Here is a 61,106-nt window from a genome sequence, read left to right as displayed (position 1 = left end):
ACAGAATTACATGCATTTAACAAATACTTATTGACTACCTACCATGTGACAGGAAGGACAGTCCAAAAAATGACAACAGCGGGCAGGGCAGTGAAGCAGGAAGGAGCGCTGCAGGATGGAACGTGGCGAGAGCCAGATCACGTGGGGCCTTAGAGCCTGTGAAGGGAGTCAGTGTGTAAGCCAGGGGAGGGTTTGTGCGAGTGAGGAATGAGATGTGTTCTGAGTCTTCATTTTGTGTCACATGAAAGGTTATTCCAGCTCAAGGCTGAGGTAGACGTCGAAAATGCAAAGCTGGAGATGTTCTGAACTTGTGTTCCTTTATCTAACAATTTGCGCCCATTCATTCCCTCGCATCTGAAAGAAGTGAGACCATCTAAAACGCTCATGATGGAAGAAAAACAAGCATTGGCACATGAAAACGTACTTCCATTTACTGGAGAACAGACAGACACAGGTTTGTAGCAGAAACTCATAACAAGTGGACACAACATGCTTATGTTCTAATCATGTGTAATAGCGAAAACATGAGACTTTTAGAAAAAATCATGTGCTTCCATGCATTTGATTATTTTTGTAACAAGTTTATTGAGATAATTTACATACCTTGCAAATTCACCAATTCAAAGTGTATACAACGGTTTTTAGTGAATCCAGAGTTGGATAGCCACCACCACAATTTTACACTATTGCCCCCCCAAAAATCCAGTGCCCTTTAGTAGTCAGTCCCCAGTCCTCATCCCCCAGCCCTCAGCAACCATCCATCCAATTCACATACAGATTTGTTTGTTCTACACATTTTACAAATGGAGCCACACAATGATCTATGACTACTTTTACTTAATTGAACACCTTCAAGGTTTGACTATGTCACAGCATCTATCAGTACTTTATTTTTATTGCTGAATATTATTTCATTGTATACACATACCACATTTTGCTTATCCGTTTATCAGTTAATAGACATTTGGGTTTCCATGTTTTGGTTGTAATGAATAATGCTGCTGTGAACATTTATGTACAAGTTCTTGTGTGGACACAGGCTTTGCATTCTCATGGGTCTACATCCAGGAGTGGAATTGCTGGGTCCTTGGAGCTGCTATGTAGTTAACCCCTACAAAATCTCATGTAAATGTGAAGGTATATTTCTGGATGTCTGCCTTTGATATTGAACAGTTGTGCGGAGTGTCTTTCTAACAACTATTACTGGTAAGAGATGTCCCTGTAGTTGCCCCGCCCAGCTCTACTTCCAGTTCACCGGCAGCCCTGTGGACCCTGTTCCAATGCATGCCGCTGTTTGCTGCTTTCCTGCCCCACAGAAATGTGCTGAGCCTGCACACAGAGCTGTCTCCACGGACTGGGGATTAACACCCCCAGAGCAACCCTCAGATGGTGAGGGATGAGGCCTGGTTAGGAAGTGCCCCGGCTTCCCCTCACTCTGCGTACATCTTCCACCTTCCTCACTAAATCCTGACCTAAGTTAAAACCATCTCATTAACTCACCCTTCATTGCCTTTCTCCCATCCCTGTCTCACCTTCTCCACACTCACTTCTAATTCATGGAATTATCTCCTAAATTAACTAACTGAACCACAGTCCTTTGCTTAGAGTCTGAGGAACCCAAAGTAAAACACCCTGAAAGGATCTTCTACCCAGAATGTTTTGTTAAGCCTCCCGTGTGCTTTTTAAAGTATTCCCACCCTTGTTCAGCACAGTACTTTATTTAGACTTACAAATTGCAATTCTCTACTGTTCTGACATTTTCCCTGAGCACTTTGATTATAAGGAATATATCACCCATTTAAAGTATAACCTGCTATATAGCTCTCATCTGTTTACATCTTGGAAAATGAGACGGAAGTTGAAGTTTTGACAAGAAGCCAATAGCAACATGTTTTCTTGATGGGCAACGTGGAAAACTCAGCAGCAAGCCAGAAGTCTACTTACTGCCCCCCTGTTTCCACAGCCTTGCCCTTCGTCGGTCTTTGTGGGAAGGGAGGAAATTCAAAATTTCCACCCTGAATAATCGCCACGATTTGTCTTTTGTGTTCAGTTGGTGAGTTCCAATTTCACCTTTTTTGTGGTTTTGCAATTTTTCAAAATAAAAAAATTGGGGAGTGTGAGGTCGAAAGAGGAGAGAATTACAGATTACCACAAGGGCTCAGAGTCATTCAGAAGAACAGCCAGAATTGTCCTGGGAGACCAGAACCAAATTGTGACCGCAGGGAACAGAAACATGACTTCTGTCTTTCCTCCTCTGCCTTGGCTGGCTTGTGGGGAGCGGGATTATCCAGCTCTCAAACTGGCCTGTAGGAACTTGGCGGGATGCTGATTTCTTTCTGAATTGTAACCTGCAGTGGGAAGTTACCTTTCTCTTCAATAATTATTTCAATGCAAATATTCAAGAACTGCATTCTACTTAGTTGGCTCTTTAAAAGCTGAATGGCCTTGCTGTTTGACAGTATTCATTGAGGTTTACCTCTTTAAAAAGGCAGGGCTTTCCTTGTTACATCTGTTAGTTCCTAGTTCCTGCCCAGCTTCTGAACCTCATGAAGCAAGTGACTTTCAGTAATCAGATGTTATTAATGAAGAACTTGAGGGAAAATAAGTTTAAAAAAAACTCACAAGATCATGAACTGTATTGACGATGGAGCTTTAATTTATTTTATTTTTTTTACCCTCATCCAAATCCTAGGACAGTTTTTTCTCATTGCTTTTAGGGAGAGAGGAAGGGGGAGAGAGAACCATTGATCAACTGCCTCCCCCATTCACCCAGAAGACCAGGGACTGAACCCACAACCCAGGTACATGCCCTGACCAGGAATTGAACCCACAACCCTTCAGTTACTGGACAATGCTCCAACCAACTGAGCCACACTGGCCAGGGCCAGATGACAGATTTTTAAATAGATCCCGGGACCCAATAGTCCTACCACCTGCTTTAATCACCACACTGCAGCATGTCTACAGTAGGATTAAGGTTTGAAAATGCCATTATTTCAAAATGCATTCTCTTAGAATTGATTTCCCTACATTTACAGCAGCTAAATCAAATGGTGGGAGTTTTTTAAATGTCATTGTGTGAGGAGGAGTAGCCACGAGCCCTTCCTCTGCATAATAGGTTTTTCATGAACATCGGCAGGAAGCACCATGTCCTCAGAAGGGAAAGCTGTTGAGCTGCTGGCCTGTGTCCCCAGGTAGCTGGGGTTCATGGCCACGACTGGCTGCCCACTCATAGGCAGCCCCCCCTGCTGCAGCCCACCCTTCTTCAGGACAGTGCCCTTGGGTGCAGTGCCTCTGCCAACAGGAAATGGCTCCTCGTGGGGAGAACATGTGTTATGATCCGCTTGTTAGTTTTCTTTTTGGCAAGCTTGGGACCTTGGCCAAAAGAACATTAGCTTCTGGGTGGGGCAGCTGCCAGACCTCGGGAGAGCCTGGTAACGGAACTGACTGACTTCCCGAGGACCAACCCAGTGGAGAGCCCTCTGGGACGTACTGGGAGGGGTCCTGCTGGGAGGGAGGGTGTTGGTCAGAATTCCTAATCCGAAGTGTCCCCTGCAGCCTCGTGCCTGGCTGCAGAAGGCCTCTGTCACCTCATCTCCTATCCTCTGCTGCTTGCCGGTGGCCACAGGCCACACTCTTCCTGCCTCCCTTTGCAGGACCCGTGCCATGGCCTGGTTGCCAAAAGCAAACATTCTTTGAAGCCCTGCTCTTGCATTTCTCAAAAGCCTTCCCCAACACAGTCACATACACACGACGTTAGGTGCCACCAAAGCAGTGTAAACATGCTCCTACCATAGTATGTGACAGTTTCATATGAACTGCTTCAAACTGTTTGTTCAGTAAATATTATCCTACTAAGGATCAGGCACTGAGCTAGGAGCTGAGGATACGGTGTGAACTGAACGGCCCTGGCTTCAGGGTGCTCACAGCCTGGTCGAAGGGCACTGCTCATGCCGGGAGAGGTGTCCCAACAGAGGAGGAGTGCAGACACAGGCGCTTGTGCCCTGACAGGACTGGGACACCCAGTGAGCCTGCAGAGGGAAGGCTGTTGGCCAAGTGGCCTTGGAAAGGAGAAACATCTGAGTGTCCACTTATCAGTTTACCTGAGTGTCAACTGATAAGTGGGCAAATCAAATGTGCCGCCTCCAGGCAATGGATTCTTATTCAGCCATACAAAGGAATGAAGTGTGATATAAGCTGCAACGTAGATGAAACTTTAAGAATTAACACCAAGTCAGTCACAAAAAGCTTACCTGTTGGACACTTCCATTTATAAGGAGCATCCAGCACAGGTAAATCCTTAGANTGGCCTTGGAAAGGAGAAATTACAGGTTTTGTCTTAGACGTGTTCGATAAACAGACGTGCAAGAGGAAATGTGGAGTAGGCAGCTGCACACGTGAGTCTAAAAGTTGGGGGCGGTCAGACCTGGAGACACTCACTCGGGGAGGGGGGCGGGGCACAGGGGCAGGGACAGTATTTAAAGCCAGAGAACCAGATGCTTCCGGCATCTGGGAGAGAAGACAAGAGAACCAAGAACTGGGCCCTGTGTCTCCACCATTAGCTAATCTTTCTCTTCACATTATCTTGAATCATTTTCTGTTTTAGTGGCTCTAAGTCCCTTTCTAAGAAAGACAGTAACAACAATAACTTCTCCTCATGACATGTGCCAGGTGCTCTGTCTGCAGGGTTTCTAGTAATCACAGTAACTCCAAGGTGGGTGCTGTCCCCCTCACGTACAGGCGAGAACAGCCAAGTGCAGAGAGAACCAGTGCCTTGGCACCGAGCCACAGCTGCTGGGAGGCAGAGCGTCGTGAATCCCAGCAGGCGGGGATTTGGGACTGTGGGTATTGGTTGTTGGCAGACTATGGGAAACATGGCTTTATATATATTTTTAACTCTTTAATCTTGTCTTAGTTGGCATTCATTTTATATCACTTAATTGTAATCCTTTTATCATTTTAATTTTGGCGCCTTTTGTTTAATAACGTATTCTACCTTTATTTGGTTGCTTGTTTAATGTCTCCTTCCTCCCCTGAACTCACTGGAAACCCCACAAAGGTAGGGACCTCGTCTGTTTTTCTCAACAAAGTGTCCCCAGCTCACAGCACAACTCCCGACATACAATGTTCCATTTCTCTTGTGAGTGGTCATAACTTTTAAAAATGAGTAAGCCGGTAAAATAGTGTAGCCGCTTTAGAAAACGGTCCTGCAGTTCCTCCGAACCCTACCCAGGGTGACCATGGGACCCCGCAGTTCCTCTCCTAGCTATGTGCCCAAGAGAATTCAAAACCTTTGTCCACACAAGAACTCGTCCCTGAGTGTCCGCAGCAGCAGCATTCATGATAGCCAAAATGCGAAACATCTGAGTGTCCATCAACTGATAAGTGGGCAAATCAAATGTGCCGCCTCCAGGCAATGGATTCTTATTCAGCCATACAAAGGAATGAAGTGTGATATAAGCTGCAACGTAGATGAAACTTTAAGAATTAACACCAAGTCAGTCACAAAAAGCTTACCTGTTGGACACTTCCATTTATAAGGAGCATCCAGCACAGGTAAATCCTTAGAGACAGAGGTGGATCTGTGGTTGCCCGGGGCTGGGAACACCGCAGGGAGTAGGCAGTGACTGCTGGTGGTCCTGGGTTTGTTGGCAGGAGAGGAAAAATATTCTAAAACTAGATACTGGCAGTGTTCCCACAACTCCATGGATATACTAAAAACTGCTGAATTGCGTGGTTTAAAAGGGTGAATTTTATTTGAGAAATTAACATCTTCACAGCAACCTCGAAAATGTTTCTCATTTGTTCTTTTCTCTTCAAGAATGAACAGTTTGGGGGTTTTTGTTCTATTTTTTTAATCCTCACCCAAGGATATGTTTAGGGAGAAAGAAAGGGAGGGAGGGAAGTAAGGAGGGAGGCATTGGCGTGAGGGGGGGTCATTGATTGGTTGCCTCCCACTGGTGCTGGGACTGGGGATTGAACCAGAGACCTGGACATGTGCCCTGGCCTTTTGGTGTACAGGGCGATGCTCCAATGAACAGAGCCATCTGGCCGGGGCTTTGGTTTTCTTCATATAGATCAGGTACACTTCTTATTAATTTTATTGCTAGAAATTTTATATTTTAATAGTATTTAAATATGATATTTTCTTTATTTTTAACTGGTTTTGCTGATATACTGTAAAACTATTGTTATAGCTGACCAGTTTTTAAATTGGTTTTCTCAAATTTTACAGAGAAATAATCCCACCATCTGAAAATGATTTATTTTTGTAAATAAACTTGTAGCTCTTTTTGTTTGCTTTCCTCTCTAGTTGTTGCCTCACTGTACGCCCTCCAACAGTGTTGCCCGACCCATGGCCCACAGGATCCTGTACCAGACCAGTGCCGTGAGTTTGGAAAGTGTTAGGTACTTTATCTTCCTGTCATAGAATCGCAAGTTATACTGGAGAACATTAAAAGTTATATGGTAAAGAAACCTAGCTAAACTTATTTAACCTGCATCACTAGTGTACTGGTGTCCCCGAAACATCCATTACTGCACCACAGGACAGCAGGTCTCAGTCTCAAATATCCCCATCCCACAAACACTGTCCTGTTAGCCTTTCCCAGCTAGAAATTCTACAGTCCTGGCAGCTTGTAAAACCTGGGTTCATGGATCAAAGTTAGAGTAACTCTGGACAACAACTTCCAAACAGTGTTGAAAATGGTTGTGATACCAAGACATCTTTTGCCCTGACTGGTGTGGCTCATTGATTTGGGCGTCGTCCTACAGACCAAAGTGTTGAGGGATCGGTTCCAGGTTGCACAAGCCTGGGTTGCAGGCCAGGTGCCTGGTGGGGTGTGAAGCAACCAATCGATGTTTCTCTCCCTCTCTCCCTCTCTTCCCTTCTTTCTAAAAATAATTTTTAAATCTTTTTTAAAAACTAAATGAAAATGTGAATTTCATGGTATATGAAGAAGCTCTCAATAAAGCTATTTTTAGAAATAAAAAAAGGACACAGGCATTGTCTTCTTTAAGAAAATGTACTAAAATCAACAGGAAATTTAAACATTATGATAATAGTTTATTTTCAGGAAAAACAGCCCTGTGTCTCAAGTGTGGTGGTGTGGCCAGACAGAAAGGGGGTACTGTGGCTGCTGGGGTAGCTGTCCTAGGAAGCCTGGCTTGGGCGACTGAGTGGGACAGAGGGTGCCATTCCAGCTTCACAAAAGAAAGAAGATGGAGAGGGGATTTGTTCACCAGCGCGTTTGTCTCCTCCCTCCCAGCTTCCCCCCACACCTTTGTATTGCAGCCTTTTAACCACCAGGACTACGCTCCGCTCATCTCGGGATCCCCCGCACGCAGGAGCTTCGCCAGGCACGAAGTGTGCATTGTTCGGCCCAGAAAATGTGGTGCCTTGAGGAACAGACAAAGTGCCTTACAGTGATCCGTCAGGTCATTGTATTCCGCTCACGCCCAGGGTTTGGGGGGCTGGGTGGCAGCGAGGAGGTCGGCGGGAGCCGCGCCGCTGTTGCTGTCAGGGGTGGGGGCTGCAGCCTTTGTGCGGACGCTGCTCCCGCTCCCGCCGCTGGGGGGCGGCCTCCGGCCCGCGGACCCCCAACAATAGCGCCAGGGGTGGGGAGCCGCCCGTCCCGGAAACTTTAACCTTGAGTCTTGGCCGCTGCTGCCAGCCCCCGGGAGCGCAGAGCTGGACGTGCCCTTCTCCCGCAGGCGGTTGGCTGGGGCTCAGCAGGGCTGCCGCAGCGGAACCTGACCCAGAGAAGGGGCGAGGGGCGACAGAGCTCCGGGCTGCCCGTGGCCGGGAGGGGCTGCGCGCCGGTCCCCAGCCACGCGGAAATCTCCGACGCTGGATCCGCGGAGCCAAGCTTGCCATGGAGGAGGCACCCAGCCCTGCGCCCGCGCTTTGGGACTGGGGCTACCTGAACCGCTGCTTCGCCCACCACCGCGTCTGCATCTCCTTTGGCCTGTGGATCTGCTCCTGCTGCTGCTGGATCGCCGCCCATGCACTGTAATGGGGACCGGGACCTGGCGGCGCCAGGGCGGGGCGGGTCAGCTGTCTGGGACAGCGGCGGGGGTGGGGGTGGGGGGTGAAGCTACCCTTCAACCCCACCCCACCCCCCAAGACCCAGTTGGAAAACTAGAGGGAAGGAGGCACAAAGGGAGATTGCAGGATGCAGCACAGTTCCGGGACCGAAACTAACAGTTCGCTGTAGACTGAAGTCAGGCTACTTCTTTCCCGGTAACACGCACGGGGAGGCTGGGCTGTAGGCCACAGGAGAGGCTGGGAGGTGCAGTGGGCAGGGCCCTGGACTGGACACCGCCAGTCCTGGGTTCTGTTGTCACCCTTTCCCCACGGACTAGAGGTGTACGTTGGGCAAGCTATAAAACCTAACATAAATGGGGATGATGACTCATAGGACTGAAGAGAAGATAAAAAGTTAGCACCGATAAAGTACTTAGTTAAGTGCTCATTAAATATCATTACTGTTGCTCCAGCTCTGCCAGCAGCTCTTGGGAGAGGGCGAGGACCTTGAACAAGTCTCTTGGTGTTTCTGGCCTCGACTTCCCAAGGCCCTCTTAACTGGGAAATCGGTAAGGGTGATCCGACTCTGGCGGCAGAGTTTGCCCTGCTCTGTCAACACCTGGAGCAGTGTGGTCAAAGGGCCACCACAACCTGGGTCCTAAGGGTGAAATCTGGCTCAAGGTGCCCTCCAGTTCTTCAGCCACACTGTCCCAAGCTGGGTGGATCATGCCACCCAAGTATACCCTGGCAGAGGAGAAAGGACCTGCACCCCCAGGAGACTGGCACTGCCTCACCTTAGGCAACCAGTGGGTGTCCCCACAGACGCTTGATAGCCATAGATTCTCAGCCCCCCTGCTCAGTCACGGCAATAGGGCTAAAATGACACTCGTGTTGCGTTCACTAACCCGTGTAATTCCTGCCACAGCCTCAGGAGGTAGGGACTGTAATCACCCCCATTTAGATCAGGAAGCCCCAGGTTCTGACAGGTTAACTAACTTGCCCAAGTGAATGGGAAGAACCGAAACCCCCAATCTTATTAGAAAAGGGCAGGCCTGTGAGGATTGAACTATCCCGACCAGAAGAGGAAACTACAGAGGCGCTTTGCGTGCATTATCCCGCGTGTTCCTCACGGCCGCCCTCTGAAGTCTGCGACAGACAGTTTACCGACCTGCAAACCAAGGTTTGGCGAGAATGAGGAATTCTCAGGAATGCCCAGCCAGTCTGTCTGAGAGCAGAGCCTCTGCTTTGTCACCTGCCTCAGGTCTGGACCCACTGTTGTTAGGATTTCGCTGTCCCTGAACCTTCATTCATCCTGGGGGGTTGTGTCTCCTCCCAGCTGTGTGTGAGCTGGGTTAGGGCCAGCCTGGCGTCCCTAACCCCTGAGAGCCGGAAAATGACTATGCAGTGGCAGAGTCCATACAGAACGAAGCCTCCATGAAGCCAGAAGGCCCACCGTTAACTCCCCTCTCACCATAGCCTCAGTTTTCTCTGCTTTCAAATGGAAGGTTCGAGATCAATTATCCCTAATCTGGGTCTAACTCAGAGAGTTTCTAATTTAGAGTTTTCACTCCTAGACTTTGAATCCATTTCAGGAGCCCAGAGACCAAATTAAAGGTTGATCTTCCTACTGGGAGCTTCAGGCTTCCCCTGACAGGTCAGGGATGTTTGGGAACCTAATATCTTCCATCCTCATCCATTATTCCCAAGACCTGAAGCTCAGAACCAGCCAAATGGTCCTAAGGATGTGGAGTAAGTACCACCCTGTGGTCCTAAGGATGAGGAAATGAAACCAGAGCTACAACTATGCCTTGGTTTCTCCATAGAAACGTAGTGGAGAAACATCTAGAACAAAGTGTTTCTGAGATCCAATCAGTGACACTGACAGAGACCTCTGGCCCTTCCTGCATGTTCTGCCTTTCTGAACTTGTGTAGGGTGTAGGGGTGGGAGCGATAAGGGAAATAACCCAGCAAGTCATGTCTGGTTAGCCCAAAGCTCCCCGGCATCTTCTAGCTCCCTGTGTAAAGCACGTGTACCCAGAATGAAATCAGCTTGGATATTGGCCAGCAGAAGCCTGGCCACACTGTTACACAGATAGCACAGATGGATTAGAAGGATTTCACTTTAATTTCAAAGAAACAAGTTGCCTTTTTATATTAAGGCAGTTAATTCTGCTCTGCACTACTGCAGATATAAAAACTGCTGTGATTGGGTTACTTTTATAACCCTCCTGTTTCCTTTCATGAAATGAAACCTGACAGCGAGTTTGTCAGCACCGAAAAGGTGGTCACGATCTTGAGTTGGCCAGATTTGTGGGAGGAAAGAAATTCCTCTTCATTAGAGAGGTGGGTCCAGGAGCCATTTGATCCTTTCTTTTTCAACCTGTAAACTAAGCTCAACACCGCAGAATACCTGGGGGAGAGGGTGCTTCGGAAGGACACACAGTCACAGTTGTCTTGTTCAGACCCTTGTTTGGGGCCCAAACTGGGAGCTGCCATGTTTTGTCCACTCCCCTGTCTGTCCCCACAGGCTTCTCTATCTGATGTGTGCAAAGAGATCCGGACAGGCCCAGACGGTGCTTTGTGCTGCATGCTGCCTCCTGACCAGCCTGTGTGACATGGTCGGGGCGATTCTGGCCAGGCAGCTCACGATCCAGGTGTGTCAGGCTTACAGCTGACCATGGCTTCTGTCTTGTGCCCTCACCGTGCAAAGCACAATTTGCCTCCCCTTTGGCTTGTGTTCTTGTTGGTCTTTCTGCCCACCTCCAATGCTCTTGTCTGGACAGCCACGTGGCTCCCTGATCACTTCCGTCAAGTCTTAGCTCAGAAGCCACCTTCTCACTAAGGCCTCCCCTGACTTTCTCCTCCACCACAGACAACCTCATCCTGCTTTATTATTTTTTCCATGGCTTACTCCTAAATATACCATCCGCTTTACCTACTGAGGCTGTTTATTGCTTATTGTGTTTAACCCCTACTAGCATGGCAAAACCACAGGAGCAAGAACTTGTATTCACTACCATATCCTCATCACTTAAAATAGCAGCTGGCACATAGTAGATGCTCAATAAATAGTGATTGTTGGTGCTTTATTTTTAGAGCCCACGCCTGGGCCCAGCTCATGCAGGGGTACCTGAATCCTTTCCCAGGTGGTGATGAGAAGCAATTTTAACTTCTCAAAGTCTAGGCCCTCCAACAAACCTGTATAAGAGGGGTCTATCCCAAAACATTTATACCAAGGAAAACCTGTGGGCTCCCCTGCAGGGCCACGTCATAGGGCCACTCCTGACCTTCTGCCCACCCAGCTGGACATGAAGGAGGACAGCTTAGTAATAAGGACACAGACTGAGGGAGTTCTTGACCCTGCTTTGAGGAGTACTTGTCTCAGAAACAGATCACCTTTTATTTGGGGTGCCCATTCCCATCAGGAGATGGAGAGTAATGAGGCCCAGCTGCAGTCCAATAATAACAGCTGGCACTTATTAAATACTGCACTGCGTACTTATCACTAAGGGCTTTTTGTGTATTAACTCATTGGACCCTCAGATCATTCTGACATGAGTGCTCTTGTCCCTGTTGTACACGTGTGAAAACCGATGCAAAGAGAGGTTAAATAACTTTGCTAAGCTGCAGCGCCAGGAGTCAAACCCCAGACCCATGCTCTCAGCACTGACCACACTGCCCTAGTCACCGGTACATTTTCCTTTGCTCCGGGGGCCAGACCAATCTCTTCCCACATACTGACTCACGTAATCTGCTCACGTGGTGAGGGAGGCACTGTTGTTCTCCCTGTTTTGCAGATGAGGAAACTGAGGCCCAGAGGTCAGTGGCTTGGCCAAAGTTATACAGTAGGGATTTCACCACGTGGTGGAGAGAATGTGGAATAGGAAGCGGAGGGCTAGGTTTCCAGCCCATCTCCACTGATGGGCAGCTTCATTACTTGAGATGAATCATTTAAGCATCCACCCCACCTCCTTACCAGTCAGATGGGGGTCATCTCAACCTTTCTTGGGGTTGGGAGGCGTCCTGGAAGCACCTGTCAGTGGAACACATGTGGTAGAGGAGATCCAGGACGAGAGATGCTGCAGTTTCTGAAAAACGTTTGAACACGGAGACTCTTTCCATTTGCTCCCAGGTATTCACTGGTGCCTACCTAGCGGCTGTTGACTTGATGAACTTTATGTTCATTCTGTTCCCACTCTGTGGCTCCAAATTCAAGTCTCATTCAGGTGAGTGTGTGGCCATCTGTTCCTGTCTTCATTCAGGCTCTCATTCATCAGCGCACTGAGTGCCTACGCCTTGCCCCACCCGAGCTGGACCCCTGCCAGGCACAGACGAATGACCCAGCCAGAAGAGGGAGAGAGGGCCCTAAGCAGTCCTTAGAGCCACCAGTGAGGAGGTGTGCACACACCACCATGGGCACCAGGGGGAGGGAAAGGGCTGCAGGTGTCCGGGAAGGCTAGAACTGGGACTGCAGTAAGGGCGTGCCAGGTGAAAAGACAGTGTGAGCAAAGGCTGGGAAGAAAGGTGGTGTCTGGCTTTGGGAATGAATTGTGACACCTCAGTATGCACATCCGGTGGGGGTGGGGGGCAGTGAAGCCTTACAGCTTCCAGAAATGGATGCCAGGAATGGGCATGGGCCACACCAGGCAGAGCCGCCCCCACTCTGCCTGGTGTGACCCATGATGAGTAGTCAAGCTGTGGGACAGGCGCATTCCTGAGAAGGGGCAGCAGTGCGGTTGGACCCTTGTCCAAAGGGAGACGCATGCATGGGGGGGCGGTAATGTGAGATGCTCTCAGCTGCTCAGTGCTGCCCAGAAGAGGAGTGTTCTTAGGATTATTCAGAGGAGCATCTGTCTTATATTTCAAGGGCACTTTGAAAGACAGCGCTCCTTGTCCCTCTCAGTTTGTGTCCCGGCACAAACATGTTCCCTCATTGATGCCTTCACCAGGCTTGTGCCAATTCTGCTCTGAGCCAGGCTCTGACGAGACTGTGGGACTTGCCAGAGCACAGCGCCTGCCCTCAAAGGGCCCCAGCCCAGGAGAGGCAGCCCTGCGCAGTCAGATACATGTACATAAGGGAAATGTCATCCTGCCTTAAACATAAATGTTATAAGAGGGCCGAGGAAGGAGAGAGTACCAGTTGTGTGTGTGTGTGTGTGTGTAGGGGGGTTGGGTGGTGGGGAGGAAAGACTCCTCCACAGAGGTGGCACAACCATAGAGCCCTAAAGGGGTGGGAGGATCTGGCCAGGAGAACAACAGGGGAGTGTGTCCCGGCATCGGGGTTGGGCCAACACCAGCTCTTCCCAGCCTGTCAAGTTCTCGGGAACTGATGGGATTTTGGTGTCTGTTGCAGGTCACAGCTCCCAGGAGAGGAAGAGGAGGCAGCGGCTCAGGGCCAGCATATTTGCCCTGACGCTGCCACTGAGCCTGGGTCCCTGCTGGGCTCTCTGGACTGCTGTCCCAAAGACTTCAGGCCTTGTCCAAGGGCCACAGCGGAGGCTTCTGGGAAGCCTGCTGCAGGTGAGGCTGGGCTAGCTGGGGGCTCGTGGCAGGGGTGAAGGTCCCTTCCCTCCGCGGGTCCCAACATATGCCTCAGGGGTGAGAGTGAGCAGGGTTAGCCTTGGTCGGGAGGAACCCCCTAAAAACAGAAAAGGATGGGTCTGGGATGCAGACGGTCTCCTTGGGACGCTGAGTGTGACACCTGTTCCCACAGGACAACACTGAAGTTTTTGGCTACCTGCTGGGTGGCATTGCAGCCTTCGGCTCCTGGGCGTCCCGGATCCCCTTTCTCTCCAGAATCGTGAGGCTGGGGCTGGGGCTGGGGGGGTGGGCCACTGTGACAGGTTTTAGGGCATCTGGGAGCCTTGTCAAAGCTCCAGGTCACCAGGACAGAGAGGTGGTGCCACCCCATGCGTGTGTGTGGCAGGGGGGTTGCATAGGTGGCTGGCCTAGGAGCAGTCCTGAGGCCTCTGGAGAGCCCACTGCATTCTCTCCACTCTCATAGCAAGTGAAAAGCAGGCTCTTGGGAAAAAGCTACCAGGGTTGGAACAACAAACATCCCATTAGGCAAAGAGGAAGCTTCAAAGGACAGAATCATGGAGCTCCTGGGGTTCTGTGTATGCGAGAGCATCTCGTTGGCACGTACCTTCAGGCATCTTGGGTGAGGAAAGACCTGTGCTGGCCAGTCCCAGAGGGATACAAATATGACTTCAGACACTGTGCTTGCCCTTGGGAAGCCCACAGCCTCACGGAAGACAGAGAACTGCAAAGCAGGATCATTTAATGCCCTAAGAAATACAGCATCAAATGTTTGGGGTTTTGGAAGAGGGAGAAAATGCTCCTACACTATTCAGAAGAGTGAGACTGAAAACTGTTTACACTGTCAGGCTGGTGGGTGCTGGGGAGGCCTCCAGTTGTCTGAAGGGAAGGTAGGATTTGCAGAGGCAGAGGCGAGGGAGAGAAGAGAGCGCACAGGAAAGCCACCAAGGCAAGAAAGAGCAAGATACTGTGGATGTGTGCAGAAATGTGCACTTCCAGGGGACCTTGCTGAAGGAATAACGGCCAGCCTCATGCTGGAAACACAATGAGCCTATCCTCACATCTAAAAATTTCACCTGCCCAAGAGCCTCATTTAATAGCAGTTCCAGAATGGACTCCAGGAATGCCAGGTGCTTAGTCAGTCATCCGTGGGAAGCTGTCGCCTATGCTGTGGTGGCCAGAAACCCCACTGGACACTGGGTCTCATCAGCAAAGGTTCTCTCTGCAGATCAAGGGAGGGTAGAGTGAGAAGCACTGCTCTCCCTGCAGTGACCCCGGGACAGGTGTGCAGAGGGGCATGGGGGCTGGGAGACCGTGTCAGGTGAAGGTCCTGGAAGAAACTGCTGCAGTGCTCCCACCACCTGTCTTAGTTACTAACACCGCGGTGACGAAGCATCACAGACCCCAAACAGGGGAAATGCACTGTCTTGAAGTCCTGGAGGTCCAAGGTCCAATATCAAGGTGTCAGCAGGGCCACAGCCGCTCTGAAGGTACCAGGGAAGAATCTATTCCAGGCCTCTTTCCAAGCCTCTGGAAGTTCCTTGGCTGGTGGCAGCACGACTCCAGTGTCCACACGGCCTTCTCCCCTCTCGGGTGCCTCACGTGGCCCTTCCCTCTGTGTGTGTGTCTGTGTCTAGCTTTCCCGTTTTATGTGGACACAACCCAGCGAGATCCAGGCTCACCCCAATGACCTCATCTCCATGGGATCATCAGCAAAGACCTTATCTCTAGGAAGGTCACACTCACAGGCTCTGGGGTTGGCACCTTCACATCTTTTGCAGGGACACAACTCAACTCAGACCGCCACCCCACCTACAGTCACCCAGGCCAGCCCCACCACTGAGTCTCTTGCTCTGCTTCACTTTCTTCACAGCATTCGTCACATCCTGAAATTTGCTCCTTCGGTTCTCTACCAGGTTGTTAGCTTGGGAACAAGATAGCAGAACATCAGCCTCATGAGAGCCGTGGGCTTGTCTGTTCTGTTCCCGTGGGCATTCCAGTGCGTGGGGCCTGCAGGCGCCCGCAGACACTGCTCACTGAGTGACTTGATCTGGCCTGAAAAAAAGGAAGCCCGTGGATGTAGGAGTCAGAAGGGCTGTCTTGGGGCAGGAAGAGCAGCCTTGTCCTCTGCCGTCTTGGAGAAAAGCACTGGGAAGAGGTTACGGGAAGGCCACTTCCCACTCAAGGGTTAGACACCTAGCACAGCACCTGGCATGTTGAGAACAGACAGTATATTGTCATTCCTACATTCGGAGGTAGTGGGATCCCCATCACTAAAGGCATTCAAGCATGGTGGCCCCTTGGTTGCAAGATAAGTGCTCCCTGGAGGGACTAGTCAGGGGTAGAGGGTTTGCCCTCCAATCTGCTGTGCTACCGGGGCCTGAGCTCTGAGGCAGCTGGGACCACAGCATTGGTCCTCCCTGCCCAGCTGTCTCCTCTCTGTGCCCAGTGCCAGGGTAAGACGTTTTCCTCCATCCACCTGTGGGCCCGGCTCCTGTCGGCCCTTGCTGGCCTCCTATACGCCTCAGCCATTGTGGCCCACGACCAGAAGCCTGAGTACCTGCTGCAGGCCACACCCTGGTTCCTGACCTCCCTCGGCTGCGCTGCGCTGGACCTCGCAGTATCTGCCCCAGGCCCAGAGGTGCTTGCCTGCCTGCCTCGTGTCCTCCCACCCCTGACATGCCCTCCTTCCCCTTGCCAGAGGGAATTCTCTCCAGTGGCCAGGAAGGTGGTTTCAAGCCTAGCACAGGGAGACATAACTGCAATGTGCGATAATGTGTTTTGTTTCCTTTTTAAAAAAATAAGAATAATTCTCTCTTGGCTGGAACTCAGTGAAACAAGCAAAGGGGTCTGTGATGGTTTCTGGCCCTGGGACCAGGACAGCCAGGTTCCAGTCCCAGCTTTGCCCCAACTTAGGTTGGTCCCTGCCCTCTGTGAGCCTGTCTTCCTCATCTCAGCCTGGCCTTCCCACCGGCCGGGAGCAGGCTTTGCAAGCTGACCTGCTGTGCTGGGTAATAGTTCTCTGGGCTCTCTGTGGTCCTGGAGCCTAGGCTGGCGAAGCCGAGTTGGGAGTGGACAAGGCCGCCCTTCGTCGGTGATAGTGAGCCCCTTCCTGGCTCCCCTGGGGGTGTTGCTCGAAGCGCTGACGCAGCAGTGACCTTGGCTCAGGGACCTCAAAGGCAGCTGAGTGCAGACAGCAGCAGCTGGAGATGGGGGGGGGGGGCAGGTGAAAAACCTGTGGATTTAGCATTAGTCGTTCAGAAACTGATGTTCTCATGTATTATGCTAAGTGGGTAGGGGATGGAGTGGGGGAGGCAGCAGAGGGAATAGGAGCATAAATGGTGATGGAAGGAGACCTGACTTGGGGTGGTGAACACACATACAATGCACACCTGAAACCTATGCACCTTTATTAACCAATGTCACCCCGATAAATTCAATTTTAAAAAAATGTGTTAGGGCTGCCATAACAAATTGCTACATACCTGACAACTTAACAGACATTTATTCTCTCAGCTTGAGGCCAGAAGCCCCAACCCCAGGCAGAGCACACTCTGTCCAAAGGTTCTCGGGGACACTTTCCTCTTCTGGCTCCTGCTGGCTCCTGGGGTCCCTCAGCTGGTGGCAGCATGGTTTCACCTCTGCCTTTGTCTTCACATGGCTTTCTTCCTTCCGTGTGCCTCTGTGTGTCCTGTCCTCCTTTCGGGGCTCCTGTCGGGGGATTGGGTCCGCCCTAATCCAGTGTGACCCCATCTTAACTAATCACCTCAGCAAAGACCCTACATCCAAATGAGGTCACGTTCTGGGGTCCCAGATGGACGTGAACTTTGAGGGGACACTACTCAACCCACTACAGGTACGGTCCCTGCAAGACAAGTTCTCCAAGGAAGGCGTTTTCATGGTGCTTTTGTTTAACAAGATTTCCTGAGTGCTTGGGAGAGGCGGGGCCTCACCAGGCACCAGGCCCTTGAGGGGGAGAGTAGCGACACCTGGCCCTGTCCTCGGGTGAGCGCCCCAACGCAGGGAGCCAGAGCTCAGGGTGGGGCCCTTGGGTGCAGAGTGAGGGTGGCATCGGGTGGCTGGAACTCCGCTTCCCTGGACCTTAACTCCACGTCCCAGATCATTTTCCTGTCCTGGGTGATGAAAAGCAAGATGAGGAGGGCCTTGGGATTTGCCTCTGAAGCCAGAGAGAGCCCGGACACCCAAGCCCTTCTGACCTGTGCAGAGAAAGAGGAAGACAATGAGGAGGCAAGGAACCAGGCAAGGTCTCCTGGGCTGCAAAACCGTGGGTCCTACCAGTGTTTGCGCATGGAGGGCATGGAGGTGGGCCTGGGGTGCGGGGTCCCTCTGAGCTGGGCCCTTTGGTTCCTCTAAAAAACTACTCTTCGTGCCCAGCACCGAGGAGCCCTGAATAAATAGGCTCCTCCACTTTCCCAGTGACAACATCTTTTAAAGTTTTTTGAATACTTAATAAACTTCAGTGTACTTTTAGCAATGTAGATAAAATAGTCACATGTCCACTTACGCTATTGAGTAACCTACTTACTCATATGTACTTAAATTTACGTATTACCAAACTTAATGTGTAACCTGACTGGGGTCATGAAACAGAAGGTAGTGGTGGGTGTGGCCATAGTGAGGGTGGGTTACACCGGTGCTGGGATGGAAGAGCCGAGTTCCATGAAGCTCTCGCGGGAGGCGATTTTCATTCTGTTCTGGAGAATGCTGTGACATTACATCCCAGAAGGGAGCCAGAGTACGCAAAGAAAGCCCGTGTGTCTGGTGGTTCTGCGGGGGGAGTGGAGCTTTGTGGCCCCTTCAGCGTTCCCTAACAGCAGCAGTGCTCAGAGTGGGGCCCTTGGGCCCCCATCGTTAGAAGTGGAGATTCCGGGGCCCCACCAGCCCCCCCAAATCCTAAACTCAGGGTGTCATAGTAAGTCGGCCCACTGGGTGCTTCTGGGTGCACACTGTGGCTTGGGAACCAGTGCTTTACAAAGCCACTTACTAAGCACCGGCTGCGGTGGCCCCCGAACTTCAGCATCACCTGTGAGGCTTTTCAACTGTCCAGTCACATCTGTACCCACGGAACCAGAGTGTCCAGAGGAAGGGGCTGGGAGCTGGGCAGCAGTTGTTTGGTTTGTCAGGGTGATGCCCAGGCGATGCTACTGTACGAAGTTTGGGAGCCGCCGAGCTGGTGTGACAAAGAGATAAGGTACAGTTTATGGCAGCAGAAAGTGTCATGTGCCATAAAAGAAAAGGAAACCACTTTAGGGATTTTTTTTTTTTTAAGAAAATGGGACCTTGTTTTTAGAAAATGTCTCCTGACTTAAGAATCCCCCTGTCTGTCTCCCCATCTGTGCTGGAAAGAATTTGGATTGGGTGCCTCTCACAACACTACCACACTGCAAGCCTCTCAGGACGACGGCAGCCATCAGTCACTACATGGAGCTGACCATCGAGCCGGTGCAGCAGGTGAGTGGTTGTGGGCCATAGCCAGGTGGGCAGTGGTCATGGAAGGCTTCCTGGAGGAGGTAACATTTAGCTACAGGATGAGCATGAAAAAGAGAAAGGGGAAAACGAGAAAGATTTGAAAGTCTAATAAAAAGGGGGGAAAGAAAAAGAGGGAAGAGATCTAAGGTCTCAGTGGGGGACAAATGGGGAGCGTTTAGGAGGTGACAGGGTGGAGAGGAGGCAAGGAAGATTGGTAGCAGCACACCACAGAAGCTACCATCCCGAGGGGGTGGGAGTCTCGGAGGCTTCAGGACTAGAGTCGAGGTCAGGTGTGCATCTTAGAGCCATCACGTGGGCAGTGCTGGAGGATGGACTGGGGGAGAGGAGGCTAGAATCAGTGTGGGACAGTTGTCAGCCCAGGAGAGGTGTGGCGACGCCAGAACCAGGGCAGGAGCAGGGGGAGAAACAGCGATGGGGTGGAGAGAGTTGGCAGGTAGAGCACTGAGGGGAGTGAGGATGTGGGCGTGAGGGAGACGGAGGGCTCCCAGGATTCCGGCCTGCGTGTGGGGTCCTCAGGGAGGGGAGAGGGAGAGGAAAGAGGGAGGAGGTGACAGGTCAGGTCCCACCACCTCACTAAGACTGTTCCTGTCGAGGTCACTGGTGACTTCCAAGTTGCTAAGTCCAGGGTCCTTGAGAGATTTGACTCACTTTGCCACTAGCTCCTTGTGATTTCTGGGGTCCTCACTCTTCCAGCTGACACGGTCACAGGTTTCTTTCCCTGTCACTTCCTCTGCCTCCTCCTGGTGAGCTTGCCTTTGAGGCTGCAGCACCTTCTCCCCTCCTTGCCCTCTACCAGCCCCACAGTGCCACAGCGCACACACCAGCCCTTGCCGATCTCCCTGTGCGCGTCTCCATGCTTTCCCTCTCCCTCTGCAACCTAAAGCTGGTCCAGCTGCCCGCCACTAGGAAAGGTGCTGATGTACAGGCAAGTGGTTTGTTTTTAGGTGCTGGCCACCTGGAAGATGGGGGACTCATGTCTTAAAGCCCATCTCCACCTCTCAGTGAAGGCAGAGGTTTTTATAGGGAGGGAGGGCGGGAGGGGAGAACAGAACAAAGAGATCAAGGGAGGGGGTTGCAAAAAGTTCTCTACATGCAGGTGAGCACAGTCCATTCCGATAAGACAAGCGATGGCCCTGTGTGCAGCACCCTGGCTTAGCCATCCTGGCTCCACGTCATCTCAGCTTCACGCCAGCCTGGGTCCTTGGGTGAAGGTCAGCAAATCTCCCGGAGCTGGGATGACTAAAGGTCGGAGTCCCTGTCTTTTGAAGTTAATTCCTAGGATTTTTGTATAAGCACGCTGTTTATGTACAAGCTGCATATTAGCCAGAGTCAGCCCTTACAGAAATGATCTCAAAAGAGTAGTTACAATTTCCCAGCGTTACAGTTTCCCACTGTTACACCCCCACTGCAGCTTTGGCTGCCAGCTGCCTGTTCAGAGACACCACATGGCGTCTCACACTTACCACGGCCAATACAGAATTCGGGATTTCCATGCTGAGACCTCTCCCCCTCTTCCTGATCTCAGTACCGGACACCACTGGCCGTGCAGGTGATCAAACCCCAGATTCCTCTCTTCCCCTCACTACACGTCCACGCCTGTCCAATCCGTTTGCAAATCTATAAATAGGTGCCTCGCACTACTTTTTAAATAGATCCAGCAGCCTCCTAACTCGGTTCGCCCTCCACTGCTGTTTTTGTCCCATCCTCTCCATCTTCAAGGGTCTCTTACAAATCTAAATTACATCTTGTGCCTCATTCATTTAAAATATCCTCTGGAGCCCTGACCCGTGTGACTCAGTTGGCTGATCATCATCCCACAAAGCGAAAAGTCACTGGTTCTGTTGCCGGTTCTATCCCCAGTCAGGGCACGTGCCTGTGTTGGGGGCCAGGTCCCGGTTGGGGGTGAATGAGAGGCAACTGATGGGTGTTTCTCTCCCCCTCTTTATTCCTTCCTTCCCCTCTCTCTATAAACAGATAACATATTAAAAAATAATTAATTAATCAATAGTTAAAATGCTCCCAGATTCCCAGTTCGTGAAGAATGAAACCTAAACCCATTATGTAGACTTCCCAGACCTTGCCAGCTCTGTGAGCCCTCCCTGGCTGCCCGCTGTTCTCATCCCCTCTTCACTCTTCTCTTGAAGCACAGGATTTCTCTTCTTTCCTCTGCCTGGATGCTCTTCCTTCTCATTTTATTTTCCACACAGCTGCCTTTTCTTGTCTTTCAGTCTTCATTCCAAATGTCACTTTCTCTGAAGGCCTTCCCCGGCCACTCATTCTAAGGCAGTCTCCGTCTCCGTCATGCTCCTGTATTTTACTGCCTTTTTAAAAAGTGTTTGACTTTTGTTTGTTGTCCGCTCCCTGCTGGGATATAAACTTTGTCTCCTTCCACGTTGTTTGCCTAGACTTGGTGTGTCGCCACAGGGTCTCTGGAGAGGGGTGTTTGGAACACGGAGTTCAGGGGTCGCTGGCCTGGCCGCGCTGCCCACCAGCCATCCTGACAATCAGAGGATTTGGGTTAAGACAGAAGTTTAATTCTCTGTTGTTGTTCCATGGAAAGTGGGTGCAAATAACCCGTAGGCACTATAAGTGAAGTTCAGGGATATTTGGAGCTTACTTGCTCAATTAAGAGGCCACTTCAGCTGTTAAATCCTTCCTCCCCTGGAGGCTGGGAGGGTGGGTGACGGGAGGCCCTGCAGAAACCACAGGGGGCCCGGCAGCCTCTGGCCAAATCTTGGCACAAGACATTTTAACATCATGGAACTTCTGAAAAATAATAATGCAAAAATGCATTTACTGTAACCTCCTGGGGAACAGGCTTCTTTAGAGGAGAATGTGTTCCTTCTTGGTTCTCTCCCGCTGAGACCAGCTAGTCCAGGGGTGTCAAACTCATTTTCACCGGGGGGCCATATCAGCCTTGTGGTGGCCTTCAAGGGGCCGAATGTAACTTTAGGACTACGTAAATGTAACTACTCCTTAACAGTTAAGTGAGAGCTCAGCACTGCTGCCAGGTAGAAACAAGGTGCTGGGCCAGATAAAACAAGGTGGAGGGCCCGATTCTACCCACAGGCCTTGTGTTTGCCCACTCTGAGCTAGTACATTTTTGAGCAAATACTTGCACCCAGCCTCTTCTCTCTGTGTCCACCAGAGGGCGGGAGGTGTCTGAGATAGCTCCCTGCAGGGACTCTGAGCCCCGCAGGCTCTGAGCAGGAAGCCACCTCCCTGGGCTGTAAGGCTGACTTCTTGCCAGGCTCTGAGTGAACAGTAACAGCCAGGGTCTCCATGATGCTGACTGTATTGGTCACAGTGCTCCGAGAACTGGTCCGAGTGCTTTGCATAGATTAACTCATTTAATCCTCCCAGCCAGCCCCTTATTTTACAGATGAGGAAAGTGGGGCACAGAGAGGTTGAGCAACTTGCTCAAGGTCACACAGTTTGTCAGTGCCGGACCAGGATTCAGATTTGTCTCCACCTGAGTCTGTGCCCTTGCTGTAATGGCAGATGCCAAGTAAGCACTTGATAAATGATTGTTTTTTTTAAATTACCATTGACACACATTTTCATAATAACCTAGGAGATGGATACTATTATTTCTATTATTATTTATTAGTGGTAATTTTATTATTATTTTAAATTGAGGCACAGACAGGGCTAAGTCACTTGCCCAAATCCTGTCGTTAGGAAATCAAAAGTACAGGTTTTAAACGAAGCCTGTCTGTTCTAGGACCTGAGCTTTTACAAAGAGAACATACTCTGTGCCATGGCATCATGCCAGCTCGGTTAGCAACTTTGGGGAGACTCTCCCGACAGGCAGGGTTGTGGTGAGGGGGTGCCCTGCCGCCTCGTGTGTTGATTCGTGTTCTGTTCGGACAGCCCTGGGAGTGGGCAGCCAGAACACAGGCGGCTCAGGCGTCTTCCCAGCATCCCTTCCCAAACACTAGTCCTCAGGAGGAATTTTCCAAGAGATGCAGCTGGGTTCAGGCTGAACTGGGGGCCGAGAACTGTGGACACCGGGAACAAACGATTAGAGCGTTTGAAAACTCCCTGTTACCTGTTGACTCGGGTGCGGTCAAGCCCGGAGGTTTCTATAGAATCTATCGTTGCCTGGGAGGCTTTCGTTCCCCCCACTTTGCACACCCCGCCCAGAGGCCACCCGGAACACTGCCTCTGTCTCCTTGGGGGACTTTGTCTGCCTGTCCAGCCGACTCTCACAAGAATCTGCACTCACTCAGGAATCACCCTGCAGTCACCCCCAAATCACCCTGCAGTCACGCTCCACTCACGCTGGGGTCCAGTATGAGTGGGTGTTCTTATGCATCCAGGATGTTTACACCTGAGCCCCGTAACACTACTTCAAAGGGGGCGCGGCAGAGATGACTAGCCCCTTTTATAGATTAGGAACTGGAGACTTGAGGAGGATTAATTTCTTGCCAAGGTCACATGGTTAATTGGTCAAGGGTATGGGTCTAGAAGGCAGTTTTTTTCCCCTGCACTGTATCAGTGGAATGACTGCCCGGCTCTGAAACCCCAGCCCTCACCACTTCCAGTATGATTGGGGAAACGCTTCCCCAACTCTCGTGGGCCCTGTGGGGAGGAGGTGTTTTCTGATAGATAGATAGATAGATAGATCGATCGATCAATCATAGGTATAGACAGGCAGATGACTGATAGAATACAGATAAAAAAGATGATAGATACATAGAAAATAAAGATAGCTGATAAGTGATAGAAAGATAGATGGTAGATTAATAGACAGTTGACAGGTCATAGATAGAACATAGATGGATGATCGGTAGATAGAGGTAGAAGCTCCCTTAAACCTTGTCAGCTAACTTTCCGCTGCTGGTGGGTGCGAGTTGGTGAGGTCTCCCTGCGGCACATCGTTGGCGACAGCTGTCCACGTTACAGTGGCACATGCCCTCTGAGCCGGCAAGTCCTACTCCTAGGAATTCACCGTTTATACATACCCTGAAGTTTTGAGTGCACAAGGTAATTTACTGCAGTCAGTGGTGGTTGTAAAAGCAAGAGATTGGAAATACCTTCAAGTCCATCCGTAGGGGCCTGGTTAAGTAGATTGTGAACACCTATACAATGCTACCCCAAAAAAGTCTGGAAAAGAGTACTCTCTGAGACACACTAAGTGAGAAGGAAAAAAGAAGATGCGTGAGTGCTGAGCACACCACCATGTGTTAGAGAATTACATGTCTGCACTTGACTGCACATGCTAGGCTGCCTGGCAGGAAGGGTGCACCAGCGTTGAACCCACAGGATTGCTGGGGAGGGAGGGCAGAGGTAGGCATTGCACTCGACACTCTTTTCTACCTTTTGAATACTGGGGTACGTGAGGGCTTTGACGAACCAAAAATAAAGAAGTATATTAAGTGTCCCTGTCCCCCCTTCCCCACAATACCTTGCAGGCAGGCTGCAGCGCCACCAGGCTGCCGGGGGACGGACAGATGTGCTCGGAAGCTGCGTCCCTGCAGGAACCCCCCTCGTACCCTCCCATTCAAGTCATCCGGGCCCGCGTGTCCTCCAGCAGCTCCTCCGAGGTCCCTTCCATCAACTCTGACCTTGAGGTACACGCTGTTGCCTGCCTGCGGGTGCATGAGCGTCCTTCCCCACCCCTGCCGGGGCCTCCTGGGTGCTTGCGCTGCGGTTCTCGAATCCGCCCACGCTAACCTCGCACCTGCTAAGTGATGAACAAGCCTCTGCTGACGCCCACCTGAGGAGTTTCCCACGCTGACAGTGCTGAGGAGGGCTTTCCACAGTCAGATTAGTCAGGGGAACCCTGCATGGCGCAGTGTGACCTCGGAGGTCCCTTGCACATTCATTTACAAAAATAAATGCATGAATAATAAACTTTGAAAGGGTCTCGGTGTTTCCCAAACCCACGTGGCCATGGGAGCATCCCCCACCCCTGGGGACCCCCAGTAGCACCAGCTGCACCCGGTGGTACTATTGGGGTCATACTTGGGGTCAGGCAAGCCGGGTGCTTTCATAAACTTGACCTCATTTTGGTTTTCGGATCTGTGAACAAATCGTGTCGCATCTCGGGTACCACAAATGGGCAAAGCCTCAGGTCTGAGCTGTGCTGCCACCCGGTCCCACAGCTGTGGCCTCCAGCCCTGTTTACCAGGAAGCCTTCCTGAGTCGGAAAACAGGGACGGGGTGGTGTGGGGCACCTGCGTTCTTGGTGGGAGGGTGTCAGCCGGGAGGCCGTCCTTCCGTCTAGGTCTGTGGTCTGCTTTTAGGTCTTAGAATGCCCTTTTATGAAATGATAATAATATGTGGTAGTTGGTGTTTTCTGTTTTGGTTTTAATGGCCTTATTTGGCAAAATAATCCAGTACCCATCCCAAGTAGGTCCCCCAAATTTAGTGAACTCATCATGGGCCCTGAAGTCGGGAAGACTCAGAGCCCTGGATCTGTGGGTGAAGTCCGGACTCCTTAGTGAGAGGTTCCAGACCTTCCGCGCCTGCCCCAGCCTCGGTGCCTGCCTGCCCTGACCTAGGTGTCCACCGTGGCTGTGGACTGTGCCCTGTACCCAGCCTCTAGGCCTGTCTACCTGGGGTTTTCTCTGGCCCAGTCTCCGTGTGTCAGATTCCCACGCAGATGCCACCTGCTGTGTGGAACTACCCCTCATCCCCCCACCCCCACCCCACACACACACACCAGAGATTATGGCTGCTTCCCTGGGACGCCCGAGTACACTCCTCTTTCACACACAGTTTCCACCGTTTGCTGCGTAGCCAGCGAGCCGGAGGGGCCGCCTCGCTGCCAGGCTTGCATGAGCTTTGAGGTGTAGTGCTTGGGCAGCCTTCGCCTTCCTTTATCCCTCCATCTGGGAACACAGCTGGTCCTTGTGAGCCGGGTTCCAAGCGAGGAACTCCGTACCAGACTAAGGGCCCTGGGGGCCCACGTATCCCCCTGTTGCTCAGTGTTGTTTGTCTCGTGGGTTCGTCTGCCCAAGGCACGTGGCTGAGCAGCCGGGAGCCAGCAGTTTGGGCAGCAATCTCAGACCACAGGGGAAAAAACCGGCCAGATGGGGAGGCGTGCTCCAGGAGGAGAGGGGACGGTTAGTCCAGTCGGCACGTCCGGGAGGGCCTCGGGAGGTCTCGGGTGGGGGCGACGTTAGCTCGGTGGAAACGAGTGATTTTTGTCATCCACCCTCAGTTAAGGAAGGGATCGAACAGGGACCTTGAACGATTCGGACATTTGTCTTTGTGGCTGGTCTGGGCCATTTCTCTGTTTTGCATTCCTCGTTCTTCCCCTACTCTAGTTTCCCTCTCTTTTCAGACAATTTCTCTAACTATGTAAATCCCAAGGGGGCAAGGTCACACTCTTAAACTAGGCAAGTGGAAATGAATGCTTTTGCCCATGTTGAAAGGAATATGTTTTAGAAGCACAGCAGCCACAGCCCAGCCCACCCCCAACCCTCGGCGCAGCCCGCCTCACCGCCCACAGCGCACGCTCGCTGGAGGGCAAAGCCTGGGGCCCTGCCACCGGCGCGGCCCCTGGGAATTCCCTGAGCATGAACACTCGCGGGTCCAGTGGCTTGCAAAGCTCCCGATACAAATAGTTGAGTGTGTGAGCAGCACATGCAAAGCTTTTGTCAAGTGTGTGATCTCCCGGGCCTCTGGCAATCTGTATTTTCTGTTCTTAAAAGCAATACATACTTACTCTGGAAAGTTTGGAAAATGTAAAGAAAAACCTGGCGCTTGGTGCTTGGCCAGGTGGTCCCAGCTGGGAGTCCAGTCCTCGCCTGGCTCATCCAGGCCACATTCCAAAGGGACTGGGTCTCATGGATTAGTCAGGGTCCTTACCCCCCTGGCTTGTGACTTCTCTCCCTCCCAGGATTTCACAATTTAAACATTTTATGGCATTGGGCTGAGACACCTCGGGCTCTTTCCGCCTCTCTTGGGATGCCCTCGACCCAGGCTGTCTCCCCTGGACCTACTGGGGTGGGCGTCCGCGCCTTCCACCACCTGTGTGTCTGCTTCTGCTTTTCTGTGGTTCGTTAAGATCTTGTGACTTCACTGTCAGGTGGTTTTATGTCCATGTGCTTAGGACACACATCGCCTGTTTTGAATCCCTCCTTCCTGCCGTGTTGGGGGAGGAGGACAACAGCGGTGCCTGGACAACACACCACACCCACTGCATGTGAGCTCACTAAGTGTTTTAGAATCCACGAATAAGAATACCAGGACTCGGTGCGTGTGTCTAACAGTGAGTGTGTGTGTGTCAGGAGCCAGGTACTGGATGTTCCCTACTTTACAGGCACTGTGTGGTGTAAGCCTCTTAACCCCGAGGCAAGTACCTTTGTTGTCCTTGTTTTCCAGAAGAGAGGACCGGGGCACTGAGTTGAAGTAACTTATCCTGCCCCGGTGTTCACAGTAGTGGTGGTGATGACGATGATGATTGGCAGAGCTGGGATTTGAACCCAGCTCTGTCTGGCTCTGGAACCCTTGTTGTAACCACTGGGCTCCCCTGCCTTGGCAGGAGCTCTGCCCCAGGCGTAGGCAGGACCAGGTTTAGTACCCATCATTCCCTTTTTACAGGGGAGAAAGCTGACTCTCCCCAGGGCTCTTGCCACTCACCTGTGCTCTGCCTGGGTTCCCCAGGGGCACCCTATCTAATAAACAGAATAAAACACTGGGAATCACAAGTAATTCCCGTGATGGCAGAACGGGAGATCAGGCCGTGGAGGCTCACGTGGAGGGAGACCTTGAGTATTTCCACCTTTCCGCCAGTGTCCACCGGCTGGGCTGGTCAGGGCACGGGATGAATGCGCTGGAGCCTCCAGACATCCGCTCGGGCTGTGCAGGTTTCCAGGCATCTCCACAAGGGGTGGTACACTCCACAGAGCCCGTGGGTGCCCTCGGGCATGTGTTTGCCCACTCACCCCTTCAGCACATGGCGGCCCCGCCCCCAGCACAGCCATCCAGAGAGCACAGTGGGCAGGGGTTGAGTGCAGGTGATGCATCTGCCTGTGGTCTGCAGGTGGGGCCGAGGCCCAGAGGAAGCAGGGCTTTGGGGTGTGGCCATGTCACTTTCCAGGGCTGCAGCATCTGCTTTGTGAGTGCGGGGTTCACTTCCCCCCAGCACTGATACCGTTCCCCTGCCTTTGAAAGGTTTTGTTTTATTTTATTTTTCAGTCTCTGAGATGCAAGAAAAGGTTAGGTGGAACTTTGCAACAAAAGCGCATGTAGTTATTCTTTCCCTCTGCACTTCCTAGCAATGCCGTAGACCTGGCATAGGAAGCTATGTAGGAGTTCTGCAAGGAGGCTGTTTCTGTCATTGGAACAGAGTCTGCATGGCAGAGAATGTCTGTGACTGGAGCTGGTGCCGCTGTATGTGGGGGCTGGGGAGGGGCACAAAGCCTAGCACTGGGGTGCTCTGACCTCAAGAAGGTCAAGTCCTGGATCCACGTGCCCTGCTGACTCTGCCCATGTGCCCAAGGCTCTTGACAACTGGGACTGCTTGTTCCCTCTCCAAACTGCTTCCAGTGGACCAAGACAGTTTCCTTTGGACATTTGCCATTTTTAAAGCCATATCATTCTTTTAAGAAATAAGCAAATACACACACGTGCACATGCACAGACCATAAAAGTGCTCGTGTCAGCCCTGGCCAGGTGGCTCAGTCAGAGCATCATCCCATGCACCAAAAGTTGGCAGGTTTGGTCCCCATACTTAGGTCACCAGTTCGATCCCTGGTCAGGGTGGGTACATGAGGCAACCAGTAAGTGTTTCTCACATCAGTGTTTCTCTCTCTCTCCCTTCCTCTTATTCTAAAATCAATAAACATATCCTTTAAAAAGATTTTTAAAGCACTCATGTTAGAAGAAAATACATATAAGTAAGAAGAAAGAGGCCAGAACATTACAATAGGCACCAAAGGCTAGAAACGAGGTTGGGGATGTGGTTTCTCCACTGATGTTTCCTCCCAGGGAAGGTCGCATCACCTGCCACGAGAGTGAAGGACAGCACACCCTGAAATGGGCGGGGCAGCCAGCTGGTTCCCCTGGGGGTGAAGAAAGTGGACACAGGGGGTTGCCTCTTGACTCTGCTTCTCCCCCGGGAATCACGAGACCTTCCCTGCCTATCTTACGGAGTGACTGTCAAATGGGGGTGCTGGTGGGGCTTTGCAAGACTCCCAAAGGCAGTACATGTCGTGCATTGGAAACCGGGCTGGAAGAGGACTTCACTACTCACTTGGCCCTTTTTGCTGTGGAACTGGGCGACACCTGCTCACTTTGCTGGGCCTGTTCCGCAAGTGCAGACAGTGAGTTCGGGGAGGATGGCGAGACTCCACCAAGGCCAGGATGTGAATGAAGGAGCTTCGATGCAGTAGAGCACTGGCCACATACATGTTCATTGTGAAACGCCAACTTTGGACTGGGCGATCTTTAAGGTCCCACTTAGCAACGTGACCCTAAGTGCCAAAGGGTATTGATGAAAGAAGTAGGGTGAAATTAATTGCACTTCACAGTAGAAAGGCTTCCAGCAAGAAAACGGAAGGGCCCTGATGGGTGTGGCTCAGTGGGTTGGGCATCATCCCACAAAGCAAAAGGTCACTGGTCTGGTCCCCGGTTGGGGCACAGAGGAGAGGCAGCGGTCAATGTTTCTCTCTTACATCAATGTTGCTACCTCTCTCTTCTTCCCTTCCCCTTGCTCTAAAAATAAATAAAGTCTTTTTTTTTTTAAGAAAAAAATGGAAGGGTCAGCCTCCTGCCAAACTTGTTTATTTTTTAAAGATTTGTTTATTTTTAGAGAGAGGGGAAGGAAGGGAGAAGAACACCACTCCATTGTCCCTCACACAGCCCTAACTGGGGACCTGACCCACAGCCCAGGAATGTGCCTGACCAGGAATTGAACCAGTGACCTTTTGGTTCACAGGCTGGTGCTCAATCCACTGAGCCACACCAGCCAGGGTCGAAACTTTCAGTAAAGAAGCTCAAGCCGCTGAGTCTGGACCTGAGTCTGAGACATGCCACTCTTGGACCTTTCTGGCCTCCTCAGTCTCCAGAAGAATTTCCAAGCCCACTTCTCAAACAAAACCAGGGAAGAGCCTTACTATTTCCACTTGAACCAGTGCAGGTTCTCCTGACTGAGACCCTGCCTCCATCTCGCATTCATTGGTGTCTACCCAGGAGCTTCCCAGCACTTGACCCCATGGTCTCCCTGTTGTAAGACCTTCTGTGGCTTCTTCCTGCTTACAGTTTAAGTCTGGACCCTTTGACCTCACCCCCAGGACATTTAGTCATCTGGCCCGGGGCCAGTTCTCCAGGTTTTTCTTGCACATCTGGCCAGCGTCCTCTTCTCTGGGTTTCTTTACTTATTCGGTCTTCTCTTCCCACCCTTCAAAGCACTAGCTAAATCCTGCTTCCTCCAGGAACACTTCCCTGCATTCCAGAATACAGTTGCTACATTTAACAGGCAAAAAATAGAGGACATCCAATGAAATTTGAAAACATTATTTGTGATCTGAAGTTCAGGTTTCACTGGGCACCCTGTGTTTTGTCTGGCAGCCCTGCTCCTGAATCAGACTGGATTATTCACACTTCTGGCCCTGCCCTAGACTTCCTCTTTAGCTTTTCTGAGCAGCATTTGAGTGGCAAAATTCCTTCCAGAAATTTAGGAACACATAATGTGATGTATCAACTGTATCTCAAAACCTGGCGAAAATTTGTTTTAAAAAATAAGGGAAAAAACAAAAAAGAAAATGAGGGACAGGAGCCAAGGTTGCCAGCCTTTCCCTCTGGTGATGCTGGGATTTATCGACCTAAATGGTATTTGCATCCCCTTGGGACCGGAGCTGGAGGCGCAGCTCCCCACACTGCTGCCCACCTTTTTAATGCCCAGGGCTCCTCCGTCTTGGCACTTTCGCTGCAGATGGACCTGAAGTGAAACTGTGTCATCTTCATAAAGGAAACTAGCCCCCCCGCCCCGGGGGGGTCAGAACTTCCTCTCGCTGATCAAGTTCTCACTGGGCCTTTCACACAGCCCCTCACGCTCTGTGACTTGTGTTCTAGTCTCACATCCCATTCCCCACCCCGCCCCCCCCTCCCCCCCCCAGCGCCCTGGGAAGAAAGATCAGTGCGGGAAGTTTGGGCCGTTAGAGAGGGGGAAAGAAAGAGTGAGAGTTGGAACATGGTGCTTGATACAAAGTAAGTGCCAAAGAACTCCTTAATTAACTAACTAAAATATTGTGCCAGTTGGGAAAAAAAATGAAATAGAAAGGATGAAACTTTGAAACATACTGGTAGAATGTTTTTAAAATTTTATTTATTGATTTTAGAGAAAGAGAAGAAAGGAGGGAGAAAGAGAAACACCAATTTGTAGTTCCACTTACTTGTGCATTCATTGGTTGTTGTATGTGGCCTGACTGGGGATTGAACCTGAAACCTTGGCATATCCGGAGGATGTTCTAACCAACTGAGTTACCCAGCCAGGGCTGTGATCACATGTTTAAAAGCCTGTAAGGTACCAGGTCAAAAGGAAATCTGCTGAATAAAATTGAGAGAGCTATGGCTGGTGTGTCTCTGGCCAGTCTTAAAATGTTGTAATCAGGGAAAAAAAAAAAAACCCTTTGTAATTGGTGCTGAGTGCAGCACCATCTCACCTCTCCAGTGTCAGGGAAGTCATTTCTCCCCAAGGGCAAGAGGCGGAAGCTGGACAAATGGTCTGTGAGGCACATCCAGCTCCCATGGTCTAAAGTGGAAGCCTGGAAAGGGACTGTTCCCTCAATGGGTAAGACACACCTCAAAGTCTTTAGGAACAAAGGAGAAGCAACCTTGTCCTGTGGACAAGGGCCGCAGGATACCTCTTGGTTTCTGAAGCATGATGGAGTGTGCTTACAGAAAGGAGGTGAATTGAAGTCAAGTGCTGTATGCTGTGGTTCACAAACGTGGTGGAATTTTGGTCCTCTTTAAGGATATGTGGAAAGACTCACTACCTGTTAAGGAGGGACGGCCATTTGCACAGTTTGGTGTGTGTGTGTGTGTATGTATTTTTAAAGGCTATTGAATAAGTTCATCGAAGCTCTTTTGGACATAAAATTATGGGCAATCTTTAGTTCTTTTTAAAAAACTTTGCAAAAGTGAGCACACTTTGCTCTTGAAATAAAGAAAAGACTATAAAATTTTATTTATTTTTACTTTAGGGGAGTGGGGAGAGACCTCAGTTACAAAGATTTGGGTTAATTGTGCTCAGGCACACTATCAGTGGTTTAAAAACTTAAAAAAGAAACTGGGACTACTATCTCCACTAGAGGGCACTCTTGTTAAATTTTAGATTGCTTGTGATGCTGCAGATTTGGAAGAAGATTCAAGGTTTCATTTCAACCCAGCTGGGGAGAATTTTAAGATTGTTTGTTTGTTTGTTTGCTCAGCTTTAAATAAACTTTTTCATTTTGAAATAATTTTAGATTTACAGAAAAGTTGCAAAGGTAGTACAAAGAGTTCCTGTGTACTTTTACCATTTTCCCTAATGTTAACACCTTACAAAATCATTTTACATTGGTCAGAACTAAGAAATTAATGTTATTACATTACTACTAACTACAGATTTTATTTAAATTTTGCCAGTTTTCCATTAATATTCTTATTCTGTTTCAGGTCACATTCCAGTATACACATTGCATTTAGTAATTTTGTTAACGAAAACACCCACCCACAGTAGCGACCACAGGAAACCACTTCTGTTTTGCCCGAGTACCTGTATTTATTTGTGGGAATTACTTAAGTCTTTGAACCCCCATGTTGTCATCGACATGTCTGTCTTGTGCAATGTGTGTGGAACCATCATTTTTAGTAATTTCATATCTTCTCCAATTAATCTTTTTCTTTTCGGCTTATACCCCTCCAATCAGGATGTTCTTAAATATGAATGCTATGAACTATTACTGATTTTGTTAGGTGTAAAAATGGCATTGTACTTAGAATTTTTTAAATGTCTTTATCAGTAAGATACATACTACAGTATTTACAGAGGAATTTACAATAGTTCAGCCAATAAAAAAATCAAGGAGCCAGAGCAAATAAAACAGGGTGTGTCCAGGGTGTTCATGAGGTTATTTGTTTACAGTAGAAAATCTTATCATTCAAAGGTTGTTTTAAATGGAAATATAAAAGAACTGAACAGGTGAGGCTTGGTTTTAATGTGACATTAATGCCAATCCTGTGGACCTTCCACTTGGCAGCTGCTCAACCTAATTGCCGTTCACAGAGCAATAAAACTGACATTTGCCAATTCAGAGCTCTGTTGGAACGCGTCTCCCAGGCACTGCATGGGGTGCGGGAGAATGAGAGCCAACTGCAAAGCCGCCCTTCAAGAACTGACTCAGGCATATTTGAGGCTTGGAGTGGAACCAACCATGCAGTAAACGTTGAGTAAAAATGAATCTTGGCTGTAGCAAATACCCTATACTTTGAAGGTGGAGATTTTATTTGCATTTCTCTGTCTTAGTTTTGTGGTTTTGAGTTGACTCACCTCTGCCATGTGGTTAATAAATGGAAGATTTATTATTATTATTACACCCGGTAATAGTAATTTCTAATAATGGTAATTTTAAAATCTGTATGGGTCATAATTTTCCAAGGACCTGCCGCCTTCATAATGATCACAATTATCCTATTGATCACGTAACTCAACTGCCGCTTCGAGCAGCTGCTACCATTCTGCCGGCTCTGCCTCGCTGCTCTCAGACCATCGGAGGGCCTGCCTCCGGGCCCACTGAGCAGCCAAGGCCAGGGGCTCAGTTCTGCTCTGCTCTGTAATGGTGGCAAAACCTATCATACACTTTTCTGTCTTTTTATCCTGCAGCACTAGTATTGGGAAACCCTAAACTCGGAGCAGGTATGGATAGTTGTGCTCTCTATTCCAGGAGGGACTTCCTGTGGCTTAATTTTAGTTCCTGTTTTTGTTAGCCACCCCTCTTGGATGGCTGGGAACCACGCCAGATTCCTTTAGGGGCAAAAAAGAACGTGAAAATGAGAGGCAAGTCTTGGCACCAAGGGCTTTTCCTGGTTCTCTGGGTTCAGAGTCCTTCCTGCTTTGTCCGGACCGTCTAGTGGGGACCCAGAAAACATGTGTAACCCAAGGAAGAGACATGGTTTGGAAAATAGGTCTATCGGCAAGAAGAATGACCGAAGGCTGCTAATGACGGCGGTGCTGGGAGTGGTGGCAGCATTGAGGCACACACTCCGAGGCCTGGGGCAGCTGCTGCCGCCTCCCGGCCACCCTCGCCCCCAAGCGATGCATGAGCAACTGGCTTCTGACAACCGCCTGTGCCTGCTGTCTCCCAGAACTGTTTCTGAGAAGACAGTAGATCATCTTCTGCTCAAATTCTCTTTACGCCTGGATAATAGCCATGTTTTTATTACTTAAAATTAAGTTTTAAAACATATTATTCTGGAGAATCAGAAGAAAGATATTTAAAATGCTTTTGAAGGCGTAGCCCACTTCAGAGAGTTCACTTGATCCAAGTGGTGGGCCGTTTGTTTGCCGGAAGCTGAGTCATCAGGTGGAGCAAGAATTGGAGCCGTGGTTCTGAAGCATCAGAGCCAAACCTTAGGTCTCAGCCCACAGAGAGAGTCTAGGGTGGGTCACCCCCATCAGCCCTTTGAATGAGCACCCTGGGCCCTTCTGGGGAGGTTGGTCCGGAGCACACTCAGATAACTGGTCTAGAGCGTGGGCCTCACCTGAATAACAGCATTTGTCAAAAAGCACACTGCTCATCCTCAGGAAACAGGCTCCGACTTCAACAACAGGGCAGCTGGGCCACAGAGGCTGGGGCTGGGAAGCTCTTGTATGTGGATCTGTGATGAGGTCAGAAAGGAATGTGTGTAGAGATACGTCCCCAATCTGCTGCCACAAGTAAATGAGAAGTGAGCAGTGGCTAGTGCAGCCCCAGACAGGTGCTGGGGGCTGAGCTGCACCAACCAAATCAGCTTAGTCTCTGTCCCACAGCGTTAGTGGGGATAAGGTGGTCTTTCTAACATGGTGCTGTTTTCAGTCACCGAGTAGTAGAAGTCGGTTCAGTTATTACCAGTAACTCTCATTGAATCGGGCTGTTTCCTTCTGTCCAAAACAAAGCCATAATTTGTGTTTTACAGCTGGCACACTATAGGCACTGCCTGGCTCAGGGAGCCTTGTCCTGAACTTCCAAGGACCAGAATGATCGATTCAGATCAAATTTGAGTATCGGCTGGAGCATTTTTCTTGGTGCACGTGTTCACACCCGATTCTATTCTCTTGCCCAAATAGGTCATCTGGCCTGTGGCTGATGGAGTGACGTGGCCTTTGCTTCTTTTCTGGGTCTTTTGATGCTGTCAAATGTGACCTATGACTCAGAATCATCAGTCATAGAAACTCAGAAATAAGAGATCATGTTACCTAGTTACCAATCCAACATCCCCACTCACACACGGAGAAACCAAGGCCCAGAGAAGAGAGGACAAGTTAGTGGCAGAAGGAAGACTTGAGCCCAAACTGCCCCCCCCCCTTTACCTCTGTGGCTAGAATCACAGTGGGGATTCCCTTCTCTTTGGTTGTGTATGAGCTTCTCTCTCCTGTCCATCACACTAGAGCAATAGGAGGGCTTTGCAAATAGCTGCACCAGTGTGTGTGCTAACCTCTCTTTTTAACCTTTAACCTATTCCCACAAATTTCAATTTCCCCTACTTGTCTGAGAGCAATGAAATATTCACTGGCAGTTACCACTCTGCATTAAGTTTAAATGTTTGTTTTGGGCAGGTCTGCTGACCTCAAGTTTAGAGGAAATGCCATGGGGGTGGGAGGATGGGCAAGGACAGACAAGTGCCCTGTTCTTAAGGAGCTCATCGTCTGCCTGAGAGGGCAAGGAAGAGGCCGGGCAATAGGGCAGGGCTGTCCATGCTCTACTGCAAATGAGCAGTACAGGCAGTACAAATAGAAGGGGATGAGAGCTCAATGTACGTAAGCAGTCAGGGTAGGCTTCCTGGAAATGTACTCACCGGGGCCATAAAGAATGGGTTGTGTTTGCCTGGTCTGTTCTAGGAATGAGTTAGCTATGGAAGTGGGAATTCTTAGAATAAAGAGAATATGACTCAGTCTCACTGGAGAAGGACCTGGTGACAAGGAAACAGAGGGTGGTGAGGGGGTAGGGCTGGTCTGTTCAGGGTGGTTGTCCATTAATTCCTTTATTTAAAGTTATGCTTGCCCTGACAGGTCCTAGAATCATAGGCCTGCTTACCCTGCCCTTACCCATGTGTCCTTGTGTGTGCCTAGGCCATGAGAACCGGGATGGGAGCTGCTGTTGGGGATTGTAGGAGATAAGGGTCTGTTCCACCAGGGTACCTTTTCTGTCTTTTCTCCACAGTGGGCCAATGAAGATACAAGCCTGGAAGGGAACAAAGACAACATGGAGATGCTTAGATCCCAGGCGCACAGGCGCTCTATGAGGCCATTTGACTTGACCTCTGACGAGGGACACTTCTTGGAGCTACCTCAACAGCTCAGAGTCCAAAGCCAAGTGTCAGGAACTGAGCAGGCCTCAACTGGCAGTGACACCCATGGCAGCAGGCATTTAAGCTTCGCTGAGACTGCCCAATGAGGTGAAGAACCAGGAGTTGTCACTGACCTTGGCTTGTCTGCGCCATGCTCAGAATGGAGTGAAGACTTTGGATCCTATGGACAGACCCAACAAGCCCAGAGTTCAGAAAATTTGAAGTTCACACAGTATTCTTGTGAAACATAAATCATCTAAAGTTACTCTTTTCCCTTTCCCTTTTGATTCAACCATGCTATGTGCCAGGGATGAGTTCATCTAACAAAGAGCCAATGCCTTTGAATCTCAGTAGAGCCCCATTCTGCAAGACCTGACTAAGCCGAGATGAGAGGGGTGCACCCACATGCTAGGGGCCTGGGACACAACCACAGGTACCAATGGGAACTGGCTCCTGCCTCCCACTCACCCACGTGAGTTTTCTGCTGGAGGTTAGAGATAGATCTTTGAAACCACCACGTGTCCCCAGTAGGCAGCTGACTGACATGCCTCAGGCAGGCCACCACTGATGGGTGAGCTTTTCATCCCCAGGGCCACAACTTGTCAGGACGCAGAAATGTACAGTCATGGATGCAGTGTGAACATGGGGAACATGCTTAATGGGAGTGGTAACAGCAGGACAGGAGGAGGGTTCCTCTAAAAAGGCAGGGTCATGGGCATAGGATGACATCCCTGAAGTTTGCCTTTAGCACATACCACCCTTCTCAAGGGGATGCTGGCTCATGCTCCGAGGCACCAAAAATTGGCTGGATCCTGATGGGAATGGCCATTCACCCAAGAACACCAAATGATCTTGGTATGTGTGGAACATCTCACTATACCTTCCTTTCAATTTTGCTGTAAATTAGAAACTGCTTTTAAAAAATAAAGTCTTTAGAAAATGACCTTGCTTTCAGCACCACAAACTACTCGAGTTTAGATGCTGACTCCCTAGATCCCATCATGCCAGCCTCTTTCTTCCCAAACCAGCTCCTATCATCAGGGTCCAAGCTTGTTTCAAAGCTGAATCCCGTGTCTCTTCTTCCAGGGTCTGCTATGAAACTGGGGATTTCAGAAGCAGTGTGCCCTCATCATTCCATGAGAATCTGCCTGTTCTGCAAAGCGTGTAACTGGAGCCTTTGTGAAGAGGTGCTAACCTAAATGCCTTTCTCCTAGGAGTGTCCCTGCCTGCACCGCAGCCTCATCCCTCGCTGTTAGGCCAGGGGGCATGATGGGAGTTCCTTGCTCTGAACACTCACTGAATAGTGCAGGGGGTTACCTACACTGGGGAGAGGATGGAGAATAAACGTGCGATCCTCTTCTGCCCACTCATCTGGAGATGAGAGATGGTGTCATACAGTGTTAGTTCTGCCACCTATTTTATACATGGCTTGGAGCACGTTACCTAACTTGTATGAGCTCCTGAGGTAGACTGAGTATAATACTTATCAAGAAGGCTTGTAGTGAAGATTAAGTGAATTAACATCTATGAAATGCATAACACCGTACATGACTCAAAGCAGACACTGAAACAGGATGTTTCCTTCCTCTCTATGCTTTCTGGCCACATAGGCCCTGAAAGGCAGATAGTAACCAAAGAACCAGGTTGGAAAAGATTTCAGTGATTCGAATCCCTATGACAATAACTTTAATAAGTGATTACCTACCCTCTGCTTAAACTCCAAAAAAAAGGATTTCACCCATTTTGTCTCTCAAGAAAACTTATATCATAAGGGAGAGCTTAGATCACTAAGATGTTCTTAAAATCCTGTCTAGATCCCAAAGAACCAATCCTCTTATCCCCTGTCAGTACTTCAGTATGAAGACTAGATTTGTGAATATCATCTGACGCCACACTTACATCATGCCTGTTACAATAGGGTATGAGCTCCCAGAGTAAGGAGAGGCACTGTGCCAAGGAGCATGGCTGGGATCCAGCTCCCAGGGCTGACTCAGTGTGATCCTCGAGAAGTCACTTCTCTTTCTGAGCCAGTTTCCTCATCTGTAAAATAAAAATTAGGACATATTTTTTCCTTTTCGCCCATTAATGAATATGCCAATGAATATTTGTTTCCCTCAAAAGACTGACATCTTTATAAACTCTCAAGAACCCCATCCTTGCTTTAACATAAAGAAACCACAGCATTTCACATTTATAAATTCTGCAGACTCCTTCCAGTACGGAAAACTAAAAACACTAACACCTTGTTTCTAAACTTGGGGACTCTGGTCATTTCATTTACTTTCTTAATATTCAAAGGCTCTATTATTCAGAGGCAGTTTATTTTGGTTAAACTTCATTCTTGCTAAACCATCTCTTATATTGAACGTAAGAAAAATATTTTCCACAGTGTGAGAAAAAGAATCTAGAAGTCATTAAAGAAAAAACAGAGGTGTTTAGCAGTGTCTCCAGACTAATTCCAACACTTCTAAGATTCTCTGCACTTCATTTTCTAGAGCAAGTCCCTTCTAGATAATTTCCTTCCACATTTTCCTCCTATGCAGGCACTGATCTACTCTCTTCAACTTTAAATCATCCCCCCCCTGCCCCCCCCCCCAAGGTTTAGGTCTATGCTTCAGCAGAGGAGGCTCTGCCTTGAAGGAACACAAGATCTTGTGTAATGTTGAAGATCTCTTGGAGTTTACATATCTGTCCTGTATTATTCCAAGGATCATCATCAGACAAGAAAGACGTTCATAGAGAAGTTCAAAATGTGCTAAATCAAGTGATTTAGGGAACATCTGGTTTGCTTTTACTTCTTTGGCACTGAAAGCTGAACAAGCACCAGGCGTCCAGGATGGTGTCTTCTGGGCCCAGGCACTTCATTCAACAGCGCACTAACTTGAACTACCTTCATATTAACTTAGTCTGACGCTTGGAGAACTCAACGTACCCTCCCGTTTCTGTTGGAAATTTTCCACCAGTCGACATTGGCCGAGGACAGCCCAGCTCTCCTCTTCTAGGTCCTCAGGGTCTGCAGCTGTGGTTGCAGCAGGGCGCGCTTGCCCACCTCTTCAACCTTCACTGTGCTCCTCCACGACTGCAAGGCGGGGCAGTAAGTGATCTCCTCCAGCTGCGAGGGGCGTGTCCCCCACTGTTGGCCTCTTCAGAGCTGTATCCGGGCTCCTGCTGCCTACCTCTTGCTCAAACAAGTTGCCAAACCTCTGGGTTGCACGGCCCATTCGGTACACCCCCCGGACTTCCGGAAAGGGAGGACCTACTCAGCTCCGCACCTGCGCACTCTGCCACCGCCGCACGTGAGTCCCGCCGCGCCACACCCCACCCCCCTACCCGCGCCCTGGGCGCCGGGGCGCTCCGGGCTGCTGGACTGCCCGGGAGGATTTCTAGTGTGCGTTTCGCACCCCTCGCTTTTTAAAGGGGATAATGCCAAGGTCGTCTTACCGTTCCTAACGTGTATGAGACGGCTCCACATCCTTTGTAGCATAAATCATTTTCTTTGTTTTTAACTATATTACACATGCTTTTAAAACTAAAGATAGTGCAGGTACATTTTTTTGTTTTGTTTATTTAAGAGAATCAGATTGTAGGAAAATGTTTATGAAGGAAAACAACAGTGCCTTGCTCCTCCCTTTAGCCCCCAATAGTCCTACTTCTCTGACAACTGTTTTTCGTTTTTTGAGGTGACCAGTTTTAATGTTTTTTTGTTCTAGTATTTTTCTCTTTTTCCCCCTTTAAAAATTGAATTTATTGGGGTAACACTGGTTAATAAAATTATGTAGGTTTCAGGTGTACAATTCTATAATCCATCATCTGTATTATTGTATTGTGTGTTCACCACCCCAAGTCAAGTCTTCTTCCATCACCATTTATCCCTCCTTTACCCTCTTCGACCTCTCCCCACCCTCTTTTCCTCTGGTAATCACCATATTATTGTCTGTGTTTATAAATTTGTTTTGTTTTCTTAATTCTTTCACCTTTTCCACCCAGCCCCCATTTAGGTTTGAATTCAAATATGCTTTCTAGCTATAAGGTTCTAAGATTTTCCTGTTCAAAAAAAAATTTTAGTTGGATTTTCTCCAGCTCCCATTAAGTGCAGGCTGATGAGATGCAGCAGCTAGGACATGGTCACTGGTGGTATACTGGGACCCATGTATTGAGAGATGTGTATTAAGAATGAGCTTCGTTCGCATCCTAAAGGTTGCTTTGGAATCATTCGGGCCAGGACCCCCTTGGCCATGCTGTTTCCTAAACTAGAACCCAACTTCTGAGTCCACTGTTCCAACTCACAACAGCCTTGGAGATAGCCTGGCAACTTCTACTCTGCTCTGGACTTGACCTTGCCTTTCACCCTTTTATCTCTCCTACTGGACGTGTCTTAGCACTTGGAGCATCTCCAGTGCAAGTCGGAGGGATTTTCTAAACCGGAAACTGGAGCAAGGGCTCTTGTACACAACCACCACACTTTCCCAGGGACCTGCCTGGCCACATGTGAGAAGAGCCATGCCATAGGCCCTTCCTCCTGACCAGCAGTTTCCGTTTGTGGAATACGCATATCCTAAAGCTCCGAAATGTGTGACGCCTGTGCAAATACAGGCTCTTAGGCTCCACCCCTGGTGATTTGGGCAGGGCCTGGGAATTTTTATTAATATTATTTTAAATCCTTAGCCAAGGATATGTTTATTGATTTTTTTTAAGAAAGAGGGGCTGGGGAGAGAGGGAGAGAGAGAAACACTGATGTGCAAGAGAAGCCGATCCATTGGTTGCCTCCTGTACAGGCAGATGGAACGTGCAACCTTAGTGTGTGCCCTGACAAGGAATCGAACCTGCAACCTTTTGGTGTACAGGACGATGCTCCAACCAACCAAGGCCTAAGAATCTTTAAAAAGCTCCCACATTGATTCTATTATAGGTGATCCAAGACCACTCTTTGGGATATGCTACCCTAAGGAAATTTGGTTTTAAATTTATCTATTTGTATAAGTTGTTCTCATAAAACTATTCAAAAGAGCGAAAAAAAAAATGTGATAAAGTCCCCAAACCTCACTGTTGGGAAAGATTAAACATTATACCGGTGCTCTTCAACTTACAGTGGAGTTATGTCCTGATAAACCCGTTGTAAGTTGATATAAGTTGAAAATACATTTAACTCACCTAATTTGTGGAACAACATAGCTTAGCAAAGACTAACCCACCTTAAACATGCTCAGAGCTTTTACATTAACCTACAGTTGGGCAAAGTCATTTAACACAAAGCCTATTCTATAATAAATTATTGCATATCTTCTGTATTTTATTGTGCCTATAGCTTTCACACCATGGTGAAATCAAACCTCCATGAGTTGAACCATCATGTATGTTGTGGGCCATCTGTACTTTAATGAAGAAATGATATTTTTTCATTAAACTTAAAAGATCACAAAACCGTAGACTGAAGAACAGACCTGAATTACTGTGAAATGATCTAATTTAGTGTGTGAGTGACTTGCTCTCTCACAACATGAATCCCCAGTTCTAACATGGTAAAACAAACAAACAAAGAACCCTGCAGTATCAAGGAACAGAAGTAGAACACACGAGAGTGAGTGCCACTATTAGCAGTTATTTAAGAAAAACACTGTTGACTAATAAGATCAGACAAGTCATACAAGTCACGATGAAAACGTTCCATTGTGAAGGGTTGCTGTGGATTCTCGTAATAATGGTTTCTTGAAAGTGGAAATAGTTAAATATACCCCCCGAATTAAAATTTTCTCCCCCTAAATTCCCTTTGAAGTTTGTGGCACAAACACCTTTTACTCCAAGAGTACCCCTCAGCTCTAGCAGCTGCTGTAGTTCCAGCTCTTTGCTAATCATGCCCCATGAGACCAGAGAAAAGTAATGGGAGACCAAATAGAAACCGCTCCCAAACCAGGGAAAATAATCAGGAAAGAGCCCCCCAGGGGAATACGGCAGCTCAATTACTACTTAAAAACAAGACAGAAAAAAAAAATAATAAAAGCAGGACAGGAAAATTAAAAGGGCAGATTTTCTTTAGAGTTCTTAGTATAAGTAAGAAAAGAGACATATGAAAAAGAAAACATATGTTACTTTGTCATGGGTGTTTATGAATTTTATATTTTTTAATGTTTTTTAGAGAGAGAAAGAAAGATGAAGAGAGAAACACTGATTGGTTGCCCCCCATAGGCACCAGGGACCAGGGATCAAATCCACAGCTCAGACATGCACCCTGACCGGGAATCAAATCTTTTGGTTACAGAGACAACGCTCCAACCAGCTGAGCCACACCAGCCAGGGCTGGTGCATGTATTTTTATCTTACTCTCTCTGTTTATGTAGAAATATATTTCCTTCATAGATCTTTTCTATAATGAGTATGTATTTATTTTAAAATTAGATAAAAACAAACAAAAATTGATTCGCACTTATGATAGACAAGGACCTCGCTTAGTTGCTAAGAGAATTGGGTGAGCCCTAATGGGTGTGCCTCAGTGGGTTGGGTGTCGCCCCCCAAACCCACAAACTAAAAGGTTCACTTCACAGTCTGGTCTCTCCCACATCACTGTTTCTCTCCCTTTCTTTCTCCCTCCCTTACCCTTGCTCTAAAAAATAAATAAGTAAAATCTTTAAAAAAAAAGAAAAAGAATTGAGTGGAAGATTATTGGGAATAGGATATTCATACAGTTTCAAAATACCACCATTCAGGTTCCTTTATTAATTCCAAATGGAGAAGCATTTGAGATCTTGTTTTCCAACTTGTCATCAGTTTTGGCTCAAATAAAGGCTTATAAATTTTTTAATGTTTTAAAATATATTTTATTGATTATGCTATTACAGTTTCCTGTTTCCCCCCTTCACTCCCCTCCACCCTGCACACCTCCTCCCACCCACATTCCCCCACTTTAGTTCATGTCCATGTGTCATACTTATAGTTCTTTAGCTTCTACATTGCCCTTACTATTCTTAACCTCCCCCTGTTTATTTTCTACCAACTATCTATGCTACTTATTCTCTGTACCGTTTCCCCCTCTTTCCCCCTCCCACTCCCCTGTTGCTAACCCTCCATATGATCTCCATTTCTGTGGTTCTGTTCCTGTTCTAGTTGTTTGCTTAGTTTGTTTTGTTATTGTTTTAGGTGTGGTTGTCAATAACTGAGTTTGCTGTCACTTTACTGTACATGTTTTTCATCTTCTTTTTCTTAGATAAGTCCCTTTAACATTTCATACAATAAGGGCTTGGTGATGATGAACTCCTTGAACTTGACCTTATCTGAGAAGCACTTTATCTGCCCTTCCATTCTAAATAAAAGCTTTGCTGGATAGAGCAATCTTGGATGGAGGTCTTTGCCTTTCATGACTTTGAATACTTTTTTCTAGCCCTTTCTTGCCTGCAAGTTCTCTTTTGAGAAATCAGCTGACAGTTTTATGGGAACTCCTTTGTAGGTAACTCTCTTCTTTTCTTTTGATGTTTTTAAGATTCTCTCCCTATCTTTCATCTTGGGTATTGTAATTATGATGTGCCTTGGTGTGTTCCTTCTTGGGTCCAACTTCTTTGGGACTCTCTGAGCTTCCTGGACTTCCTGGAAGTCTATTTTCTTTGCCAGAATAGGGAAGTTCTCCTTTATTACTTGTTCAAATAACTTTTCTACTGGTCGCTCTTCATCTTCTCCTTTTCACACCCCTATGGTTCGGATGTTGGAACGTTTAAAGATGTCTTGGAGGTTCCTAAGCCTCTCCTCATTTTTTTGAATTCTTGTTTCTTCATTCTTTTCTGATTGGATGTTTCTTTGTTCCTTCTGGTCCACATCATTGATTCGAGTCCCATTTTCTTTCCCATCACTATTGGTTCCCTGTACATTTTCCTTTATTTCACTTAATGTAGCCTTCATTTTTTCATCTAATTTGTGACCAAACTCAACCAGTTCTGTGAGCATCCTGATTACTAGTGTTTTGAACTGTGCGTCTAATAGGTTGGCTATCTCTTTGTCACTTAGTTGTATTTTCTCTGGAGCTTTGACCTGTTCTTTCATTTGGGCCATTTGTTTTTGTCTTGACACACCTATGTGGGGCAGAGCCTTAGGTGCTCACTGGGGCAGGATAACACACATCACTGTGTTGTGACAGTGTATGTGGGGCAGGGGTTCAAGAGGGAACAATGGCGCTTGTTCTGCTGTCTGCCAGATTTCAGGCACTTCCCCCACTTCCCACCAGCAAATTGGGCCCTTCTGGTGCTGATTCCTGGTTAGCTGGGCTTGTGTACATCCAGTACCCTGTGGGTCTCTCCAACAAACTCTCCTGTGAGGCTGGGAGTTTCTCCCAGCACCTCAACCCCCACAGGTGTTTTCAATTGGTGTTTTGAGGCTTTATTTCCCCTGTATTGGGACCCCAGGTTGTGCGGTTTGTTTCAATCCCCAGTTTTGCTTGGTTTATCTGTGCGTGAATGTGGGACCACCTGGTGTCTTGGCCACCTTGCCCGCTGCGCCATGCTTCACAATCCACCACCTCGCCAGGTCCACCAGCTGCCACTTTGCTGCAAGTCCTCTCTGTCCAGGCTGCCCATCTCTGCCCCTCCTATTGGCCAGGATGGATGTTTCTTCTTTAACTCTTTGGTTGTCGGACTTCCATACAGTTTGATTTTCTGCCAGTTGTGGTTGTTTTTTGTTTTTAAATTGTTGTTACCCTTGCCCTGGCTGGTGTAGCTCAGTGGATTGAGTGTGGGCCTGTGAACCACATGATCACGGTTCGATTCCCAGTCAGGGCACATGCCTGGGTTGCAGACCAGTTCCCGGCAGGGGACACACCAGAGGCAACCATACATTGATATTTCTCTCCCTCTCTCCTTCCCTTCCCCTCTAAAGAAAAATAAATAAAATCTTAAAAAAAATTGTTGTTACCCTTATTTTGGTTGTGCGAGGAGGCACAGTGTGTCTACCTACACTTCCGCCTTGGCCAGGAGTCCTTATAATTTTTTTTTAAATTACAAGTAGAAATTATTTCTTTACAATTATGAAGTCTGGAGAATATCACTTTAAATAAGTAATCAAGTTTACATCAGCAAAATGGAGTAAATTGACAAGCACCTCCTGATGTCATATACTGAGCTGGATACAGTACCCCATGTGAAATATCCTTCTTATTAATCCTCAGCTGAGGATATATTTATTAATTTTAGAGAGAGGAGAAAGGGAAGAAAGAGAGAGAGGGAGAAACATTGATCTAAGAGAGAAACACTGATCAGTTGCCTCCTGCCTCCTGATCGACCTTGTAGCCTGAGTGTGTGCCCTGACTCAGGATCCAACCCTCAGCCTTTTGGTGTATGCGGCAGTGTTCCAACCAAGTGAGTCACGCGACTAGGCCACATATGACATATTCTTGCCAAAATGTTCTCATTGGGATCTATTTGGGGGGGAAACAATCTGACAAATCATGGGACATTCTGAAATCAGAAAAGTCAGCATTCATGCTGCCTGTCACTACCAGAAAGAACCCGTAAGTGGAGACAAAGACTGAATCTTTATGGGCACTTTATTCAGATGCCAGCAATCGGAGAAGTTGGTGGGTTATGTACCCTCAAAAACCATCTTAACATCTCATCTCCAGGAGACCTTTTTATAAGGACTGAAGAAAGGATAGGTAAGGGGCTTGGGGAAAAGTTTAATCAGATGGGAGTTGCAGTCCATGTACATTTTCCTAGGATTTCTCTATCTGCTGATCAGTAATTCTCTATCTTCATCACTGAGTTCCTCCCTGGAACACAGTGGCTCAGATACCATCAGTGGCTTGCAGACAGGCGGGGGCACAAAGGTTGAACTGCTGTCCACCTCCAGGAGTCAAGCAGGTCTTGTGCTGTATTCCAGTTCTTGGAACCACTGCATTCCACCTGCATTAATCACTTGAGCCTGTCAACTACAACTACAGTTAAAAGTTTTTAACTATTGAGTTTCTTTATACATTAGTCATTTAAGCCTGTCAACTATAACTGCAACAAAAATCTTTACCACTTGGTACCCTTATCAGTTCTACAAAAAACATTATTTGACTTTTAAAATGTCAATGTCATGAAAGAAAAAAGAAAAGACTGGCTAACTGTTTCAGTTTAAAGGAGTCTAGAGGGAGGAATGGGAAGCTCTGTGGGGTTACCGAGACGACTGAGGGGATTTGCATGTGTGCAGTACATTAGATAAAATTGTTTCATTCCTTTGACACCCGCCACCGGTTCTTTCTTTTCCCAACCTCTTCTATAATCACCAATCTGTTCTCTGTATCTGAGTTTGCTTTGGTTTTAGTTTTCATTTGTTTTGTGTTTTTTTAGGCATAAGACTCGTAACAGATATAAGAACATGTCATTTACCTAGTCATTTTTACTATTTTTGTGTAGATTTGTAAAATTGTTTTGAAAAATGATTTCAACACTCAACATTCAATTTAATCTAACTTAAATTTTAGCTGATAAAACAGATGCATCAATTGTGCTCCATTACCTGATAAAAGCCTAAATGGTCAAAACAACAACAAAACAATTCATTAGTTTACTAAATGTTATTAAGGAACATTTGGTTTTCCAATATAATGAGTTACATAATAATAATTAACATTTGTTGACTATTAATTAATGTCACAAGTCTCTACATTTTTAAAACTCATTTAATCCCAAGAAAACTCTAAGATCAGTGTTATTAATCTGATTACATAAATAAAAAGTAAGTCCTGGCTGGAAGCTCAGTTTTTTTTAGAGTCGTCTCCTACACCAAAAGGTTGTGGGTTCAATTCCTGGTCAGGGCATGTACCTGAGTTGTGGGTTTGATCACTGGTTGGGGCATGTATGGGAGGCAACTGATCAATGTTTCTCACGTCAATGTCTCTTTCTCCCTTTCTCTCTCTCTCAAAAAAAGAAATCAATAAAAAAATATCCTTGGGCCCTAACTGGTGTGGCTCAGTGGGTTGGGCATTGCCCCACAGAGCAGAATGCCGTTGGTTAAATTCCCCATCAGGGCCCATGCCTACGTTGCAAGCCTGGCCCCTGGCTTGGGGTGTGTGAGAGGCGACTATGAGATGTTTCTCTCCCTGTCTCCTTCTGTTCCCTCTCTCCAAAAATAGTAAATAAAGTTTTTAAAAAGTATATCCTTGGGTGAAGATTAAAAACACAATTTTTTAAATGAAGAATATGAGGTACAGAGAAGACAAGAAACCTAGCTGAAGTCACACAGCTATCAAGAGGTGAAGCTGGTATTCAAAGCCAGAGCTCATACTCTTAGCCACCATCTATATATAATAAATAACTTATTTTAACTACCTAAGTGTCATCTACCGAAGCTGACAATCGTAAAAATAGATGGGAAAATAGGAAATAAAGCTCATTTAATGACAAATAATCAAAAATCTGTTTTTAGTCCAATAAAGTATACATGTTACTTAAGAAGCTGAATATCCTTCTAGTAATGAATTGTTTTGTCTAATAGTCTTTTTAGACTTATTTTCTGATATAAAAACTTATTTCTTGATATAAAAACTGATTTTTAGAGATATAAGAAACATTACAATAAGCAAACATAATTACTTACTTATTGCATGTAACTATTAAAGTTTTAAAAATATATATACTCCTTTAGCTCAGGTCTTTTCTCATCATCTTAAAAACATGGGCATACCACAAAATTTTAAAAAGCAATGAATTGAGTAAGCAAATATGTTTCCCACTTAAAAAACAACATATTCTGTAAAAATAATAATCCTAGCAATACTCTATCATTGCCACCATAACCCTACATTAATTCGGGCACTTCATTCAGAATATATTTTCAGCTGTTTTTCAACTTTAAAAACTAGCAAAAAACATTTGAACTCAGAACAAAATTTTATGTTATACAAAGCCAAATAAATCACTAAGGTGAACAACATGGCTTATGTTATTTTCCTTTCTGAATAAACAACTATTTCTTTGGAAATGTCTTCCCATTTAAATTTTGTGGAACCAAGGTAAACTACGTAAAGTCTACCAACTTTGGCAAAAGTAACATGTTGTTCAATATGTTTATTGGGGCAAGGGTGGCAAATAAAAATTTCCATCACACAAAACCCACCCTCCACTTGCTAAATCAAGAAATGATCCGTAATTCAAAGTCCCCTTCCATCCTCAACTCAAATATTTTGTCAAAGTAGCTAACATTCATTTGAGCTACTTTTTAAAAAAGATTTTATTTATTCATTTCTAGACAGAAAGAAAGAGAAGGAGAAAGAAAGGGAGAGAAGTATCGGTGCGTGGTTGCCTCTTGAGCACTGGAGACCTGGCCTGCAACCCAGGCATGTGCCTTTGGTTTGTAGTCCGCACTCAGTCTATTGAGCTACACCAGTCAGGGCTAATTTGAGCTACTTTATTTTGGATTCTAATTGATTCGAATGCTGCCTGGTGGGAGGCACAGGGTGTTAGGGCCCAAATAATCTAGCAAGGTGTCAAACTCATTTTCACCGAGGGCCACATCAGCCTGGCAGTTGCCTTCAAAGGGCCGAATGTAATTTTAGGACGGTAAACAAATGTAACCCCTCCTTAACCAGGAGCAAGCAGCCTGATGCTGCTGCCAGGTAGAAACAAGGTTCCGAGCCAGATAAAACAAGGTGGAGGGCCAGATTCAGCCCGCAGGCCTTGTGTTTGCCACCTGTGAATCGGAGGAGCCCAACCTGAAGATGGTCTAATGTTTGCAGGATGGAGTGGATTTAAGTTGACTCAAGAAATGGCCAGTAGAGCCCCTTTCCGGTTGTGGGCAAAATCAGCAGAGGCTGAGAGCCATTGTTTCATTTCTTCAGAGTGATAATAGGATTATGGCTTTATAGGAGAATGTCCTATTCCTAGGATATAAAGCTGAACTATTGAGGAGAAAAGCATCATAACTAGGCAACTTTAAAATAGTTCAACAGGGATTTTTTTTAAAGTATGTATTTGTGGGGGAGGGTCAAATGTTCCTCTCTCCTCAAAGTTCTTCTGGCCGGTCTAATAGTCAAATGAACAGGAGACAGATTAGCAGGAGAAAATAACCAAATTTAATACATACATAGACATGGGAGCCCCACATGCCTGAGATGCATCCCACACGCAGGAGTGCTCCACGGATAGAAGGGGAATGTATGTAAGACATCTGAGGTAGGGACGAGATAAGGCATCCTGGTGGCTTCAAAAGGTCACTGCAGGATGATAAGAACAGGTATTTAGTAAACAGAAGTTTGCTGAGCACTGTAGCTATGTGAAAAGAAGTTATCTCTGATAATATCTTATTTTGGGCAAGGCCGGTGATTCACACTCTTCTAGGTACTTTTGGTGCCAGGGGCAGGGCAGGGGCATTGAAGTTTCTCTTGAGCTTGTGACTAAAGTTGCCTTTAGCTCAAGACAATCTGCATACCATGGAGACACGTCCTGGGGTGACTTGTTTCAGAGCCCCACGTATTTTCAGGTGTATATGTACAGAGAGAAAAAGAGATACAGCAAATATGACAAAAAGGGGATCAGGTAATGAATCCAGGTAAATAGTGTAAGAATGTTCATTGTGTTATTCTTTCAGCTTTTCTGTGGGTTTGAAGTTATTCAGAGAACAACGCTGGGGGAGAAAGTCCAGGAGTGAAGACTCTCACAGTCAGCCCCACCCACCCAGAGGTATCACAATCACCAACGAGGACCCTGAAATCCCAGGGCTTTGCCAAGGAAACAGCTGGCTAAGTGCTTTTAAAGCAGCTTCCCAGTGTGGCCAGATTCCGCTAATTGTGGGATTATATCAGGCCACAAAGGGTGGACAGATTCCAGTTTGTCTGGTATTGAGAAAAATAGGCCCTATATCTTAGATAACCGTGATAAGGCACCTCCATGGATATGAGTAATGGTCAGACCCAGGGGATGAACTTGGGCTAAGAAAGCTGGACAATGGAAAGCCTGGAGCACCGTGACAAGGAAATTCTTCCTTGAATTGCCTTTTCCTATTGAGATAAGATAGTACACAATAAAACGCCAGGCTCAGACGGCCGCCACCAATCCCAGCAAGAGCAGTCTGCGGAGCTCAGGCCCGAGGAGCCCTGGAGTGACTATCGCTGTCGCATCTGGGTGCTCTCCAGAGGGCTGGCTCTGTCCTGCCCCAAGGGGGTCAAAGCCTTTGCCCTCAGACCCAGAAGGCCTGGGGGCAATTCCTGATCCCAACACTCTCCAGTTGTGAGACTGATCCCTTTATTCTTGTTCAAGCAAAGAACGTTTACTCCTCTCCTTCCTGCCTTACTGATGGGCCAAACAAACTGAAAACAGACAATGAAAGGGCCTTTTCGCCTTGTAAAGGCCATCCATGCGTCAGTTATTAACATTACTTCCTAGACATGAAGCAATTCATTTTGCAGCTTCCCCCAATTTTAGGTCCAATTCCCCTGGGATGACTCTTCGGCCCAGAGTACATTTTCATCGGGAGGTTGTATGAGTAAAGCCCTTCGAACTTCTGAGGAGGCAGGATTGAAATAACTTGGAGATGATGCTCCACTTCCTCCTGAGCAAGCAGAGAGTGGCAGAGGATGTTACCCCGTTGATATGCCTTAATTGGGAAATAGATCCGCAAGGGGTGACTCACCCAACTGTCCAGAGTGAGTCAGTCCTAGCTGAGAGAGCGCTGGCAGGTCTTCGCTGGAGCTCAGCCAGGGAGGGGAAGCCAGCCTTCTCAGTCCAGGACCACAGCCTTAGCGACACAGGGGCAGCAGAGCGGTGCTGACTAAGCCAGCGGGGGGGCTAAGCTTTTGATTGGCTTTTAGAAGGAGAGGTCTGAGCTAGTGGGTATGCGCTCCAGAGACAGAGTTTAACTCAGTGCAAGGGAGAACCTTCCTTTTGCCCTGTCCAAGCTGCCCTGGTTGCTGGGAGCTCTCTAACACTAGAGTGATTCCATCACCTCTCCTCTAAGATGTCTTGGGGAAGATGCCTCCTTGACCAGAGAGCTGGATCAGATGATATGTTCTTTCCACCTTAAGAATCTGAGCTATTTTTGTCTAGCAGTGAATTTGCATTAACTCGTTCTCTGCTCACTGGCCATGTGGCTTTGGACATATTTATTAGCTGTGGGAGTCTAAGTTTTCTCAGCTGTAAAATGAGATTGTTAACACCTACCCTGCTTATTTCATACGACTGTTTTAAGCATCAGCAGAGATAATAGATGATTCTTGGTGAAATCATAAATGTTCTCACCTCTTTCTCAATCCTCCGCCCGCAGTTCCAGGTGGCCACACGAGTGCCTGGACCGGCTGTCCCGTTGAGCAGTGCAGAGCTCTCTTGTGCTCCGGGGTCAGCACTGAATAGATTTCACAAGCCGTCTCCCTCTGTGGGTGCTCCTTTGCCCTCTTTGTCCTCCCCACCCCCAACCTTTACTGCTCCCTTTTTTCTTTCCCTGATGTTCATTTGCTAACACGTTCTGAGCAGTTTCTATGTCCCAGAAACCCTGCAGGGCCAGAGAAGTGAGTAAACACCACCCAGCCCCACAAGATTGTCTTGCCTGGTTGGGGCAAGAACAGAGAAGGGACAAGGTGAGGGACGCTCTCAGGGAGGTTTGGGCTGTGGGCCGACAAGGGGCAGTGCTTTGGTGGGGGCAAAGCTGGAGGGGAAGCCAGACAGCAAAGTGTTCACCAAGAATGAGATATCTGAGCCAGTCTTTGAAGAACAGATCTGACTGTCCAAGGAGAGAAGGCAAGGGGCAGGCGTAAACACAGTGCAGGGTAGGAGTCCTGGGCCCCCGGGCTTTGCTTCTGGCCCTAGTCCTCACTCCCTCTGGTTAGCTTCCAAACACAGCTTCTTTTTACTCATAAGGATTTGAAAACTAGAAACAGTTTCTAGAAACACTGCCGCCTGCTCACTGGGGGCTGTGAAATATTCCTGTGAGAAAAAGGGCAGCAGTTCTCCACCTTGCCCGTGTGCCAGAATCACCTGTGGTTTGCTTTTGGGTTTTGCGTTAGCTTACCCTCCACGGGCTCTGTCTGCTTCAGCACATCTGAGACAGGGCTCCTGGAACTGGCACGCTCTGCTCTCACAAGTCCGGAGGCAGAAGCACTGTCTCATCTTCTTTGCTTTTTCACTCCCTCACTGCAGACTGCATGCGTTTTATTACAGGAAGCCCAGTATTCTCCGGTAAAGATTCCGACCTCGCTTCAGTTTTCTGAGAACCCTAGAGGCTTAGAAGTTCCAAAAAGTGAAGGAGCTCTGATGGGAGTAGGTAGGGTTAGTCCAGCCTCCATCCCCAGAGGGAGAGAATGGATGAGGAGCAGTCCCCTGCTTATCTTCCCTGTGCCCCGCTTTCCTCATCTGTGAAACGGGGATGCAAAGTCCTCACCTGGGAAGTCGATGGTGAAGAGTAAAAGACACAGAGAACGTAAGAGCGCATACTGAGCACTCAGAAGGTGACCGCTGCTGTTGCAGAGGCAGCAAGGCCTGCCCTGTGGGGAGGGGTGTGGGCTCCTGAGCCAGACGGCCTCGGTCACAGCCTGGCAGCTACTCTAGATTCCCCGTGCCTCAGTTCCTTCTATTTACAATAGTGGCGATAATAACTCCCTCACAAAACTGTTATTAAATTGTTGTTAAATGAATGAATTGTGTAAGGCACTCACATCAATGCTGGGCAAATAACACCAAAGAAATATTAGCAGTTATCATTACTTCGTCTATGACCACTCGTGGCCTCACGGTGTCGCTGTTGGACACTGGTCCTACCTCGGCCTCAGCTGGTGCCCACCAGCGTGTCTAGCAGCCTTTCAAGCCATGCGGTGGACCTCAGGGAAGGGACCTCTGCCACCACTTTGCTAACTGTGGCCAAGTATACCCCGACTTAGTTTCCTTAGCAGTCCACTGCTAAGCCCCCTCCTAGGACGCCCGCTGGACCTGTAGTGCCCAGTCAGTCCCAGCTCCAGAATCTCCACTGTCCTGGCACCCCGCCCCCCGCCCCCGCGGTCCTCCCCACAGAGATCCGCTCCAGGGTCGGCAGCTTTTCTTCCACCGTCTTGGAGCCTAAAGGGTCTGAGTCTGTCCCTTTCCCCAGTGAGGCCACCCTTTTAAAGAAAGTTACCAGGGCAAGTCCTGGGGTTCCCACACCCCACTTTGTTCAGAAGACTGACTGTTCTCTGTGGCCCATGTGATTGCCCCTCCTTAGGGAAATTCCCCAAGAGGTTACCAGGTGCCAACACATTCCCTTCTGGCAGGCGACTCTAAGGCATTTTTTGCTTCCTAGAGAAGAGAAGGAAAACCCACACATCTAATCTCTGCTTGGAAACCATATTAGGTGTAATTGTTTTAAGACCCCGCACATGATTCTCACATGCAGCCAAGGTAGAGACTCATGGAAGTGGGAAGACTGAGACCTACTTGTTTATTTAACTCACTGGCGCTGGCACAAGCGGACGGCCGTGCGCTTCTTCCCTGGAGGCTGCCATTCCTCAGAACATCATGACTCTCAAGTACCGGGGCTAAATTTGTCTTTGGAGATCAGCTGCCTCAGGGATTCTCGAATTCAGTGAGCAGCAGAATCCTGGGTGGTCTGCTTATCACACACATTCTCAGTCTGGCTGATGGACCAGTAGAGAGGGATGACAAACTGTATTGGGCCACGGAAAGGGACCCAGGGAGGGTGTGGGCAAAGTGGGGGAGGGGGAGGGCTGCCCATGCAGTCCTGCCCAAACGGGGAGTTAAGAAAGGCAGGGGTGGCACCTCACAGGTGAGATCAGACACGAGGGGCGTGTCATCAGAGGCTGGAAACAAAATACAGTTCTCAAAGTTAAGTCTGAAATCTCTTACCAAATAATATATCCCCCATCTAGATATTGGGGCATATTTTCAGATGGAAGAACATGTATGTTCAAAGCAGGAATCCCGATATGAGAGCTCTCTGTGGGAGCGGAGATAAACCCTTGGGAATAGAAGCCAGGAAGACAATAACTGCCAATGGTCCAGCGAAGAAAGCCTTGGGCTCCGATGACCTCATGGCTCTTTTCTGTCGCCGGTGACCAGACACTCCCTTCCCCTCTGCCCACCTCCACCCACAGGCATATCAGACAGATGACCACATGAGCTCAGGGGAAAAGCGTTCCCATCGATAACACATGTTCTCACGTGCTGCCACCGCCACTAGCCTCCTGTCCCAGAGTGGGGTGATGTCAGGCTGAGCAAGTGTCCCTGGAGACGCAGGAATTTTGAAAAGTTGGATAAGGGCAAATGTTTGTTCTCCGTTGAATTCTTTGGGTAAAAAGAAACCTTCAGCTCTGACAGCTCAAGTCACAGTTGTTCCTGGCTCCCTGCCTATGATTTCTCTGAGCAGTGTTCATTGTGACGATTCATTGTGGCAAAAGAATATTTCCATCTCTCCCCAGAGGAGCCAGCTCCTCAGCCTGTCCAGCCATTAAGAAGGCAACTACCTAATCTAACTAGGCTTTCGCGCTCTCCCCCAGAGCCCACACCTCAGAAGGACCCTCTTGCCCCTCTCTGTGTTCCACCAGTGACCCTGCGGTGTCTCCTGGGAGTCTCCTTACTCCCAGAGAGCTCGGTGATAAAGAACTCAGGATTCCCGGCATGCCTAAAGATCACCGAAAAATTCCTTTCCCCACATTGTCATGCCCTCAAACCTCTGACCGTTCCTCAACCTTCCCAGCCTCCCACTTGGCTAAATATTTGGGAGCTGAAACAATAGCCTTACTGAAGCAGTGGTGGGCAATTACTGGAAAGTCATGTGATTGTCCAAATTGAACCAATTTGTCAAAGACCATTTTCCTTTCACTCATCACCTCCCCCACACACCACGATAAGATAGGGTCCCCAGAGCACAATAATCCTTTCCTGAGATACAATGACAGAGTCCTGAAAAAAGAAACAAAAGTGAGGCTAATTTTGGCTTTTCTGGGATTGAAGAAAAGCAGGCAGCCTTGGTCCAGCTTGAGGAAGCCAGGGTGGGCCTGGTTCCTTTGCTTCAGGGCATCTGCTTAGATCACCAGGGATTTGGAAAACAATGCCAGAGGGGAGGGGGTGATGGGAACCCAGGTTGGGCTCTGGCTGCAGTGGCCTGGGTCTTGTCCAGGCTGAGAATCTCTAAAATGACAACTCGTGGTTTAAGATTTGAATTTTTAAAAAGATTTTATTTATTTATCTTTAGAGGGGAAGGGAAGGAGAGAAGGAGAGAGACATATCATTGTATGATTGCCTCTCATGGGTCCCCTCTGGGAACTGGCCTGCAACCCAGGCATGTACCCTGACTGGGAATCGAACCTCGATCCTCTGGTTTCACAGGCCCACACTCAATCCACTGAGCTACACCAGCCAGGGCCCAGACTTGAATTTTTTAACTGTGAACTCTTCACCACCCCCCTCCCTCAATTAAATAATTATTTATTTTATTTTAGTTTTAAAAAATATTTTTCTATTTTTTAATTACAGTTGACATACAATATCATATTAGTTCCAGGTGTACAACCCTGTGATTAAACATTTATGTAACTTATAAGGTTATCACCTTGATAAATCTAGCGTCTGTATGACAATACACGCAGTAATTACAATATTATCGACTGTGTTCCCTATGCTGGACTTTACATCCCCATGACAGTTCCATAACTACAGCAATTTGTACTTCTTAATCCCTCCTCACCTGTCTCATCCAGTCCCCCAAGACTTCTTCTGTTTGGCAACTGTCAAAATGGTCTCTGTATCTATGAGTCTGTTTCTGTTCTGCTTCCTCTTTTGTTTTTTAGGTTACACGTAGAAGTTAAATCATGTGGCCTTTGTCTTCTCTGTCTGATTTATTTCAATCAACACAGTGTGCTCTCAGTCTCCCGTGTCATTGCAGATGGCAAGGTTTCATTCTTTTTTATGGCTGTAATATTCCTGTATATATATTATATGTCTTTCTGTATGTGTGTGTGTATATATATCCCAATTCTTTTTTATCCATTCAACTATTGTTAGACACTCAGGTTGCTTCCATACCTTACCTATTGTAACTAGTGCTGCAATGAACATATGGACATATATATGTATGTCTTTTCTATTTAGTATTTGGGGTTTCTTCAGATAAATACCCAGAAGTGGAATTGCTGGGTTCTTTTTTTGTCTCTTGTTATAGACTTTGTTTTATTTATTTATTTATTTATTTATTTGTGATCCTCAACTGAGAACATGCTTATTGATTTTAGAAGAGAAAGGGAGAGAGAGAGAGAGAGAGAGAGAGAGAGGGAGGAGGGAAACGTTGACATGAGAGAGAAACATCGATAGGCTGTCTCTCATATGTACCTTGACCAAGGACTAGAACTGCAACCCAGGTATGTGCCCTGACTGGGAATCGAACCCATGACTGTCAGCTTTGCAGGATGATGCCCAATCAACTCAGCCATACCAGTCAGGGCAAGAATTTTGTTTTGTTACTGGTTTAGAAACCACATGTCTTTTGATTGGACCGTTTAACCATTCTCATTTAAAGTAATTGTTGATAGATATGTGTGTACTGCCATTTTATTATTCATATTTTTAAAAATCTTTTCTTTCCTTCCTCTTCTTAAAGAAGACCCTTGAACATTTCTTGTTCCATTGGTTTGGTAGTGATGAACTCCTTTAGCCTTTTCTTGTCTGGGAGAAGCCAGGATAATTACCAGAGATCAAATTAACACTTTTGCTCAAAGTTTCCCTCATAAGCTTTCACCTAATGGTTTTCTGGAGTTCAGTAAATATCTATTCATTCCTTCTGCACTTAATAACTATGTGTTCAAGCTGCAGAGAAGCAGGATATTATTATCCACTGATGAAGAAAGTACAGGTGGAAAGGTTGTGGCCTGCCCTGGTCACATAGCACAGTAACAGCAGAGGTGTGTCATGGAAACAGAAGCCCTTGTTGTCTGGAAGGAACATTCTTTCCTTTTCACCATGACTTAGCTGCTTAGAAACGACAGGCCTCAGCTGCAGTGAGCTCCGGTGAGAACAGAGGCACACCAGTCTGAGGTGCTCTTGACCACTCAGCATCCCAGGAAGAAGAGAGAGCCCATTCTACGCAACCCTTCTCTAGAGGGGAAGCTCTGTGGCTGTGTTTTTGGCACCTCCATATCTCTCCTATGTTTACTAAGTCCTTTCACCTCTTGTCCCACTGGTTTTCCCTGCCCTTGTGTTCAGGCGGGAGCTATCTCAGCTGTCCCCTGCTGTACCATTCTGTCCGGAAAGGCAAAATAGCAGGAAGGCTCCCCACAGTGGGTGGAGGAGGTGACGAGAAGGAAATATGTTAGGCTCGCAGTTGTCCCATGGGTCAGTGGAACAGCTGCAGAGGTGCATTAAACCATCAAGGGCCAAACTGGAAACCCTTGCTGGCTCCTGCAGAGCGCTGCACATCACCACACAATTGTATTTATCGCTTTCTGTTTACGAAGAGTGAGGAGACTATTCTCAATCCAAACCAACTAGGTCACGTCAATTTCTTTTTAGCTTTGCTTAGCGGAGAATCCTTTTCGGAGGCTTGCTGTTGTTTCCCTACCCCAGCTCACTCAGCTCCAAAATCACTGGCAGTCACAGATATCGTGCCTCCGGAAATTGTGGATCCCACAGACACGTAGCAAGCAAAGAGCTCGTTCAGCCTAGCAGAGTAGCTTCGTGTGGTTTTGTTTTGAAGGTCCCAGCTGACACTTCCCTTTCAGGAAACTATAAACTCCACCCAGGAAGGCTGTTCGGGCTGATGGAAAATCTGCTAGACCATGGACACCATCTGAAGACCCTTTGGTTGCAACAGCCAAGACAGTGAGCCTCCTCAGTCAGGCTCGGGCTTCTGCCAGTTGCCTGCTCTTCAGCATTCCGTCAGTACTGCTCTGATCTGGCTCTAACTGACCTCTGTCATGCTAGGTGTGGCAGCCAGCCTCCAAGGTGGCCCCTACTGACCTCATCACTTGGTTTTCACACCTTGTGTAGTCCCCTCAAACAATGACGAGGATTTATCCACATGATGAATGAGACGATGCACACCTGGTAGTGCATGGGTACCCAAAAGAGATCATCCGCAGAAATTGCAGCTTCTACCTCGGGCCCTTCTTTGAATTGCTCACTCCGGGAAGCCAGCACCACATTGTGAGGACATTCAAGCAACACTATGGTGAGACTGTGTCAGGAGGAATCAACTTCCAGCAAGAACTTCCAGGCACATCAATGAACTATGTCTGAAGGCAGATCCTCCCGTCCCAGTGAAGCCTTCAGATGATCTAAAAGGCGAAAGATTTATACGATCTGAAGAGAAACTAGAGTATCTTCAGATGATTCTAGCTCCTCAATGTCTGAGTCTTCAGCCGAGGCCCAGAGACATGGCACAGAGATAATATATTCATGCTGTGCCCTCTCTGAGTTCCAGACCCACAAAAATAATGAGAGCGTAAGTCCTTGTTGTTGTTTTCTGCCACTAAGTAGTGGGGTTGATTTGTAACACAGCAGTAGATGTCTCCAGCCTGGTTGCATGTAAGCCATCACAAAATTGTATGTGCTAAGCCCATCCCATTTCATACAGCAGTCATTCAAAGCTGGATTCTTATACACCTACCTTTTGAATTGCATTGCATAGTCTTGAATATTCATAACGGATATAGGTATTCTACCTGCAAGTACCAAGGAAGGCTCAGATACACCTTGCTGATGGAGGAGGTCACACAAAGTCCACTAAAGGAGTATTTGCTTGAACAATCTACACTCTCTACCCTGCCACCAAACCTGTCTTGGCCTCTGGAAATCAGCTTCGGTCTCGATCACTCCTTCGGTATCATCCTCTCCTCAGTTATCAGGGACATTCCTCATTCAACTCCTGAAGCCTAAATTCTAATTCTTCTGTACCTTCTTAATTTGCCCTTCCTGGACTTGCCTGATACCGGCCTCCCTTGGTTCCTCTTTGGTCCACCTACCGCTTTCTCTGTTTTACTGGCAAATTTTCCCCTTTAAACCCTTCCTACCATGAACTTCTCTCAAGAATCAGCCTTTTTGTCTTTCTGAATGAGGAGAAATGGTCCATCCAGGGAGGAAGTGAGCTTCCTATCCCTGTAGGTGTTCATGGATGAAGGGTGACCATCTGACAGGGCTGGTGCGGGCGAGACTCCAGCCCTGGTCTCTGAGGTACTGCTCAACCATATAAATCTGCAAGTATTGAATGACTTAGATACCAAGATAACTTGCAGGATATTTGGAACTAGGACTGTTATAATCCCAGAATTCAAACTCATCATAGTCAAAGCTGAACAGGATCTTTGAAATCATCTACATGCTCTCATCCACTCTAAAAGTACAGCCCTCTTGGTAGAGATGACCCCCACAGACTAGATCTATTTTCCAAGAACCAGTCCAAAGTTCCCTACAGGAACCTACACATCCACCCCTGGGCATATTCCATGCCTCTCAAACTCAGACTGGCTAAATCAGATCCCTCTCTTCTTCAAACTACTAATTAATTAGAGACAGGAAGCTCACTTCTTCCCTAGATGGACCATTTCTCCTCATTCAGAAAGACAAAAAGGCTGATTTTTTTTCATTTTTTAAATATATTTTATTGATTATACCATTACAGTTGTTCTATTCCTCCCCTTCAATCCCCTCCACGCGCACCCTCCCTCCCCCACCATTCCCCCCCCCCCTTAGTTTATAACCACGTGTCTCAAGTTCTTTGGATTCTATATTTCCCCCACTATTCTCACCCTCCCCCCTATCTATTTTCTACCTACCCTCTATGCTATTTTCTGTGCCTTCTCCCCCCCTTCTCCCCCTCCCACCCCCCTGTTTCTAACCCTCCATGTGTTCTTCATTTCTATGGTTCCACTCCTGATCTAGCTGTCCTCTTGGTTTGCTTTTGTTTTAGGTGTGGTTGTTAATAACTGTGTGTTTGCTGTCTTTTCACTGTTAATATTTTTCATCTTCTTTTTCTTATATAAGTCCCTGTAGCATTTCATATAATAAGGGCTTGGTGCTGATGAACTCCTTGAACTTGACCTTATCTGAGAAGCACTTTATCTGTCCTTCCATTCTAAATGAAAGTTTTGCTGGATAAAGCAATCTTGGCTGTAGGTCTTTGGATTTCATGACTTGGAGTACTTCTTTCCAGCCCCTTCTTGCCTGTAAGGTCTCTTTTGAGAAATCCGCTGACAGTCTGATGGGTACTCCTTTGTAGGTGACTGTCCCCTTATCCCTTGATGCTTCTAGGATTCTCTCCTTCATTTTGGTCTTGGCTAATGTAATTATGATGTGCCTTGGTGTGTTCCTTCTTGGGTCCAACTTCTTTGGCACTCTCTGAGCTTCCTGGATTTCCTGGAAGTCTATTTCCTTTGCCAGACTGGGGAAGTTCTCCTTTATTATTTGTTCAAATACGTTTTCCACTCGTGGCTGTTTCTTTCCCCCTTCTGGTACCCCTATAATTCGGATGTTGGAACGTTTAAAGATGTCCTGGAGGTTCCTAAGCCTCTCCTCATTTTTTTGAATTCTCATTTCTTCATTCCTTTCTGGTGGGATGTTTTGTTCTTCCTTCTGGTCCATTCCATTGATTTGAGTCCCCGTTTCCTTTCCATCACTATTGGTTT

The 61,106-nt window shown here is 47.8% G+C and overlaps 1 protein-coding gene and 2 long non-coding RNA genes across 4 annotated transcripts; 1 reads left to right on the top strand and 2 right to left on the bottom strand.

Annotated features, from left to right (window-relative positions):
• Positions 1-7,552: 7,552 nt before the first annotated feature.
• Positions 7,553-8,008, bottom strand: LOC118982968 (uncharacterized). The gene is made up of 2 exons (XR_005065621.1): positions 7,923-8,008; positions 7,553-7,752 (listed from the first exon to the last, which is right to left on the bottom strand). It is a non-coding gene; the product is annotated as an uncharacterized LOC118982968 (long non-coding RNA).
• On the top strand, positions 7,746-37,094 carry TMEM44 (transmembrane protein 44). 2 transcript variants are annotated; one of them, XM_037040175.1, is made up of 10 exons: positions 7,746-8,011; positions 10,554-10,680; positions 12,159-12,252; positions 13,380-13,546; positions 13,740-13,826; positions 16,014-16,184; positions 17,684-17,824; positions 18,932-19,036; positions 24,493-24,651; positions 36,433-37,094. In XM_037040175.1, the coding sequence occupies exons 1-10, from the start codon at positions 7,875-7,877 to the stop codon at positions 36,664-36,666; spliced, it is 1,422 nt and encodes a 473-aa protein (XP_036896070.1). In that variant the 5' UTR covers positions 7,746-7,874; the 3' UTR covers positions 36,667-37,094. The 2 variants fall into 2 exon arrangements, with proteins under 2 accessions (XP_036896070.1, XP_036896060.1); XM_037040165.1 differs by having other exon boundaries at positions 17,684-17,887.
• LOC118982974 (uncharacterized) lies at positions 35,546-39,829 on the bottom strand. The gene is made up of 3 exons (XR_005065623.1): positions 39,492-39,829; positions 38,459-38,599; positions 35,546-36,453 (listed from the first exon to the last, which is right to left on the bottom strand). It is a non-coding gene; the product is annotated as an uncharacterized LOC118982974 (long non-coding RNA).
• Between the last annotated feature and the right edge of the window lie 21,277 nt (positions 39,830-61,106).

Source organism: Sturnira hondurensis, unplaced genomic scaffold (genome assembly GCF_014824575.4).
Source record: "Sturnira hondurensis isolate 20B ecotype Veracruz unplaced genomic scaffold, ASM1482457v3 Scaffold0000396, whole genome shotgun sequence".
NCBI lineage: Eukaryota > Metazoa > Chordata > Mammalia > Chiroptera > Phyllostomidae > Sturnira > Sturnira hondurensis.
The sequence above is the reverse complement of the archived record's forward strand: the minus strand, read 5'-3'. Positions and strand labels throughout refer to the sequence as shown.

Excerpts from the sequence above, each read along its gene's own strand:
- TMEM44 (XM_037040165.1), top strand. The coding sequence starts at position 7,875 with ATGGAGGAGGCACCCAGCCCTGCGCCCGCGCTTTGGGACTGGGGCTAC. Across the intron at positions 13,827-16,013 it reads TCCCCTTTCTCTCCAGAATC|TGCCAGGGTAAGACGTTTTC; the intron begins GTGAGGCTGGGG and ends CTCTGTGCCCAG. Across the intron at positions 17,888-18,931 it reads TGCGCATGGAGGGCATGGAG|AATTTGGATTGGGTGCCTCT; the intron begins GTGGGCCTGGGG and ends TGTGCTGGAAAG.